This window comes from Tripterygium wilfordii, chromosome 11, assembly GCF_013401445.1.
Source record: "Tripterygium wilfordii isolate XIE 37 chromosome 11, ASM1340144v1, whole genome shotgun sequence".
Taxonomy (NCBI): domain Eukaryota; kingdom Viridiplantae; phylum Streptophyta; class Magnoliopsida; order Celastrales; family Celastraceae; genus Tripterygium; species Tripterygium wilfordii.
In genome coordinates, this window is record NC_052242.1 from 4,219,557 (window position 1) to 4,291,645 (window position 72,089).

Consider the following 72,089-nt stretch of genomic DNA (forward strand, 5'->3'; position numbering starts at 1 on the left):
AGTTTGTTAAATATAGAACTTAAAAAAATAATTAAAATTATTATATTGTAAAATTTTCAAAAAATTCATTTTAATCAAATTATAATCAAATAGTGATAAAGTGATAAATATAATAACAAAAAATATGATTAAGGATTAAAATTTTAAATAAAATTAGTATAATTATTCATCTAAGTGAGTAAAAATAATTATTTATTTTTTATAATTAATTTCGAAAAAACAATAAGCAAATTCTATTATATTCACAGGAGAAATGATATCTTTTTTAAAAAAAATTGAGTATAATCTGAATTTACTCTTCGATATATTATTTATTGGAAATTTTGATTTGTCCCTCGAACTATCTCAGATCATACGACCATCTTGAATCGATTCAGCATAAAAATCAACTTCATATGAAGGGGGTGGGTTATTTTCTTTGTTTGCAAATTATTTTTCAATAATCATAGAGTTTTGTGTCAATCATTAGTACAATGATAAAAATAAGTTCTAGCATAACAAATATGTACTTTTATCTTTATAAGATGTTCTCAGACATTTGCTTGAGGGGTATTTATTCATCTTGATAAGCAAAGGTAGGTTGTGAGAAAAATCTGATCAAAAAAGTGAAAAAAAATACGTGCATTTAAATAAAAATTTTAAAGACTAAAAGGATAATATAAACTTAAATAGGTGTATGTTAGGATGAAGATGATGAAAAACTCAAATTTGAAAACATAGATTCAAATATCTTTACATAAAGAAGTCCTCATTGACATTAAATAACTAAATATTTAAATTATAAAATTATTAATTAGTGATTTGATTATCAAAAAAATTTGATTTGAATTATTATGTTGAAGGTATTGAGGTTTAGGAAATTAAAAATTCATGTAATTATGAAAAAATTATTAAGGATTAAAATCATGGGTAAAGTGATAAGGATAATAATAATATTGTGAAAAAGATAATAACAAAAAATATGATTAAGGATAAAATTAGCACTATATAATGCTAGAATTCCCTTTTTATTTTGTTGGAAAAGAGAATCTTAATTGTTGTCTTTGAAAACAACAATTGTTTTGTGATCTTCCTATGCAATTAAATAATCTGGTTTTATTTAGGATAAAAATTCAAATACAATTAGTATAATTATTCATCTAAGTGAGTAAAAACAATTATTTATTTTTTATAATTAATTTTGGAAAATTAATAAGCAAAAGGATAAAGAAAATTTTAAATGGTTGTTAGAAGAAAAAAGATGGAAAATCTAACTTTTTTACTGTTATAATAAAGCAACTAAAAGATAATGATGATTAAATGATCTGAAAAATAATAAAAATTAAAAAGTCTGAAAAAATCTTGGAAGTTTTCAGTTTTGGGAGGGAAAAAAAAGTGAAGATGTATTCTACTTTTATATATATATAGATTTAGAGTGATAGAGCTCTACAATGGATGAAAATGAACACTTGAAAAACACATGAGATAATATTTTATTGATAATGACACTTGTTTTATAGGTTGTTGTGGAAAATGACACTTGAAAAATGAAGTATGTATATAGTTGATGAATAGTGAAGAGAGAGATAATGAAAAGGAAGAGAGAGGTGATGAAAATGAAGAAAGAATATGAAAAGGAAGAGAAAAGTGAAAAAAAGTAAGAGAAAGATGATGGAGAAAATGAGTATGGAGTGTTGATTAATAGTGTATATCGTGGGATCCACTCACTCAATTAAATTATGTCACCCAGGAGAGAGGAGAAGAGAGAGAATGGTTTTGAAGTGTTTGATATTTTTATTGCTATTGGAGTTGCTCTTATTGTGTGGTCTATGTGGGCCCTTGAAATATTTTAATGAAAACAATTCACAATTTCACATGAGTTTGCTATAGTTGAACGTAAGATGTGGCGTTGCACTGTAGCAAACAAGGGATTTACAGTTTCATTTGGAGTCTCTGATGTGGGGTTCTTTTGCACAAAATGACAAAAATGAAACTCCAAATGTCCAATCCAGTTTCACTGTACAGTAATTGCTGTGGATAGCCTTAGTCCAGTATTTGTAATGTGTACATCATACTTCCAACCAAGGTAGGTTGAGGGTCTTGGACCACCTTGGACCAACTCTAAAAATGGGAAAATGGTACTTTTCGTCCCTCAACTATGAGTCGAGTTTCATTTTCATCTTTCAAATGAGATTGAGGTTGAAAAAATCTAATGTGGCACCTACGTTGCACATCGGAAAAATCAAAAGTTTAGGGATAAAAATGAAACTCTGCCCATAGTTGAGGGACAAAAAGTACCTTGTTATCCTCTAAAAATACCTTCTTAAAAAGACAAATTAAATATTATATGCTATTTAAATGGATTTGAATGACGCTACTATGACATTGATATTTTTTTAAAATAGGGGTCCTAAAGATTTAGGAGACCTTGATCCATATCCTCCCACACCAGGAACGCTCCTGTCCACGACAAAGAGTCAAAAGTGAAAAAATCAAAGTACAAAAATTCAAAGGGAAATTTTATCTACACACCAGTTATCTATTAAGTATATATCATTTTTTAATTTTTTGTAGTTTCCATAAATATCTTTGCATACAATGACATATTAATCCTTAACCTAAAAATTTAAAATAAATAATTTTTATATATTTTATTAGTGACTATTAAGTTTACACCAATATTCCCAAAAAAAAGTTACTTTTCACGCCAAAAAATGTTGTAGAGCAGATCGTGTTCAATGAGAAATCGTAGAAGATGGAAGATGACGAGTTATATAAAGATTATACGAATACAAATCAGTTACAACATCTCGAGAACAACAATGTCGACATTGAGAATAATGATCATGGTGAAGAAGTAAGTATTTTAGGGTTTGTTATTGTTTTCTGTACGATCCACAACATCATGCTGTTTTTTTGCCATTTTATAGCTAAATAAACGATAGGTCAGGCCATTTTATTTGCTTTAAAACAACAGCAAATGCCATTTTAGTTTGTACAAAACGACAGGTCATGCCGTTTTCATTCGCAAAAAATTGTAAACTATGTCGATTTTTTAAAAGATAATCCACAATAACTCGTTAATTTATCTCCGTAGCAAGCTTTAAAAGAGATTACGAGGACATGTGATAGATTAATAAAGGCTGATTATACCAACGAATTTATCACATATGATGTGAGTATGACTATCATTTTTCATATTTATTTTCCTCATTCATTTTTATACACTAATTTTGTGTTTCCACGAGTATTGCTTGCCTGTAAAAGGTTTGGTTCATATAGGCCTATAGTTAGTGTTGACTTAAAGACTGCTAAGAAACGTCTACCTACTGGTACCAGAAAGTGTGGTTGTCCATTCTTACTTATGGAAAAGAAAAATAAAACAAGGGATAGTTGGATTCTGAAAGTTGTAAATGAAACGTACAATCATCTTTCGACTGAGTATTTTGAAGGGCATAGTTATGCTGGGAGATTGACACATTAGCAAATAGAGTTGTTGGTAGACATGTCTAAGAATTTGGTTCGGCCAAAGGAAATTATTTGTACAATAAAGAATTGCTTTCCATCAAATGCAACAACACTGAGAACTATTTATAATGCGCAACAAACACAAGAGTCCGTTGACGGAACAAACACAATAGTTGATTTGATGTGGATCCATCCGACATGCATTGATTTGCTACGTACTTTTCCATGTGTTTGATTATTAGACTGTACGTACAAAACTAACTAATATCTGATGTCATTGTTAGAGGTTGTTGGAATTACATTGACTTGTCTAACATTTTCAGTTGCATTTGCCTACGTAGGTGATAAGCGTATTGACAATTACTTGTGAGTACTTTAGTGACTTTGATCAATTACGGAGGATAACGATTGAGCTCCCATAAATGATTGTGACGAATAAGGAGTTGTCTCTTATGAGTGTCGTCAAAAATGTTTTTTTTATACTCAACATTTGTTATGCAAATGGCATATCAACAAAAAAGGACTCGTGTTAATTGTTTGACAGTATATGAAATACTATTGTTTTGGTAGATAATGAGGCTGATTATGTACGTAGAGTGAATGATCTCATTACCACATGTAATAAGAATCTCATTCCTATTGATTATATCTTCAAAAGATGGTTAAATCCTTATAAGGAGAGGTTCATTGCTGCATTCACAAATAACTATATGCATTTTGGCAATATAACGACAAATTGGTAATGAAACTATCATCTTGTTCATTTACATATATTTTGTGTTAGAACTAACTATGTTTTACTTTTTTCTTTGCAGAGTTGAAAATGCACATGCGAAGCATAAACGACAATTGGGTTCTTCCCAAAGAAGCTTCGAATCTTCATGGTTGGAGATTCATTCACTCCTTCAATTGCATTTTATTGAGATATATGTCTCGTTCGAATGAAGCAGGATTGTAGTACAACACAATTTTAGACTAGCACTTTTTAAAGAAATCCGAGGATTTGTATCCAGCTCTGCAATTGATCTCATCAGTGAGCAGTTAAAGTTTGTAGATAATTCATGTGCATCATCAGACTTGTGTTGTTGTGTGAGTAGACATACATAGGGTATTTCATGCTCGTTCGATACATGCAATATGATGTTCCAATCCTGTTATCTGCATTGGACACAAACTGGAGCCAACTTTAGATTATACCACGTGATCCTCTGTGAATTCCTGACTTTATTCCTAAGTTGAACATGTGAATTTACAACTTGATTTATGTGTTTGACTATCTTTGCAATTTAACCATTGTAACATTGAATGATTTTCTTAGATATGTGGTGCCAGTAATGAAGGAAGATCCTTTGAAGTGGTTATATTATACAAGAAAAATCAGAGAGATTTTTGAATCGAACACAACACACTCATCATAGCCTAAAGAGAGTTAAAACACGTGGAAGACTTTTGAAGTCTGAATAATCTACACGCCGTGCACTTTTTGGATTTGAACTCGTGAATGGTACCTACATTGACAAATCTTCGCAAACATCTAAGCCAACTTCAACTGATAAAAAGATTGTTATCAACAAAAATAAGATTAAACAAAGAAGAAATAAATTATCGATAAGTATATTATGTAATAGTGAATATTATGCTTATTTTATAAATATGTATTTATATTAATTTGATTTCAAACAGGTTAGTTAGTCGCAATACGAGTATTACATCAATGGTCGTTGTCGAGAAGTTGTTAGGAATAGATTTACATCGTGGTCAATTCTCCTGTGCGATAGAGATATACATCAATGACATTATCGATATTATCATTGATAGTAATTGTGGATACCGAGTTGTTGCTGGTTTGATGGGAATTGACGTTATAGTCGGCTGGAAATATGTACAACATTCACTATTTGATAAGCTCAAAATGTGGAAGAGATTTTACACAAGGACTAAAGATCACTTGAGAGCGCTAAATTATTATGAGTCTCTAGTAGATGTTAAATATTGGATAACCATGCCAGATTTGAGATACTTGATAGCTAGTCATTATAATGTTGTGCTTGTATTGCTATCATGACATCAATGTTTGATATTCTTACCACTCAAACAAAAATTTCTCTACTAATGTGTATGCATATACAGGTGAGCCTTGTTGGTGAGTGTCCAATACCACCAGTGACTTTGTATTGGCATTGATATCATACAATTCAAGTTGATATATGAGATGCAGCTTATCAAAATCATATTACACAGTTCTTAGAATCAACTAGATCAGATGTTGCCACTAATGATGATAGATTTCTATTTGAACATTGGTTAATTGAATTTTTCATTTCAGTCTGTTTCAATAATAGAGTTTAGAAAGTTATGAATAATAAAGTTCATAACCCATTTTGTTATGATAATACACTTATATTTATAGTTATGAAATTTAAGAAAGTCTCGCAAAATCAAGTACATATACTATAGTAATCCTCTCAAATTGATCCACCAAATCATCAACACCGTTGTCCATAGTATCCACGACCCCTGCTAACCACAGTATGCCCAATATCAACAACTTCTTATGCAGTGTGTTGTAGTCTACCATATGTTGCAATGTCTGCAACATCCCATAGACGTGGTTAAGGTAAATGTATGATCTCTAGGTACCAACACTCCAAAAGTGCAGATATCAACCATCGATCGCACTGTGCAAACGTGCAAGATGCAAGGACACTTAGACCATTGTTATTAATAAGCGCTCTGAATCGGGTGGCTATCATGAGGATCTTCCACTCCAATAGCTTAGATCCGTGAGAATGCATACGCATAGAATCATGTTTCTAAAAAAAATAATTAAGTTAATGAAACATTAAATTTTAAATGAATAAAATAGTTTTTATACTAAAAGGTTTTACTTACATTTCTTTCTGATATTCTACACGCAACGTAACGACTAAAATTCAGAATAACATCTAATATTTAAGGACCATTCTGAAAAGTAGTCTGCTCAGGAACATTCGTACTATGACTTGCATCAGCCTGCAAAGGTGGTATTTGTCTGTGCTCATGTGCAACAACGTCCTCTAATGGTGGATTATTATCATAATGAGATCCACTCGTCTCTCATTGAATTTGTTGAGAATGCGCTCTCTGAGCACAGGCTGTAGGTCTAGTACATTTGCACGTGTACACCTCCATTCCTAAAAAGGGGGAAAAAATACAGGAATAAACTACTGCATTTTATGCATAAATTGCATAATTGGTAGCCCATGTCGTTTTTAATAGGAAAAAAACGACATAGGCAGCCGTTTATATTTATGAGAAATGACAGTCTTTTGTTGTTTTTTTTAATTAAAAATGACACATGCTGTCGTTTCTTTTGAATGAAAACGACAGGGGCAATCGTTTTCCTTCAACGAAATCGATAAGCTAGGTATTTTTTAGCTATAAAAATGGCACAATATTGTCGTTTTATACACACAAAAACGGATATGGTGTGCCGTTTGTTTGCAAACATATTCAAACCCAAAAAAACTCCCAATTTCACAATTACCCACGCTTACTCATGCTATGTAACAATTAACAACCCCATATTGTTCTATTTGATAGATTTCATAAGGCATTTTAAGAGAAATACGAATCGAGGGCTTACCTACTTAAACTCACGATTTGAGCTTGATGTTGGCCTTTTCTAGGTCGAAAAGTGACGTCAAATATGGAATGAAGACTCGGTAGGGGCAACAAGATGCTGGATGTGAAGAATCGGTAGACCCAATCGTTGGATTGTGATGAAAACGGTGGAGAGGAAAGATTATTTGTGGGTTAGATGTGTATAAACTTAATACAAATATTACTAATATTGTATAAAATAAGGCTAATTTGGTATGTTCACTACACATTTGTGTGTAAACTTATAATTTTTTGATATAAATTTATCATGTTGAAAAAGTGGTGTAGACTAGTAGATTAGTGGTGTGTAAATAAAATTTCTTAAATTCAAATTTAAATGAAATTGAAATCAACTATGGGCCAGAGAGATGAACTCATGGCCACTATTCTCCGGACCATAACTAAAACAAGAAATTTATTGAAGTAAAAGTGACTTTTATGAGGGAAGTAATTAAGTAAAAGTTTACGCAAAAAATTTAAAGAAGTAAAAGTGATTTTTCTTAGCAAAGCAAAAGTTACTGGTTGAAAAGCCGACGCCTAGTTGATCTCACACACGCATTGAAAAGCGCGTGAGGAATCTATAAAAGCTAAAGAACCTGATCCTGAAGCATGTTGGGGAGCACTAATCTAACATGACTCTTCGTGCGCAACCAATTAACACTCGCCACGTACTACATTTCAACATGTTCTCCGTAAACCCCACATAACCCCTGTTTCTAGGGCTTCTACTTCAATTTCCACTTCAAGGTTCATAAAACCTGTCGATCAATCGCAAATTATTTTACCATGCTCAAAACTCCAAGAATGCTCTAGCTCCTTTGTTGTTGTATTTCTGCGTTAACTGAGGATGGCTCGTTTGGCGAGCTTGATAGTGTTGCTTCTTCTCCATCTGGTGGTGCATAAGACGACCTCGCATTCGGGCAGTGGACCACACATTGCCGATGTCAACATTCTCTTGCCTCCGAAAATGACTTATCCCGTGGAGTACCGACTCCAAGGAAGTGATGGTTGCTTCAAATGGTATGTTGATTCTGTATGTGCACAGTTCACGCATATGTATATATGTAGTTGTGCAAGAGTTTACACACACACACATATATATGTACATTGCTTGCTAAATCAAGCTTCCTTTACTTGTTTTTCATTCATAATTATGACATTGTGTGTGAGTTGGTTGGTCTGCTTAGCAATTTGTTGGTAATTTCTGCAGAAGGTGCATAACATTCCAGTGTCCTAATGTAATGTTACTCTGTTTGACATATATGGATATAGTGCTAGAAGACTGGATGATTATTCAAAACAGAAAAAAGTTGATATTTTTTTGGTAACTTAGAACCCACCCAGCTGCCCATCGGACAATTGATTGGTAAACCCATGCCACATGGAAGATCCTGCAACACCCCTGGACTAGTTATAAGGTAGGGTGACACATTGGGCTGAGCAAGGGCCCATCTCGCAAATTGCGATAATGGAAACGCCCATGGACTTAAACTCACGACCTCCCACTTGTGCTAAGAGTTGCCACTGTCAAGTGCACCATCTCAACCAACCGACCCATTGTTTTGAAGCTGAAAAGTACTTGTATAACAAAGGAGTGGTTATCAGTGCAATGTGACTGCAAATTTGCTAAGTTCTCGCTAATGCCATAATTATTGAAAGATTATAGGCCCCCTGTTAGGTACTAGGTCTGTAGTTTCTTTCCCAAGATAACTAAGTGCACGCCTGTTACTTGGAGTTGGTGATCATTATCTTTTGAAGTTGTTATTGCTTTACTCTACCCCAATTTTGAAATTTGAATGAATGGAATTTTTTGTGGTTAATTAATCAATATTCTTTGATTACTTTTAGAATTTTAACAACATATGGACTGGTGGTTTTAGCAGAATTACTTGGTAAATTTTAATTATAACAAGAATGTGTGATATAATTTACAATTTACTTCACTACAAAGAAAATTATTTTCCCTCCAAATTTTCTAGCTCCCATGATCTCTTTAGTAGCTAATAGAAATTTAAGGTGGGATATAATGTAAGAAGCAGCATGGACATGCTGTTTATCTATGTCTAAACTGGCTTTCATCATTTTTTTTTTCAAAATATTTTGCAGGTCATGGGATCATCACGATATTCTCTCTGTTGTACCTGAATATAATTTAAGTAGTCACTGCTCGACGAGTGCGCGCTTGAAATCAGTTGCCCCATATAGTGGCCGGAAAGAAACTGCAGTTTATGCTGCTGATGTACACACCGGGATTGTAATTCGCTGCAAAGTTTTTATTGACAACTTTTCCCGTATTCAGATATTTCATAATTCCATCAAACTTGATCTTGATGGGCTTGCTACTCTTCGTGTTCGTGCCTTTGATAGTGAAGGTAATTAGAATGACAATGGCTGAAGAATGGTTATTGAACTGTTGGATTTTCCATGGAGACGAATTATGAATTGTTTGATTACTATTATTTTCTGATTTTTTATTTTTAGATTTCTTGTAGCATTTTTTCTGCTTAGTGCTTGAGAAATTGTACTATTTTATTTATTTCAGTCTACTTTTGCACGCAGTTTCAGATGTTCTTTGGAACAATTTAGTTTTTTTTAAAAAAATCTTTTTTAGTTTTTCTATTTGGATATAAGCAATCCTCAAAAGATAGTATATCATATTTGTGTGAAGGCATGTGTGCTTACATACCTGTATGTGTTACACAAAAAACCATCTCTGTTTGTTTAAGCTTGATTCGTTTATTAGACAAGTCTAAGAATCTTGTTCAAGCTTGTTCATTTATTTACCAGTTGAATGTGAATGTGACCTTATCAAGCTCAATCATTAGGTTTTCTGAACACATCAGCTCGATTACTCCCCTCTGGACCATATCTTCTTGCATTACTTTATTTTCTTCTCTTTCCAACTTTTTTGAATCTGGTTAAAGCAGAGTCAGCCAAATAGGACACTTGACAGCATGCATAACATTTGGTCAACTGCCAGAAAGTTTGGAATGCTTTCCTATTTGTCATATTGGTTGTGTTTCTGTTCCTTCACATGGTCTTATAGAAAATAATAATGCTTGGAATGAAATTGAATATTGTATAGATGTGTCCAGGTTGCTTACACCTTGGAAAATAATATGAATTTGATATTGGTTCCAATATATATCCAATTTATTATGTTTTACCCATTTTTTCACCTTACCATGGTTTTCAACGTTTTCAATGTATACTGCAGAAAATGTGTTTTCATCATTAGTTGGCCTGCAATTCACTTGGCAGTTAATTCCTGAAACTGGTGGATTGCCTCATCACCTTGTTCATGTTCCCTTGAAGGAGTCTCCACTGAGTGACTGTGGCGGATTGTGTGGTGACTTAGATATCCAGATTGAACTTGAGGACAGCGTATGTATACCAAGATTTCAAGTTAGAAATGATAGTTTATAACATGGATAACCTTATAGCTAACACTCTTCATTGATATTTGGGCGCAGGGTGTATTTTCAGATTTGTTTGTAGTAAAGGGGATAGGAATTGGTCATGAGAATGTTTCTGTGAATTTGCTTGAGCCACAATTCAATCACATGGGTGATGAGATTGTTTTAACTGTAGCTGAAGCCATGTCACTTGACCCTCCCTCACCTGTTTTTGTCCTCATTGGTGCTATGCTTCAATATGTTCTCAAAGTTATCCGCGGAAATTATCCTCAAGGTTTTGTTTCTTATCCCATCATTTGACACTGCAAAGCTTGTTACTGTGTCATTTTCTTTTGTCTGGGTTTCCAGGCTATTGACTATTCATTCTTAAATATTGAAGTCAGAGAATACATAAACATTTTTAGGAATTGATGTTAGAAATCAGTTTGATGGACAATACCTTTTTGGTAATCTACTTTGCATTGACTTTAATTTAGACCAAAAATTGTACCGTGGCATAATTTACTTTGCAATTGTGGATATAAGCCTTCTCATGGCATTTCACATGTTCGCAGCTTGCACTATTCACTTTATTTGTACTATATCGGTCTCTTTGCAATAACAACAGCTTTTATAGGAATAGAAGTTATAAAGCACAGATGGTTGTTTATTCCTTGTGATTGGCATGGTGAAAGTTATGTTGTTCATGAGAACTTGATCCTGGATATAATATATCTTTGTACTGTAGATTCTTATGATTGGAGTGTTACCATCTTAAAATCTTCTCTTTGTTCAATAAATTTTGTTTACCATGAAGAAAAGTAAAGAGCTTGCAATGTCATGTTCCCTTATCATTGCCATTCTCTAATATTCTTACTACGTATTGACTGGAATTCGCAGTGGTCATGCTGCCATCTCCACATCACCGTTGGTCTGTTTCAAACTCTACGGTTGCTCAAGTAGACCCTATGGTGGGCTTAACGCGTGCGTTAAGCTTAGGGGTGACAGTTGTTGTTGTTGAAGATACCAGGGTTGCTGGCCACATACAAATGTCATCACTTAATGTAGTCCTACCTGATACTCTATCTCTATATTTATTGCCCTTATCTTCTACTGGTGATCCTATAAATGGGGTTGAGCCTATTCCACCCGTTGCACATTGGTATGTTGTTGCTGGCCGTCAATACCTTATTCAAATGAAGGTTTTCTCACAAGGTCCTGGTGCACAGGAAATCTACATTACCGAGGTAATTTCAAAATTTTTTTAGTTTAACCACCATACATGTTCCACTAGACTTTTAATTTTCCTGGAAGAACTTCTATTGATGCATGTTATATGGTTTTCAGAAAGTTGTTACATTGTGATAGTAAAGTATCATGATTCTGTTTGGTATGTCTTACTGCATTGTAATTTGAAGGAATTACATCAGAGGTATAGTATATACTCGTAAGACATTATTCCGAGTTTATTTGTTTATTTATGGCTTGAGTTTCAGTTAGATATGTTTGGTGTGGTTCAAGGTCTTCAAAGTCCCAAATTTCTAGCTATTTGATTTGGCTAGACGAAGGGTGTGTTGGTGGATAAAAACATGAGAATGAAAAATGGGGTAATCATTTGGAGCATAATGTTTATAAGGGATGCTTGGCATTGGGAGACGGAGTTGTTTGCAATTTATTTTGATACTATTTATAATTTAAACCCAAGAAATGTGGAAGATTAACTTAATTAATGGGTGCTGAATTAGGATTCCTTTGAGTTTAAAATTCTATTGGATTCAGTTAATTAATTGTAATGGAGGGGGGGGGGATTCTCTTTTGAGAAACCTATTTGGAAAAACATAAACTCCCTATAAGAGTAGGCTCTTTCACTTAGGAATCTTTTTGGGTAAGAATCTTGGGAAAAAGTGCTAGCTAATAGGTGCTTCAATCTTGATAGGCGAGGACTCGTTTGAATTTTACCTGAAAGTGGGCTAGTGAAGGACTTAGGCTTGTGAACTTTCATCCAAGTTGGGCAGGAATATATTTTTGAATTAATGCCTTTGGCATTTCGTTGGATGTTATGGGTGAAAATGAACATAAGGGCTTTTGATGGGAATAAATATTTGGAATGGAAATTGAATGATAGTTTGTTAACTTATCTTTGTGGTGAAGTTTGTTAGTTATATGCATTTGACTTAATTGTCTTGTTGAATATTCAAATGGGGGCTCCCATCCGTGCCTCTCTTTGAATAAAATTTTGTTTAGAAAAAGATAAAATTGAAAACAAGAATGAAGGTGGGTCTGAATCCCAGGCATTCTACCTAGAGTTCAAGTGATATTCACGGAAAACACTGTTTATTCCAAAAGCTTAAGTGCATGGGGAAGTTGAGTGTTCTATTGTTTAGTCGTATTGCTGACACTCCATGTCTGATCACACATGGGCTTGGCTGCCCCTCAATTAGTGAGGACCAATATGTGAGATAATTGATTTTGGAAGGAAAGTATCAAGTTTTGAAACCTGATTCTAGTTAAGGTATTGAGTCCGTGGAGAAAACCATTTATTCAGAAATGTTGAGCTCATGGGAAAGGGAAAGGTGAGCCTTCTATCATTTTATTTTATTTTTTTGAATGGAAAAATGTATTGAAGCACCAAGGGGGAGCAGCCCAGAAAGAAAATTCTATTATTTTATTATTACTCAAGGATTTTGCTTTTTTTCAAAGAACGCTTATGTCTGGCGAACGAGGCTGAAATTGATAGGAGTTGAGGAGGATCGTGGAGATTTTTACATGTAATGCTTATGAACCTTTTCTTTTGCAGAATTGATTATAAAAATATTGCAAATATAATTATTAAAGTGCTAGAAGTGTATTTTGTCATTTTCTCCATGAAAGTGTTGGTTAAGTTCTTGCATTTGAAACTTTTGAGTAATATATTCTGCGGAAATAATGCAATTTCTATATCCATTACATGACTTGTCACATGATCTTTAAAGGAAGCCAACATTATGTGCTGGAGTAATTTCCTTACAGAAAGCTACTAAGAACAGTTTCTAAGTACATAGTTAAATTAATTATGCAACTCTATGGTTGTGGTCTAATAGAGATCTTATACTGTTGCACTACCTTCAACTTGTTTACTATTTTCTTGATTTATTTCCCCATATTTTACCGGATGGAAGGCTTTGAGTGGTTTTTGTGCACTTGTGGACTTTTTCTCTCATAAGTTCTCATTTTTTGTTCTCTTATGTTGTTGGAATTTACTGTTCTGACGACTTTTTTACTCTCATTTCAAATAGTTTCTCTTTTTTTTCTTGTTATCTTCCACTCAGAAGTTCCTTCCCTCCATCGCAGAATGATGATGTTGAGTTGCATGACAAGCAGTCTGAGTACTGGAAAACTTTCTTGGCCCCAGATAATGTCATGCCCCAACATGGATGGAAGAATGCTAGAATACTAGAAGCAACTTCACATGGAATGGGGAAATTGACTTCTTATTTGAGTTATTTTACTGGGCATCATGATAGAAAGAAGGTGACACTTTGTGTTATGCTCTCGTGATTTAGTTTTCTCAATGTGTTAGGAACGCTAGCAGTATTTTGTCCTTAAAAGAATTGTAGATTCTTATTTTTTTTTGTTTCATTCGTTTTCTTCATTTAGCCATCGTTGTGGCATCAATTTATTGCTCTTTCTGCTTTTCCTCTTAGGTTCTTAAGGTTGTACAAGAGATATTTGTCTGTAACCAAGTGAGGTTTAGTTTGGACAAAATGACTGGGACATCTCAAGGCATTATCCTTCCCTGGGCGCCTGCTGTTTATCAGGAAATAGAGCTCAGGGCTACAGGAGGTTGTGGCTCTCAACCTATTCAATTTTTCCCTTGTATTTGGCCTGTTTCCAGAATTGTTGATGGGCCTTGGGTCCCTTATATGCAGGTTGTGCAAAAACATCTAGTGATTACAAATGGTTTTCCTCAGACATGACTATTGTGTCAATATCTGCTTCTGGAGTTCTTCAGGCTATGAAGCCTGGTAAAGTGACTATAAAAGCAGTATCCATTTTTGATCCACTCAATTTGGATGAGGTAACAATCACTGGTTTTGATAATTTGATATCATTATCTGGAAAAAAATTACAGCTGCTTCCTTGACTTAGTTTGGATGATCTGGAGGGAGACGAATTGTAGGATTTTCAACTCAGTACAGCCTGGTTTTGATAGTTTCATCGACAGCTGGTGTAGCCTCTCTAAACTTTGATGTACCTACCTTTGTGATAATGTTCCTGAGGCTATAAGTCTAACCACCATGTGATCTCTGGTTTGCAGCTACTTGGTGCCTCAATAAAAAAATTTCTAATCCAAAAAAAAATGAAAAGAAAAAGAAACCATCTTCATAGTTCAGATGCGCTCAAGATGATAAATAGGGAATAATACTGATTTTTCAGTGGTATTCTGCCATTCCATTTGTTCAGCCTCCTCATTTGATAATTCCTAGTTTAATAATGATGGTTTTAGAGTGCCGTGTGCTTTCAGCATACATTCACCACGTTCCTGCTCTAAATAATTACATATCTTTCTTGGGGGGCTCAAACTCATGTCTGTAATGAACTTATTAGGTCTTTCCAAACTATTGCTGAAAGTGAGTATTTAGTCCTAATTCCATGGTATTTGATGTTAAAGTATGCTTGGAAAAGACTTTCCAAATTAGTTAAATCATTCCTTCTTTCACGAAATTTCAAATTTATGTTAAATAGAATGTGTTTTTGCAATATGTTCTAATATCAGAATAACTTTTTCTAAGAACTATATTTTTGACATGTTATCATTTGCTTTCTTAAATGTGGTGTCGCTTACCTTTTCGTTCCTTCCCCTTTGGTTGTTTGTCCTTTAATTGCATCAGAATGAGTTGTTTTCCCATTTTGTTGTGCTTTATCATGCTTTGAGCTATATTCTTAATGATTTTTAAGCTATATTCTTAATGATTTTTAGTTTTTGTTTCTTCTAACTTGGATCTGTAATTTGTTTATATTACATTTGTCTTCTTTAATGAGCATCAATGTTCAAATATGCGATCTTCAGAATCTATTTTGCCAAGACAATTCAATTGAACATTTTTGTCGAAATTTGCCCAAACAGATGAAACTGATTTCTACAAAAGTTAGCAATATAATATTCTGTTGTGGATAGTTTTTATACACATAATGTCTGCACTGTCATCCACCATCCGACCGAATATTCTAATTTTTGTACATCCATGTATATCAGTATATGCTGCTCTTGCTGTTTCTTAATAGCCTAACATTCTTAACCACATATCATTGAGGACAATATAATCTTGTCTAGAATATACCCTTTTAACTTCAAGGTATCCTTCAGCAGTCACACACAACCCCAAATACAATCTTCCATTGCATGGAACTGGCTTTAATCGTAGTGGCTATATAGCAGTGTTATCAGAACCGGCCTGGCCCGTCGGTTGGACCCGTTCAACCGACAATTTTCATCTACGCCGGGCTGATCCTCATGTTGAACCGAACATGCAATTGGCCCGTTCCAAACCGGTAGAACCCCCGGTTGATTCGTGAACCACATGGTTTAACAACTCACGGGTTAAAAAACTTTTAAAAAATTGTAACTTTTTTAATCGAAGCACTCAAACATTTAAGTCAAAGCATTTTACTCATTAACCCTTGTACCTGTCGTTTTTTATGTTAAACTTGTGGTGATGTATTTTGTAAGACTTTCGATGTGGGATTCCCCACCAAAGAGAGAATCAGAAAAGATATAATAATAAATTAATTTAAAACTGTTCAATCATGATTCACTTCATGGATTGATGGGCCCGTGATAGGCGTGGGTCCCATATTTGCTTTGGCTTGAAGCATTTTGTTTTTCATTTTCTCTCACCACTTTAATATTAATTTTTTTTATAACTTTCTTTTATATTATTGTAAGTTTATAACTATTTTTTTATGAAAATTCTTAAAACTAATTTGAATACCATGTTTCTTACTGTCAAGTATGATATTATGCTACTATATTTTTTCTTTCTATCTTAAATTAGTTAATTATCATTGTTGATCTATTTAATAATTGATATAAAACGAGTAAACGACACATAATTAAGTTAATATTTATAAATAAAATTAATTAATTAAAAAACGTGCAGTTCAACCCCTTGACCCTTCGGGCTAACCGGTTGAACCTTCAAAATTACTTCCACGGGTTGATGTGCGGGTCGGGTTTGATAACACTGCTATATACTCTCCCCAATCTCTGTATTCTACCGAGGTTTAAGACCCCTGCCTTTTGTTACTTATTTTCCATCTATTCAATTGATTCATAATCTCTTATCCCGCCATCTCGTATATTTTGTCTTAGTCTTTCTTTGCTTTCAATTTCCTCTGCTCATTGTCCTTCAATTTTAGATTGACATTTAGAATCAATTATAGATCGTGTCTAGGAAATCTATGACCATTTTGAGTTCCTGAATTATCACCTCTTGTGGGAGTTACTTGCCTCCCTATTCCTTGCCAACTCAAAGGGATCAGGAAACATTTTAAATAATCAAGGATGTAGTGTATCTATTTCTGGTTTTCTCTGCTTCTTTTGCTGTTAATGCAAAAAGTTATGATGTTTGAGTGATCTTAGATGTATGTTAGATGCTCTTTGCAAAATATCTTTTTTAAGACCATGACAAAGACGGACAGTATGTATACATTTTTATTTCAGAAGTATTAATATTTTCCTTTTAAATCTAGGTCGTCGCTGAAGTTTCTGTTCCTGCATCCATGGTGATGCTTCCAAACTTCCCAGTGGAGACTGTTGTAGGGTCACATCTGCAATCTGCAGTTACAATGAAAGCCCCAAATGGTGATGTCATAATTCAGTGTTATTGCACTTGCTTCATTGCTAGTTGTATTTTTTATATATCATTAACGTTAACTTGTTATGTGATCAGGTGCCCATTTTTATGCTTGTGATGCTTTTAGTTCTTATATAAAATGGAAAGCTGAAAGCCAGTCTTTCATTGTTGTCAATGGAACAAAGGAGTCATTCCCCTTACTTAAGCAAGGAGATACTCCGCTTAGTACATCAGAACATGGTCCTCCATGTTCATGGACTTATATCTATGCTTCTGGTCCTGGTCAAACTATGCTGCATGCAACGCTCTTGAAAGAATATCAACATGATCTTTCGTATCATGGGCCTACTATCTTAAAAGCATCTTCACGTATTGCAGCATATCCACCACTTGTTGTGCATCAGGTAGGGGATGGAAGCCGGTTTGGTGGTTACTCATTTGGCTCAGCTCTAGTGGGAGTTGATAAAGTACATGAAAATCTAAAGAAATTATATCTCGTCCCTGGAACACAATTAGATGTTATACTTCTTGGAGGACCTGATCGGTGGGATGATGGTGTTGATTTCATTGAAACTGTAGAAATTTTAAATGACAAGCATGCTCTGGTTGGTGATGGAATTCATGTACACCTGCTTCCCGGCAACCATGAGACTTTGTCCAGAATTTTTTGCGAAACTTTGGGAACCTTTGTAAGTTCTGCGTACTTTACCTTTATGTGTTGTGTTGTTTTCTTATATGTTGATATGTCCTTCTATCTTGAGGGTAATACTTTATTTAACCCAAGTTCATGATATCTACTTCGCTCTGGTACTCAGAAACTGGTTTTCAAGCGTGGAAATTTGGTTGGGGATGATCATCCTGTGCCTGCGATAGAAGAAGTTTCTTTGTCTCTCATATGTGCCTTTCCTTCAACAATTGTACTTATAGTTGATGAACCTGGTATTTTAGTGTTTTTTTTTCCCTTCAAATGTGGAAATTGCTTCTTTAATTTGGAAATAGAATAATAGCCATAGTAATTTTTCCCGGTTAGTTAATTTACTTGCTTTTGTTTGAATCCTACTTTTCCAGTTAATGAACGTGACGCTATACAGACTGCAATTCAAGCTGACCGTGCCTCAGGGAGAGTTCGTGTAACCCCTGTTACTGTGGCAAATGGCCAACGGATTCGGATTGCTGCAGTTGGAATCACTGACTCTGGAGAAGCTTTTGCAAACTCTTCCTCTCTTAGTTTAAGCTGGGAGCTGAGCAGTTGTGGTGGTCTGGCATATTGGGATGATAATGATCCACAGATGGCTAGATGTAAATGGGAGAGGTTTCTGGTCTTGCAAAATGAATCAGGACTGGTACAGCTAGACATCAAATCTTTTATCATGAACATTTCCTTATTTTTTCCTTTTAGTTTGTTCAATTTTCTTATAGCTTTCAAGGTTCCATAGACTGCCAAAGATAGGCTGTGACAGTGACCTAGCATCCTTCCCCTTTTTCTCAAAATAATTAGCTTTATTGCAGTCAATCAGTTCAACATGAATTTCCTCTGGGTTTTTACTTTGTACCAAGTTATATTGCCAAAACGATTACATCATTTGCGGCCGATTTTAAATCATTTCCATACTTTTCTCTTACCTGTTGAAGACTCTTTTAATATTTCCACATATTTACTCCTTGATTATTTTATTTTATTTTACTGTCATACACCCATAAAATGAAGACTATGTGATGTTTTTCACTTGCTTGACTTATATTTTTGACAGATGATTTATAATGCCAACCTCAAATATTTCATATTAAGGCTTTGATGATGTTGATGATGATGATGTTTTGTCGCTCGCAATGCCTGTAGAAAACTTAAATGGATATATTCAATGCTTTTCTTTCAGTGTGTTGTTCGTGCAACTGTTGTTGGTTTCTGTGATTCTCTTGCCGGTTACTATTCTTCTCAGTTGCCTGGAATTTTAGTAAACACAATTACCGATGCTGTTCGTTTACAGGTATGCCTTTTAACTTATATTAGTAACAGCAAGGTTTATATTAACTTATGTTTCACAAATAAATACCTATGAAATTGCTGTGCCCACTTCTATTAATGTTTGCTCTATGGTGAGCAGTTCTAATCATTGTAGCTGTTATATGATTTTTTTTTTCTTTTAACTTTGGTTTTACCTTATCAATTTTTGGCAATGATGCAGCTTGTTTCCTTGCTAAGCATAAACCCAGAGTTCAGCTTGTTGTTTTTCCACCCTAATGCTCAGGTACATTCTAATGCCATTACAGTTGCCGCTTGTTTGTTTTCATCAAGATGTGTAAATGCTTTTTTGATACTTTGTTGGAGAAAATTGCATAATGCATATGCTGTTTTCATATTCTTTAAATTGCTGTAGCTCAAGGTATAAAATGAAACATTACAGGTTGTTTGAGATTTTTTCCTAGCACCCTGTCATCCAATGATGTTGCTATTTTTATGTGTCAGTTAAACAGTATAATTATCTTTATGTTTCAGGCAAATCTTTCAATTAATGGGGGGAGCTGTTTTCTGGAAGTCTCCGTGAATGATTCTAAAGTAGTCGAGGTTGTTCAACCCTCCCCGGTTTTGCAATGCTCACAATTGATGGTGTCTCCTAAAGGATTGGGAACTGCTCTCGTGACAGTTTATGACATAGGTCTTTCTCCTCCAGTTGCAGCATCTGCAGTGGTATGCGTTCTTTTACTCTTTGCTTATTTATACATGTATTTAGTTGGTAGGATCATAGGAAACACATTCATCAGATGCCTTTGTTGAGGATGGAAATGGACAAACGCTTCATCATCATTTGCCAGAAATGCATTCAGATTATCTTATTAGTTTTTACTAATGACAAAGTAATGATATTTTAGAATGCAAAATGTAGGTCACTTTGGAAGTGGAAGTTTGTTTTGCATAGCTCTCTCATAGATGTGAGTTCTGAATTATACTAGCAGCTCCACATTGTATCCCTTTCTAATTGCTGAAAAACATTCTTATTTCTTCATAATTTGATACAAATCGAGGCTTGATGCATAATAGGGTGTAGGATGAGTAGTAATCATCATAAGTTACTTGGAATTTGTTTGCAACCGATATGCTATGTGAAATAAAGTTAATTCAATGAAAAGTACCCTTAGTACATAATTTGGATCGGGCCATTAAGTTGAATTCTTTAATCTCAAAGTTTATTTCTTTTTGTTTCTCAATGATCTATGATACTGGCAACAATGCCATTACTGCTTATTTATGTTAAGGTACACTTGCACTTTCTCATGGAAGCGTGTTTGTTGCTCAGGTCCAAGTTGCTGATGTAGACTGGCTTGAGATTGTGTCTGGAGGAGAAATAAACCTTATGGTATGCTCTACTTTGTTGATTTATTTTGTTCAACTAGTGTATTTATGTGCAATTTTATTTTCAGGAAGGGATGTCTCAATCAATTGCACTAGTGGCTGGTAATAATGATGGAAACACTTTCAGCTCTTCTCAGGTTTGAGTTAACTTCATTTATTTTTTCCTGTGGTATAATCTTGACACATGCTTCAAACTACAATAATTGAGAAGTAATCTGGTGTTATGAGAGAATATATGATTTTGTAGGTATTCATATGGAATGTACTGTTTGAGTGCTCGTGATGTCTTCTTTTCTTTTGCAGTATGCATACATGAATATTCATGTGCATATTGAGAATCATATTGTTAAACTAGTAGACAATGATATCTCAAGCCCTGGTGGTGGACATGTCAGCGCACCAAACTTCACAATTGTGGCTCAACACCTTGGCATCACCACCCTTTATGTAAGTTTTTTTTTTTTTGGGCAAGTCTGCCTTTCTGGCTTCTTGTCCCCTAGTTTCTTTACAGTGATGGAGTAATTCAAGTTCCTTTATAGATATCTGGAATTATGCAAGTTCACATCTACTTATCAAAATCAGGTCAGTGCAAGACAGCAATCTGGACTTCAAATATTGAGTCAACCAATAAAGATTGAGGTTTATCCACCTCCACTTATTCACCCGCATGATATTTTTCTGGTACCTGGTGCATCATACGTGGTATGTTCCAGAATGTTCTCCATACTTATCCTTTCTCATTGTAATATCTTTAGAGGTTCATGTTTGGAATTTTTTGTTGACATCAATTTTAGTGCTTCTGGCTGTTTCTAAGAATTTCTTAAGTTATATTTTTGCCAAAAAGAAAAAGAAAAAGAAAAAGAAGAGACGAATCACATTGCTGCGTACCAATACAATAATAAACGATAGATTAGATTAATTACTGTTGGAATTATGAGAGAATATTACGTTTCTTGTAATTATGGGTTGTAAATATTTCCTTTAATTATGGGTTGTAATTACGGTTCACGGTACTGTTCACGAGTACTGTTCACGAGCAGTTTTCTCGGCTTTTTCTGGCAGCACGTATCTCTTTTGTTTTTGATCGACTTCGGCAGCTCTTTATCTCAAGCGTGACTCTGTTCGCATCTGTCTCTTTTCGCACACATCTATCTAAAACATATTTGTGTGTATCTGTCTCTGCGCGCACCTATCTCTCGTCGCGCGTGTCTATCAGTTTCTCTTAGCGAGTGTTGCAAGTATCTTTGTTGGGTTATCTTTGGCAAATCTCTGTCTTGGTGTATCTCTGTCAGTCGTGATTATTTCACGAATTGATTCGACTACTGCCTAACTTTGGGTAAAATTTTACGATTTCTTGGCTTGCACTGTGGCAATTTACTTTTGCCGAGATGGATTATAGTCATCTTTCACCAGATTTGAGCCAGCTCCAGTCCCAGATTGCTCAACTCCAGTCCCAGATTGCTCAGCTACAGTCATCAGCTGTTATTGCTGCAGGTACTCCTACTGCTTTCCATGGTAAGTCAGGGAATCCCACTTGGATTTTGGATTCTGGGGCTAACAACCACATGACTGGTGAGCTTTCCACCTTCACCTCTTCTGTTACTCCTATCAACCAATCTGTCTGTATTGCTGATGGTACTTCTCTCCCAATTCGTAGTCAAGGCAGTGCCCGTTTGTCTCCGGATATTACTCTTCCTTCTGTTTATTATGTTCCTAAATTTACATGTAATCTTCTCTCTGTCAGTCGCCTTGCCAAACACCTGAATTGTGCTGTTGTCTTCTTATCTGACCGTTGTTTTTTACAGGACCTGACTTCGAAGAAGATTTTTGGCAGGGGGTTTGAGCATGACGGCCTCTACTACTTTGGTGACCCACCTTCATCTGATGTCTCATTGTCTAGTCTTCAAGCTTCCACACTATCGGTTCTAGATCCTTCTACTTTATCTTCCTCTGTTCTAGATCCTTCTACTTTATCTTCCTCTGTTTTTTCCCTTGCTACTGTAGATTTGTGGCATGCTCGTCTAGGCCATGCAAACTTTCAATATCTATGTTCGCTTTTTCCGCCTTTGAATAAAGCGTGCAAAAATTTTAAATTTCATTGTGAGGTTTGTGAATTGTCCAAACATACACGCACTTCTTATATTCCTCGCATGCGTCGTTCTCCCGCTGCATTTGACCTTGTTCACTCTGATGTCTGGGGACCATCTCCCACTACTGCTTTTTCTCAACATCGTTATTATGTTACCTTTATTGATGACTACACTCGATGTACTTGGGTTTATCTTATGAAAAACAAATCTGAAGTCTTTGATCATTTCACTAATTTTCTTCACATGGTTAAAACTCAATACAATACTGTTGTTCGTGCCATTCGGTCTGACAATGGCGGTGAATATCTCACCAATGAGTTTCGCACTCAACTTGCTCAAAATGGGATCCTTCAACAGCTCACGTGCCCCTACACACCTGAACAAAATGGTGTCGCGGAACGCAAGAACCGTCACATCATGTCTGTCGTTCGATGTCTTCTTCGAGGTATGAATGTCCCCAAAACTTTCTGGCACTTAGCTGTTCTTACTGCCACATACCTTATCAATCGTACTCCGAGTCGGGCACTTCAGGGTGCAACACCCCTTCATGTCCTTCAGCCAGGTACTACTCTGTTTTCTCTTCTTCCTCGTGTGTTTGGCTGTACCTGTTTTGTTCAAAATCGTAGTCCCTCCCGTACCAAACTTGATGATAAAGCCATTCGCTGTGTTTTTACCGGGTATTCTTCCATGTCTAAAGGTTATCGATGTTATGATCCCGTTTCTCGTCGCTTTTATCACTCTTTGGATGTTACTTTTTTGGAGACTATTCCTTTTTTCTCAGGTAGCCCTCTTATATCAGAACCGACCGTGGAGCCTTCTCTCACCATCCCAGATCAATCATCACCTCCACGACCGATTTTGTTACCCGAGTCTTCCTCCCCTTCACCTTCTCCTGACTCATCATCTACTCCTAGTGCACCATCTCTTGTTCCCTTTGATCAGGTCTATACTCGGCGCCCGTCTGCTCCTGCCCCTCCGCCAACGTCTTCTCCGGAATCAGGTACTTCCCTTTCTCCTGTTTCTGTTCCTCGTTATCCCACTCGTGATCGTCATCCCCCTTCCCGTTTTGGATTTACGAGTAGTACTGACCATCCCATTGCCAAGTATTTGTCTTATCATTGTTTTTCAGATTCCTATAAGACCTTTCTTGGCAAGATTGACTCCGATTTGATCCCTCGCTCTGTCCACTCTGCTCTCCAGAATCCTAAGTGGGTCTCTGCCATGGAAGCAGAGATGGATGCCCTACAACGTAATCATACTTGGGACCTTGTTGATCTTCCTTCTGGTGAGAGCACTGTTGGTTGTAAGTGGGTGTTCACTATCAAGTATCAGGCTGATGGTTCGGTTGATCGCTATAAGGCTCGTCTTGTGGCCAAAGGATTCACTCAGATTCCCGGCAAAGACTTTGGAGCCACGTTTGCTCCAGTTGCGAAACTTACTACAGTTCGTCTCCTTGTTTCTCTTGCTGCTACATACTCTTGGCCTCTACATCAGATGGATGTTAAAAATGCGTTCCTCAATGGGGACCTTTCCGAAACTATCTACATGGATCCTCCACCAGGTTTTCACGGCCAGGGGGAGTATTCGGGGAAAGTATGTCGTCTCCGGAAATCTCTTTATGGCCTTAAGCAGTCTCCTCGGGCATGGTTCGGCCGCTTCAGTGAAGTTGTGCTTGCTATGGGGTTTGTTCAGTGTCACTCGGATCACACATGTTTCATTCGTCGCCAGTCTCAGGGCAAGTGCATTATTATCTCAGTCTATGTTGATGATATCCTTATTACTGGAGATGACTCCCCAGGTATTGTTCAGGTAAAGGATGATCTGCGAAAATCCTTTGATACTAAGGATTTAGGTCCCCTCCGATATTTTCTTGGCATTGAGGTTGCTCGTTCTCGCCGTGGCATATTTTTATCCCAGCGGAAATATGTTCTTGATCTTCTGCAGGATACGGGTATGCTTGGTTGTAAACCTGCCTCTACTCCTATGATTCCTAACCTCAAGCTATCACCAGACTCAGGAGATTGTTTATCAGATCCATCAATGTATCAGCGTCTTGTGGGACGTCTTATTTATTTGACAAACACAAGACCAGATATCACGTTTGCTGTTAGTGTTGTTAGTCAGTACATGCATTCTCCAAGTACTTCCCATTTGGATGCTGTTTATCATATTCTCAGTTATCTCAAATCTTGTCCTGGTCTCGGATTATTCTATGCTTCTGGAGAGATGTCAGGTCCACCATCTAGTCTCTCATGCTATATACCATCTGATCTCTCGGGCTACACTGATGCTGATTATGCGGGTTCCATAAGTGATAGGCGTTCTACCTCTGGCTTCTGTACTTTCCGGGGTAATCATCTTATCTCATGGAAAAGTAAGAAGCAAGCAGTTGTTTCTCGATCATCAGCTGAATCTGAATATCGTGCTATGGCTCAAGGTACATGCGAAATCATGTGGCTTCGTTCTCTCCTCACTGAATTGGGTATTTCTGTAACAGACTCGTCCTCTTTATTCTGTGATAACAAGTCTGCCATCATGCTATCATCCGACTCAGTTCTTCACGAAAGAACTAAGCATATAGAAGTTGACATCCATTTCATTCGGGAAAAAGTTCGGTCTGGCATTATCACTCCTAGGTTTGTTCCTTCATCGGCTCAGACTGCGGACATGTTTACTAAACCAATAGGTCCTTCTTTACTTAAGTCATCTCTTGTCAAGCTGGGTCTTGTCAATCTCTTCGCACCAGCTTGAGGGGGAGTGTTGGAATTATGAGAGAATATTACGTTTCTTGTAATTATGGGTTGTAAATATTTCCTTTAATTACTTTGATTTAGTTTCCTAGAATTAGGTTGATTTGATTGATTTAGTTTCCCTAATTTAGGGCTCTCAATGTAACTATATAATGTACAACCTCACAACATGAATATACAACACAAATTATTCAATTCTTCTATTACGCCTGGCATAGTATTTTCATCAATGTTACAAGAACAACTAGCAATAAAAGAGAACCATCTATTCTTGGGAATACCAAAATGAGTCTCTAAACCTGCAAAATACCCTCTTGTTCTGCCCATTCCTAATAAATAAGGATATCAACTGGTTGTGGAAATTTGTTAATAATAAGGAAGATCTTTGGCGAAGACTGATTGTAGCCAAATATGGAGTCCAAGATAGGGGCTGGATTCTAGTCAGAGGAGGGAACCTTATGGTTTGTCTCGGGGGTACATAAGAAAGGGTTGGAGCAACTGGTATCAGCTTACTTCTTTTAAGGTGGGAAGAGATGATCGCACTTGCTTATGGAATGATAAATGGTTAGGAACTGGTCCTCTTAAAGTGCAATTCCCATCTTTGTTTAGCATTGCTAGCAACAAAGGTGTAACCATCAGTGAGTCCCTCATCCATTTAAATTCTGGTTCAACCTGGAATATGTGCTTCAATAGGGATGTACAAGATTGGGAGCTGGACTCTTTTCTCAATTTTTGGAGTGTGTTATATGATCAGGCCATCAGTATTGATATGGAGGACAAAATCATATTAGTCCTTAACGAAGGGTCTACACATTATTAATTCCTATTACAATGAGCTTATGAAAGTATTAACACCATCTGGGCAATCCTCTCTTCCCTTGGCAAAAGTGCATTTGGAAAGTAAAAGCTCCTCCTAGAGTAATTTTTTCCTGCTGGGAAGCTACATGGAGGAAAATTTTGACAATTGACAATCTTAAAAAAATGGGTATTCATATGGCTAATAGATTTCCTCTGTGCAGAATAGCTGAAGCCTGAAGAATCTGTCAAACCACATTCTTTGGCACTTTGACTGAACAATGAAAGTTTGGGAAGTTGTTTGGAGTCTATTTGGCATCAATTGGGTTATCAGTGTTGATTTGTGTTCGGAGCTTAGAGCTTGGAGTTTGCTGGCAAGAATAAATCAAGTAGGAAGATCCTGCAGTTTGTGCCCTTAGCTACTTGTTGTCTAGTTTGAAAAGGAAAGCAATTGTAGAACCTTCACTGACCAAGAATTGTCTCTCAAACGTTTAATGGATAATTGGCTTAGCTGTCTTAAATTTTGGATGTCTGATGTGTACTAAACTACTAATTTTCTTGAGTGCATTAACTCCTTAGCTTTGTAATCCTTTCTTTGTGGATGGCACCAACTTGGTGCATCCCTCCAATAAATTCAAAAAAAAAAAAAAAAGAATATGAAAAGCTCAGTGGCACAAAGTTCTCCCATTGCTGAGTTCAAAGTCCAAGCCACTGAAGTTAGCAATTTCATCTATTTTTTCTTCTTATTTTGTAAGTTTTTGATATAGTTTCTTTTTCATGGATATATTAACATCCTTGTTATATGCTTAGCTTACTGTGGAAGGAGGCCCATCAATTGGTGTATACATCGAGTATGCGAGCTTGGATGACAAAGTGGCAACTGTTGACAGATCTACAGGAAAACTGCTGGCAATTCTACCTGGAAACACTGTAAGATATTATGGCCATCTAATAATTGTTCTTAATATATGCATGTAGTTGTGCGTTTGGTTCTACATTAGTGGGATTTGCATCTCAAAACCAGAACAAGAAATAAATGGAATAAAACTAAATGAGGATGAGTGAGAAGAAGAGAATAAGAGGTATATATGCTTTCCTAAGGCTTAGCCAGATGTACTGTGTAATGCATACTTTTATAAATTAGTTACATGTGATTCTTTAAAACAATAATCAAGTTTGTTGTTTGAGTAGAAGAGAGAGTTGAGAAGAGAGGAGAGTTTAGAGAGGAAAAGCTCTTACCCTCTCAATTGAGAGAGCCTTTTATTTATATCTTTTTACTCTAGGTCTACTGAACACAACATAATAAGCTAACATGGGCCCAAGTCTGACAACCCACACACTAACACTCTCCCTCAAGCTAGAGCATAGATGTTCGTCATGCGTAGCTTGTCACAAATAAAATCAACCCCAGTTTCAATTAATAATTACATCAGTAAGTTGATCACTAGTCTTCACAATTTTGACATGCTTGATTATCACACCACAATTGAGACCCATCTGGCGGTTTGTACCCCAATTCCTATAGTAGTTATTTCACATAGGTAATTTCACTGGTAGCATAAGCCATAATTCTGTACTCGGACTCTGCATTTGAGCAAGCTATCACAAATTGTTTCTTGTTCTTCCAGGAGACTAGATTATTGCTCACGAACACACAATACCCAGTGGTAGACTTATGATCACAAGGAGAGCTTGCCCAATCGACATCAGAAAATGCGTCAATCTTCATATGATTATGATTTGCATATAGTAATCCATGACTTGGAGCACCTTTGAGATACCGAAGAATATGCAAAACTGTGTCCCCAGTGGGGAACACATGAGTTTGACATAAACTTAGTCACCGTACGTGGAGAAGATGCATGTCGGGATGAGTTACCACAAGATAATTTAATTTTCCGACTGTTGCTGATATTGCTTTGGATCACCAAATAAATCACCATCGTCGGGGAGTAACTTTACTCTAGGAACCATGGGAGTATCACAAGGCTTCAAAACGTACTTTCTTTGAGACAAAAATATTCCTCTCTTGCACTGAGCCACCTCAACACCCAAGAAATATCGTAAGGGGCATAGATCTTTAGTTTGAAAGTGATCCTGTATAAAAGACATCAAAGATGAGATACCAAAAACGTTACTTCCTGTGATCACAATATCATATACATACACAACCAACAAAACACTTCATGCACTTGACTGCTGATAAAAAACTGAATGGTCTTTAGTTGCACGGCTCATGCCAAACTTATGAACCACTTAAGTAAATCGCTCAAACTAGGCTTGTGGAGACTCTTTCAACCCATACAAAGATTTCTTCCATTTACAAACCTAGCCGGACTCCCTCCGAGCAACAAACCAATGTGGTTGCTTTAAATAGACTTCTTTCTGATGGTCACCACGAAGAAAGGGATTCTTCACTTCAAGTTGATACGAAGGTCATCCGAAAGTTGCAACGAGAAAATAAGAAGTCGAACTGAAGTGAATTATGCAACAGTTGAAAATGTATCTGTGTAATCTACACAATAAGTCTATGCATATCCTTTCGCTACAAACCATGCCTTAGGGTGGGCAACCGAGCCATCAGGATTTGTCTTAACTGCATATACCCATTTGCTACCATTGAGTTTCCATCCAAGAGATAAAGGCACTTTCTTCTCTCGGATAGTGAATGACAAAATAAAAGCTTATAGAGACTGAGACACTCATGCATACGAAATAATGACATATAAAAGATAATTGGTGCACTGTCGTCTACCATGTTGTTTTAGAAGAAGAGAGAGTTGAGTGGAGAGGAGTATAGAGAGGAGAAACTATTACCTTCCCAATTAAGAGACTCTTATTTATATCTTTTTACTCTAGGTCAACTGAACAAAACATAAAAAGCTAACATGGGCCCAAGCCCGACACTCACTCACTAACAAAGTTATTCAATCTTTTTACCTAAATAACTTTGAATATCACTTTATGCCATTGCCAGAAAAAAACTAAGTGTGCAACCACCCAGATTTACGTTTATTCTGAGAAAAATAATTTATGGCAGAAAAATAGTATTTATTTTGTAGGCATGACATCTTTCTTTATATCTCATTTAAAGAAATACCAGTTCATCCTATTTTTGCCTGTACCATAGCATAGTTTTTATTTTATTTTATTTCTTGTTCCTAACAAGTACCTTTGCATATGGAATACATTTTATTTACTATATGCATCACTTTTATGATCAGACCCTCCTTGTCACACTTTACGGGAATGGAGGTGGTGTTATTTGTCAAGCTCATGGTAGCGTTAAAGTAGGAGTCCCTTCTTCCGTGGTGTTGAATGTGCAAAGTAAACAGCTCAGTATTGGCAATGATATGCCAATATATCCCTTCTTCCCTGAGGTAGATACAGAAAAAAAAGTACACCAATTACTTATTTATTATTAGAGCAGACTGACCGATTACTATTGTCAGGGAAATTTGTTTTCCTTTTATGAGCTCTGCAAAGATTACAAATGGACTGTGGAAGATGAAAAGGTTGGATTTCCTGCTACATTTTGGCAATTCTTTGTATTCTCCATTGATAGGAAGAAATTTTCCACCCTTTTGAATAACAGGTTTTGTTTTTTTCTTCTTTAGGTTTTGAGGTTCCATGTAGCGGACCATGGGGTCCCACTTGCTGATCTGGTGGAAGTTCAACCTGGTTATTTCGATGTGAACCAACTTGATTTTGTCAAAGTGTTGTTGGGAAGGTATTCTCAATTTCTGACAACATTGTAATTTGATTATTCCCCCATTGTTGTACGTCATATTAATTGAAAGTTTGCTGACTGAATTGATAAGCAACTGTTCTTGTAGCATTGGGTTTTTCTCAGTTTTTGAGCTAGGTTGAGTCGTTACTAAATAAAACTGGCTTTTATTTGTTTAGTTTATTGCCTATTTTTTAGTAATGGTTGAAATTGGATGAACTATTAGAAGCTCGACTAGTATCCATCCCTAATAAACTCCACTTCCTCAAATAATCTGCTCAGAAATGTGTTCTTTATTGTTGGCTATGTTAATATTAGTTACCTTGTCATTCAATCCAATAAGTTAACTTGTTGGGTTGAGGCATTTCACACCATTTATACATATTCTAACACTCCCTCTCACGTGTGGGTTGGGCAATTTGACGGCCCAACACGTGCACAACAAACAAGGCCCAACACTAGAGCTACTTTGACACACACAAAGGCCCACACTTGGGGCAACAACAAATTGGAGTTTTAAATTGCAAAAGTTAAGGTTTGAACCCATGACCTCCTACTCTGATACCATGTTAAGATTAATTACTGTGCATTCAATCCAATAAGTTTACTTGTTGGGTTGGGGTATTTCATATCATTTATACATATTCTAACAGAATGTAATGTAATGGATTCTTCTTGAGTTTTTCTTGTACTTGTTTTTACGAGGAGGACACCTCCTTGGTGTTTCACCTTGATAGAATTACGCTTCAAAATTTATAAATTAAAAATTTATGTTCATATTTTATGATATTGTTAAGTTTGTTCTCACTGCATTCAATGATGAGGTCACGAAAAGTGAGATCAAAGCTCAGAGAAACCTAAAGTTAATAAATGCTTTTTTAGGTATTCTTAAAATAAATGCTTTATTATGTATTCTTTTTTTAGGTCCTATCTTCTCCTCCTTATCCACCTTAAATTCCAAGTTTTCAAGTCGTATGCCTCATTTGTGAACCACAATTGTAAATTATTTTATATTGTCGTCACAACTTTCCAAATATTACGTTTCAGTCATACCAACTTCACTTTCATGTTTGTCTCTCTCACATCTGTAAAAAAATTCTAACTCAAATGTACACCTTCTACTATACTCTTTGTTCGCAGAAAATATCTAAAAGTTTCTAATTTTGTAAGTATTTTTGTTTTGTATGGACAACACATCAAATAACTTACTCAACCAGCTTGTGCTTCATTTCAGATCTGCAGGCCGGACCAATGTTGCTGTTACATTTTCTTGTGATTTCCTTTCTGATTCATACTCACAGTCCAGGATTTACAATGCATCAGTATCAATATCGGTGGTGTCTGATCTGCCTCTTGCTCTTGGAGTTCCAATTACATGGGTTCTTCCTCCCCGCTATACTACATCTGCTCTCTTGCCTTCTTGTACGGAAACACAGATTCAAAAGAATATGCAAGGTTGCAAAGGAGCTATTACATATTCTTTATTGAGAGCTTGTGGCGAACATGATAAAGTTTCACACAATGATGCTATCTCCATTGATGGGGATAAAATCAAAACAATGGAGAGTAACAACCTCGCATGCATTCAGGCGAAAGATCGCATCACTGAGCGAATTGAGATTGTTTCTTGTGTCAGGGTTGCTGAGGTATCATATCATACTGAGATTTATTTTGGTTCTCAGAAATTATAAATTTGGCAAGCATGATCATATTCAAGATATGTGCCTTGAATATGCATGTGTTGTAATGTAAGCCTAGTAGGCCAATTATTAGTGTTCGCTACTTCGTGCTTCTATCTTCCTCAACATTGTTCGTGGCCTCATGGCTAAAGACTTTCACAAAAGTTTGTTTTAATGCCTGGTTAAAAATTGGGCTGTATCCTTTGTGTGATGTATTGATTTTACTTTTATAAAGATGCAGTTGGTATGAGCTAGTTAATCTTCAGTTTTTGTCTCAAGCCAAAGCTTGCCAGCATTGGCGAAATGCTTGTTGTCCTCTGATCAATATGTATCTTGCTACTTCAGATCTTACATTGCTGATTTTTTTTTTCTTAAAAAATATTCTTCTCAGATTGCTCAAATAAGAACTACAAGCAAGGACTTTCCATTCCATGTAATCAATCTTGCTGTTGGTGCTGAACTTGAACTTCCAATAAGCTATCGCGATCCTCTAGGTCAGTAATAGCATCAACGCAGTGGTACTTTCCTCATCCTGGGTTTGAGTAATCGTCATTTTTGTAATCATACATTTTGACCAGGAAATCCTTTCTACGAAGCACATAATATCGTTCTCTATCATGTGGAAACTAATTATCCTGACATTGTGTCTGTGGACAACACAAGCAATGGAAGTGGGAAGGTTCATCTTAAGGTCTGTTGATCACTTTAATCAACCTTTTCTGCTGCTGATAAATTGTGGCTTTGATTGTTATCCCCATCCCGCATTATTGTGTTTAGCTTTTGTAATGGAAGCTTCATTCTTGCATTGCTGACATACAACAATTGAGTCTTGTTACATTTTCAGTTTTGGCCAGCCATTGTGTGTGATTTGAATTTTTCTGCTTCTCCTTTTTCTGTTTGAAGGTGCTGAGACATGGTAGAGCTCTTGTTCAAGTGTCAATGAGCAGTAACCCACAGAAGTCAGACTATATATTGGTACCGACTGCCTTTTTCTGAACTTCAAAACTTTGAATCAAAAATTATTTGGCTGCTATGCTCCAAGTTCTGTATCATCTGTAACGTTGTCATTCTTGTGAGCTTCTTGCGCTCTTTTGCTATTCGATGTTATGTTTTTCTAAAATACTGAAACTTTATTACTTGAACTCATTTATCCCTCAACGTCGTCTTTGCTTTTTTATACAAAAAGGAAATTTCTTTTGACATAAACACCTAATAATGACATATTTGTAACTCATTTACTGTGGTGACCTATGGCCTCTTGGATGTTGTTTTTGGCAAATCATCACTTGCATATTTCATAAAGCTCTTTACCTAGTCAAGAAGCTGAAAATTGATTGGAAAAGTTGAATTGATCCACCATGACAGAGTAGTTGCAGTGCTTGTCAACAACAAATTTTACCCTCCAGTTACAATAAACTGTTTCTTCTGTCTTCCAAATTATGGTACACAAAGCAAGGATTTCATTCAAGTTTCACCTTACTGTTTTCCTTTATATTAATACTTCAATTTATGAATTTTCTGTCAAGCTTATAGTAGCCGAATTGGTCATTTCTTCAGATTTCAGCTGGTGCCCATGTACATCCTCAAAATCCTGTGCTTCGCGTGGGTAGAAATCTTAACTTCAGCATAGCAGGTGGGTCGTGGCAATCATTTTTTTCATCTTGCTACAATTGATATAAAAATAAATGCAGTTGCTTCATGAAAGATATCTTAGAAAGACAAACCTTGGCATAGTGGTAGAGTTGCAATCTACGTTTAACAAGTCCAAACTATGGCATTATCCTATCTGCAGTGCGGCTAAGGCAGCATACATTTTCACAACCTTGTGTCCCTTTTTCTTTTGTTTAAATTCGTAAAAGCCATGTTACAAAATAATTGTAAAATTTGGTTGTTGCTACTTGCCATGTTGATCCATGAACTTTTTTGTATTTTTAACCAGGGACTACCTTGTATATTGTGGGAGCCTTTTACCTTGTTCTTTTTCTTCTTGTATTTTTTCCCTTTAATCTCTTTTATTTATGAAGAGGTCATTCCTTAATGGTAGTCTGTTGTAGGAAATACTTATTTATTTCTTTGTTTGGAGAGTTTGAATCTGATGCTGAAGCATTCTTGTCTGCTCTTACTCCTGTTATAGTCTTCTATCAGCCAAATACTGTTAAAGGTTTTAATGGAGCTGTATTCAAATTCCAATGTCTCATATATGCATCCTATGTCTCTGGTCGTTCAATGGTGAACAATCTTTAGGGGCCAAAGCATATGAATTATTGTTTCCTGTGTACCTTTTTCATACGAAAATTGTTTCCTGGGTACTTGATATATGAACGGTCAGGGTCGTGATCTCTTGAGCATCCAGAGGTCAAAGGCGCTACTTTATAATACAAAAAGGGTCATTTACATTTCTAGAAAACTGTCCATAATGGATGCTGCTTCTCAAATTTTTTGTTGATTTAGCTTCACTGCAACTTTTACAGAGGTAATATTTTCATTTCCTGTGAGATAACTTAAGTAGTCATCATAATTCCAATTGACATATTGTCTACCTCAAAGGTGCATTGTAAAAGGAGATATGCTTTTTTTCATTGGGATAATTATTTGTTCGCTATGGTGACAAGACGGTTCATGATACTGACGTATACCCTTAGTCTTACTTCATAATGCAATAATCATGTTTGTTATATCGAAGACAAAATTAATCTCTTTTGAAATTAGTTTTCTGCTACCCACATTTTAGCTATGATGGTAAAGTGCAAAACTAAATTGTCACTTTCTTTCCATTTTCACGAGGTTATGATAGTTAATTTGTCATATATATATAGGTGGTGACAGTCAAGTTTCTGGCAGCTGGCTTAGTGCAAATGAGAGTGTAATATCCATAGACATGCCATCTGGAAAAGCTGAGGCCATTGGGGTAGGCTCAACCAAAGGTACCATACGAAAATATCTTTTGAAATGTGGAGTCATGATCCTTCCCGAATATGGGCGTGACAGATCTATTCTCACCCTGCTTTTTTAACAAGAAAAATGAAACAGGGAATTACTGAATCCATTTATGCTATTTAAACCTTTGTTTTCTGTGAACAGTGTTTTTTAAATGTCCAACTATGAAGCTTCAAACCAAAATTGAAGTGCTGCCAAGAGATGTTATTTCTGTGGATGCTCCAAATGAGTTGCTGACAAATGTTCCTTTACCCACAAAAGGATACAGGTTCCCTTTGAAGTTCAGGTTTGTAATGAGTCGATTCTATACTAAAGATACAGTATTGCTATGACCCTAGAAAGTAGAAACAACTAGGTCGAACTTTCAGAGGACTGTTGCCTGAATCTCTGGTTACTTCGTATAGCCATTGTGGTTTCCTTTGATCACTTGGATGGAGAAGCTTATTGTCTGCCGTTAAGAAGCATTCACCACTTCCTTTTGACGAGAATATTGTACTTCATCCCTTCTTTCAGAATTTGCTGTAAATTAGATCATGTTGAAAGTAACTATATCTTTATGCTTGATTAACTTATGTGTCCGAAATAATATGTTGCTTATTAAGTCAAAAGTAAAGAAATCTGGGTTCTAGAATTATCTACTGAATACAAATGTCAAAAACAGTGATATCAAGAGCCACATAATACTTATCTTACTGACCTATATACATAATCACCATAAATCCCTCATATATTAGTGTATGTGCAAATAATATTCTTCTACATCATTATGGTTCTACTAGAAAAGTACGATGTTTACTGCCATTTCAAAGGTTACTTAAGATTTCGGAATAAACTTTGAGCAATGGTGATGAAAGGTTCTGAAGTTGAACATGGTAATTAACTTTTGAACGTGGTAAATAGAGCCATTAAGTATATGAATACCAAATTGTGGAATGTGGAGTTCAAAATGCTGTTGACAATGTAGCATATGTGATGCATGTGTTTTTCTTCTCACCCTTCTCTTTCTTTCTTTGATTGTGTTTATATATCTCACTTCCATTGGGTTATTGAATTTACATAAATGCCTGTTTAGTGCCTTGATTTTGGCTGATGTGCTTTTGATCTAGTATATCTGGATATCCATTAAGCACAATATATGGTCATCTCTTTGCAAAGTTTTGCATGTTGTTTCTTTTGGGCAGCAATTTTAGATATTATTCAGGAAGGACCTTCCACTTTGATGGACTTGGTGTACACAGCACAATCATAATTTTTTTTGTTTATCCTAAGTATAACAAAGTAAAGTATCTATGAAGTTTTGTAATCACTTTCATTCAACAGCAGGACATATGACGAGTTTGAAGCTCTTGAAAAAGGTAGGGGAGTCCCATATGACTGTGAGGTGGATCCTCCTTTTGTGGGGTATGTGTTTTCTCCTTTCATCACTTTTGACTGTAAATTTACCACTGACCATTGTATCCATTGATGTTAAATCTCTCTCCACTGATTGAAGGCACGCAAAGCCATGGATGGATCTTGAGACTAGTTACTTCTATTGCCTGTTTTTCCCATATTCGCCAGAGGACTTGGCACGTTCTGCACCTAAGTCTAGGAACAAGAAGCCATATGTATCAGTTTCCATCAATGCATCACTGAAAGAAGCGAAAAATGTTTCTGGATCTGCATCTGTGCTTTTTATTGGAGGATTTTCAGTCTTAGGAATGCACAAGGTAACCAAATCCATATCTTAGGGGATAAAGTAGTTTGTGCTAATGAGATAAACAATAATAGTGGCCTGCATTGTGTTTCTTTGAAAAGAATGGGAATTAAATTCCCATTTGGCCATCTTTAGGTGCATATGCCCGCGGGTGACTTTTTGCCAAATAGACTGCAGTTTGAATTACTACTAAATTCTCGATAGCACAGGATCTTTCCAGTTATTTAATTCCAAGTTCAAGCTCGGGATGGTTTTTCGAATATGCCTTTGGTCTATAGAGTCACTCTCTAAATCTTTTTCCCAAACGGAGAAATTTTGTTAATAAGGTCTGGCACCAAGCAGTCCACTCACTAAATCTAAAGATCCACTTAACATACTCTTTCGGAACTGAGTCGATATTGAGGTTAATTGATGTTATTTGCTTTTTTTGTTGTTGTTGCAGAACTCAATGCAATTGGATCTGACTCCTGACTCTAACGAGACTATTATAACTATCTTAGGAAATACAGGTAATGCAAGTTTTTTGTCCTACAGTTGACTAGTTGACAGCTTTTCGTAATTACTTAGTGCTTTGTCTGCTTAGATGCAAGTATAAACCTTCTTTGTGTCTTAAAGTTAGAAGCTGGCCCCGTTGGTTGCACTGTTGCAGTACTGTTGTAGCATGCAATTGTTGATAATGCTGACAACTTCAACTATGATGAGAACATCAGAAGTTGAGCTGATCTAATATTGTTAGGCTGTTCTCTGTAAATGCTATGGGTATCATTGCAGCATGATGGGATGGATTATTATTAGTATCCGACAAATTCGCATTTGCGTGCTCTTTTTGCTGCTTGATAAAAGCCCTTCTAAGTTCTATTTTTTCATGAACTTCTATTATTCATTCTGATTATTCCTTTAGTACCAACAGTTTTCTTGTTGTGGAACTATGCAGTATGCTATTTGGGGACCCTCAGCAATGAAGCCCTCCCTACTGAACCAGCAATGAATCCTAACCCCTTGTTGATTTCTATCAATAGAAATAGAACACCGGAGTAGAACCTCTTCAGGGAATTTAAGGTTGCCATGAGGCTGATCTTGAGTGCGCCAGACTGTTAGGGCCATGATTTCAGCCCTTTTAGCCATTATGACAAACTTTTCAAATCAAACGATAAGAAAACGAAAGATGAATCTACTTCAACTCATATGCCCTTAGGCACGGCCATACATAACGGCATACAAGGGCGGAGCTAGGAATTGATGTTTGGGGGACTACTAAAAGTTGACGGGGGTCTGGGGGTAGCTCAACCGGAAATTTTTTTTAAGGCTATTTACAATATTACACCTATTTAATTGACAGCATAAGTTATTGAGTTTATCTGATTAGGCATTTAGGCTTATCGAGAGTTGAAAGTCTTGAGACAAACTTACGAAGCAACTCGAACACGGTTACACACTTGCACAGTTGCACCGGCGAAGGAGAGTAGGAGATAAAGTGGTTCGTCAATCAAGCAAGCAGAGGCTGAGCTCGTACAAGAAGATAGTGAAGACTTAGACGACGATTTAGCCAATTAGGGCCTTAGGCGGTACAGTTAGCCCTTAGCTGCTTAGATATTTAGGTATGAGCCTGTATATGAAGTGTATTTTTTATTTTGGTGGTTAAATGTATATTTAGGTATGAACCTGTATATAACTATGTATGAACGTATTTTTATTTATTTATGTATAATTGTATAAGTAACTATATTTTTTTACAAAATATTTGGGGGATTATAGCCTAGTGTAGTCCCCTCTTGGATCCACCGTTGACGGCATAACCTAGAAATTGTGCTTCGGAGCTCTTTCAGATAGGTTCTTGAAAGAAGAAGGCTGGAATGCTGACAGTAGTCTATTCATGTCGCTAGCATTTTTCACTTTACCAATCTACCTTTTGGCACACGTTAAGTATGCCAATTCTGCATTCACAGTATATTTTGGTTGCTAACTTGTTATCTTTTCCTTGTAGATGTTGAAATCTTTTGGCATGACCAGGATTCAATTGCCATTACCCCAATCTACAAAGAAGATTTTGGCGTTGGTGGGCATGCACAGTACAAGGTGATTTGAATGCTTAGTTCTAGATTACCACATATGTTGTAAGTGAAATTTAATTAGTATTTATCAATGCCATTGAAATTAGGTAAACGAATTGGTTCAGTTATAAAGAATATGAAACCATTTCCTATTCCTCATAGATCTTTTTTTCCAATGATGAGAATTGAGCAATACTATGAAGAAAGTAATAGATATAGGAGAATCATCTCAAATCTTATGAATTTCATCCTGGAAATATGCGAAAAAACTGTATCAGATTCCACTAGTGGTGGAACAAAAGTAAAGGTTTGCATTTCCGGATCCCAAATTACTATGTATTTCAGAGAAATGAACTTCTTTGTTTTATGTTCCAGGTCAAAGTGATACGCCCTAGGAGATTCAAGGATAAAATCATTATCATGCTCCCAGCCAATGGTGAGCCAACCACCTATTACTGTTATCACTCTCTCACTCTGTTCTTAACAGTAATTAAGAGTCTAAGACTGAGCAGACAGATGTGTTCGCACAAACTGTCACAAAAACAATTGTGTTAGTACAAACCGTCATTCATAATGTATCTTCTTTGCAGGTCAGAGAGCCGAAATAGATGTCAACTGTGAGCTTGGTGAACAAGCAGCATCAGAAACTTCGATCAGTGTGTCTCCATGGGCAAGTGTAGCTGCTCTTTTCTTCCTTCTGGTATTGACCGTTGGTATCTTCATATGCTTCTTAGACAAGCGGCCTAACAGATCTCAGCCATCAATGCGGTCTACCTCTCAAAGTATCTCAGCACCTGTTACACCTGAGCGTCCTAGTAGTGTTGTCTTGAATGAACAGTCTCCTCGAACACCTCCTCCTTTTGTAGATTATGTGAGGAGGACAATAGACGAAACTCCATACTACAAACGTGAAGCTAGGAGGAGGTTTAATCCGCAGAATACTTTTTAAATTCCATATTTCTCAGTTAGTAATTGGATCATAGGACTGCTCTTAGGATATTTATGATATTGACATGTTTTAAAAAATTTTGTTGCATGTCTACTCAGATATTCTCATCTAGGTCTGTGTTCTTTCTTCTTGGCTTTTTTTTTGGGTTAGATTAGATATGGCTTTAGTTAATGTAGAATTACGGAGGTTATGGTCTTGCATTTGTTGAAATCTATGATAGCCGTTTCCATAATTTCTTTTTCATTTTTACCTATACAATTTTCGTGGAATTCGCTTTGGTGTTATTGCTAGTCTCTCATTCATGAGAATGAGGAGAACCAACGTTGCTTTTAGCAGCCGTGGTCCACAGATGAACTAAAAATTCATTTTTTTTTTGTTTTTAAATTAGTATGTAGAGATTTATGAATAAAAATCATAAATTTATTCTTTCCAGTTATAAGTTTTGGTTATGCGGCACTACTTATTCAACTGCTAATGCTTAATTGTCATTCTTTTTTATATTTCACTGTTTTTTCTAATATTTTATCAACTTTTGGTGCTTCACCCTCATCCCCTGCATAAACACATTGGGAAAAAACTATGAATTCAACATGTACGTTTTTTTTTTTTTGGATAAGCCTGACCATGCATCTGCTTGGTTTATGATAGGTTTTGGCTGGAAAAAAGAGTTGAGCTTTAATACTACAAGAAATTACTTTTCATTTCTTCATTCTCAAATATTGGTGAACCCGAAAAAACGTCTTTGATTAGAGACTGTCGGGCTAATACCATATTTGACCATTGAAAGATAGTCGTGTTTTAATTTGCAAATTGTAGTTTAAAATATTTCAATTTAATCACCCAAAGATAAAAATGTTTCAAATTGATCACTTGGAAATACAATCAGCAAAGTGAAGAAAGATAGGTCTATGATTTGATTCTTACATCAGGTATTTCGTTTGAAAAAATATATATTTTTCACCTAGTTCGGTCAACTTGTCACATGGGAAGGTCGATTGCCCCAAACTAGGAAAATATGTTTGAGTGACTACTTTGAAACATTAATCTTTACTAATTATAGTGTGTAAATTAAAACACTGATTATCTGTCAGTGATCAAATGTGGTATTAACCTAAACTTTTTCCATTCCATTTCGTCATTATACTTCATTTGAAGGAATCTCAATTGGTGAAACTAAATTACTCATCAAGAAATCCAACTTGGAAATTAATGAACATGATGGTGCCGTTGATCCATTCTAGATTCGGATACCTTATCGTTCGTTCCTACAAAATGTGATCAGTTGTGAGGGATAGTGTAATATTGGGGAGGTCTACTCGATTGATAAGAGAGGAACAATGAAGAAAAGGTTGCGGCCCTTGGATTAAGGAGGTTAATTTAATAAATTTGATAATATCAAAATACTCTTCCAATAAAACATCGACACGTGCTCGTGGTCAAAGACCTAACACTGAGATGTCACCTCGGTTATCATGAATACCGATATGGTCTTGGCGGTAAATCATTCCATCATTAATGGGATGCACACTTCCAGCTTCCACGATCATAAAGGGGGAGTTACAATCACAAAAGAGCGGTTACAATTGCATAAAAACGATTACATCATAAACATATAAAAAAGGGACCTCCACTTAGGTAAAGCTCTCTCACTTTTTCACTTTCTAATATTAGTTAAAGAAAAAGCTCTCATTACCGAACAATCTTTTTAGCTTTTCCACATTGCCGAATTGACTTGAGCGTCGGGATTTTCTTGTGGTATAAGCCGACGGATTGCCTGAACTGTCTGTGGGTTCTCATGGCCACGACAATTCCAAAATAAGATTTTCATGGCGATCCGTGAGGATAAACATCCTCAGCCATTGCCGATGAATTTACCACCAAGAACCTAGTGGACTCGCAGCCATTTGACTTGTTTGCCAGTCTCATCCACTTTAGATATATCATTTGAGGGAGATTGAGAAATACGAGAACTGAAGCGTTTCCCTCCCGTAGTAGGACCTTGACTCGTAAGTCCAGTTTGCTTATGGATTCCTCGAACCTTGTTTTGTCAATTTCCTTCTGATAGGCAGGATCCCAGACTATGTATGACAAGGATTTTACTGGTACCCGTAGAGTTGTGCTTTGGATTTTCATTGTATTGGGGTCTGGGCCATGTCTGGCAAAGTGGTCATATGACTTGCTTGGGCTTGCATGGGTTCAGATGATGTTCTCCAGCCCACCAATGTCTCCTGTGGGCCTATTAATGTTGATAGTGTGTGGTTGCATTTATGTTGGTAGAGCATAAAACTGTTTCAAATGTGTGATAAATTACGTGCATGTGTATTATTTTAAACAAATAATTAAAGAATTTTTATTTAAAGAATAATTAAATTATTCTTAAATAATTAAATTTTGAGTTAATAATTTTTAATGCATTATTTAAGAATTTTTAATAAAAATATTGATTTATCTCTGCATCTCAGTATTCTTTCTTAACCATAATAAAGATTAAAGATTTTAAAAATAAATACACCCAAGCCACTAGTTGGAGTGGTAAGGATAATATGTAAAACCATGGAGACAAGGTTCAAATCTCCCCTCCCCCATTTAAAAAAAGGTGAAATTAGGTAAAAGGACATTTTGGGACTTATATATTCCAAAAAGGATAAAGCGGGAAAATCATTACAAAAAAGTTCATTCGTGTTAAGTTGACAAAAATATCCCTAAGATCCATTTTACTGTCACACGTGTGCTATGATTCTTCTTTCTCCTTTTTTTCTCTCTTCTTCTCTATTCTTCTTCCTTCACACCGACCATCGAAAATTGCCCTTCCGACCATCTTTTTCGACGAACGAACTATCGAAATGAAGCTCTTGGTCAGCCCAATCAAAGTCCAGTCATCACCGGCCATCGATTATCACTTGATTTGCCGGAAAAGCTTCTTGAAATCACGGCCACCATTGGAAAAGAGTTGATCCGACCAATATGGCCAACTCCGGTGACCATCAACGCCAACAATCAAAGTCCAGTCATCACCGGCCATCGATTATCACTTGATTTGCCGGAAAAGCTTCTTGAAATCACGGCCACCATTGGAAAAGAGTAGATCCGACCAATATGGCCAACTCCGGTGACCATCAACGCCAACAATCAACTCCACGGACCTAGGCGCATCACCTTTGAGATTTTATTGCTTTTTCGAACTATTTTTTTTCATTTGAAATCGGATCTGAATCTGCAAATATTATATATGTTTCGTATATGATATTATATCTATTTTGTATATGTCATTTTTTATCTATAAATATTCTTCTAAAATTGAATCTGAATCTGCAGATATTATATTTGTTTTAGATATGTTCTAATATGTTATTGATTTTGGTCCTTTTGAAACTTCAAACAGATAACATTTCATTATGGACAGATAACATTTTAACAAGACAGATAACATTTAGGAAGACAGATAACATTATGACAGATATCAAATTAATCGAAACTGATAACATATCACCTGCAGTCTACATATCTCACATCAGAACCAAAAAATCACGAAAATCATTACAGAAAATGTCGAAAATAATGATGTGATGACAAATCGAATGAGAACAACAAGATCTACAAGCTCCGTGATGAGTATGAGTAGATCTAGTTCGAATACAAAAAAAATGGGGATGAAAAATCACTAAAAATGTCATAAAATTGTCGAATAAGCCATGGGGGGTGAGGACGATGCTTCCGACGATAGAGACGAAGATTCCAATGGAGGTTAGAGATGAATCATGGCTTGTGCCATGTTTGAGGATGAAGATGGGGTGTTTTAGAAAATAAAATCATATATTTTAACTTTTTATCCTTTATGGAATAGTATTTTAAATTTTATGAAATAAAACTTTTAAGAGTGTCCTTGTTGGAATAACACTTTTAAGAGATGGACTTATCACAAATTTTCCTTTAAAAAAATGGTGATGTGACAAGCAATGTGTTTAACATCTGATGTCTTTATTGTTTGATGCGAATAAATGTCTTTAATTGTGTGTGATTTTCATCGAACAACAAGAATTTGATCAATCAAAGCTTCTCAATCATCAAGCGAATTGTTACCCGCGTCGTTGGAGCTAGACGATAACCACTGCGGAAACTACAATGGAAGATGAAGATGGAAATCAGAGACAATAAGAACACGACCAAGAATTCAGACTACACGACCAAAAATAAGAAGACCTTATCAGCATCGGAATCGCGAGGCGTCGCTGGAGCTGGATGTTAACCACGACAAAAGCTGCACTGGAAGATGTGTTGGATGAAGGAGAAGCAAAGGTGTCGCGATGGTGAATAATTGGGTGCAGTAGTGGAGCTCTAAAAGTAATAGGGGTAATATAGTCAGTTCAATAATCAAGTAAGGATAAATTGGGAAAGAAATGCGTAATTGTCCAAGAATGGTCCGAAAATTGTCAAATTCTGAACAATTTGAGAATTGTCCCATAATGGTCTGAAAAATTGTCTTGGGAGTTTTGGCTCAAATATTGTTGTTTGGTGCATTAGTAAGTAGCATGTATGCTATTAAACACATCCAAAGATCTCAATAGTTGGTATCCTAATTATCCTAACGGCTTAGTAGGACGCACAAGATCCAAGTGAATTCGTGAGCTCCACATGATGCACATAAAATTATGTGCGTATAAATTAGCAGTTGCTGGAATCCTTATCATTATTATTAATTTTCTTCTCTCACTTGTAAATTGGAGAAGTTTGAATTTTGATGTTTGGGATTACACTCAAAGATTGTGTGATTGTCAACCAAACCTTTATTATTATTTTAATTTTTTTTCGTTTATTTTATGATGCTCAACGTAAAGAAAAAAATAATTTTAAACGTCAAATTTATTTTTTTACCAAACGAAATAATGAAAAATATAACAACTTTTTTGTCCACTCACTATAAATTACTTGTTTTTCCACCAAAAGAGATATATTTTCCACGAGAGGTTAATTTTACGGAGTCATAAGAATCGTTTGCTATTAGTCTGAGCCTTGGTGCTTAGAAATCGAATCTTCAAACCAGAATTGATACAATAAAAAAGAAGCAAATAATTAAACATAGAATAGTTTCATTGTTTTTAACAATTAAATCTTATGGAGCTTTACGGTTCCACCCTCTACAAGAGTGTTCTTATGGAGGGCAATTCATGGATCGAAAATGTCCAGTATGCCATCATTCTGATGAGACTGTTATGCATGCATTATGGGATTGTCCGGCGGCTAAGATGTGTTTTGCGCAAATATGAATGAAATTCAAAAACTGGGTTCTATGTACCACGTGAATTTTCCTCAATTTTGGATAAGATTATCACATCAACTTTCTTAATTGGAGATCAGTACAATGACTATTACAATGAGACTTATTTGGCTTCATCGAAATAAATTTGATCATGATAGTATATTTAGAGCAGCTGCATCAGTTTCCCTAAAATACAGATAAAATGTCACTTTCTCCTATTTTACAAATTCTTTATCCAACCAATACTTCATCAGATTACTTATCATATTCTCTACGGCATTAAAATAATATTTATTTCTCTTTCCTTTGTTTATTCTATTAATATAAACTACTTCTATTTAAAATAATAATTTAATTCCATTTAAAATAATAAATTCATTATATTTAATATTAATCAATTAATGTTATTTAAAATAATAAATTAATATTATTAAAAATTGACTTAACGCACCCAAGTCAAGTCTAGCAAAGCTTTCCTTTTCATGAGGAGACTCAACGGTATGGATGGAAGCGGTTCCTACTGCCATGGCAAGGATAGTGGAAATAGATCGTGGTCGGTGGATTCAATTTTAACAAGATTTAATGCGGCAGAGTCTATGAATATGAGAGGGAGATGGGTTATCAACTGAGAGATATGTAATGATTTAATTGCAATATTTTTCTGTTTTGATTCATTAGACTTTAGAGCAATGGGATGGGACCCGGTGATAGACTTTAGAACAATGGGATAGGACCGGCGTCAAACAATGCAAATCAAACAAATTGTAGCGAAATGACATAAATGCACATAAAAGCTTATTCAACCACCCATTTCGTACTTTAAATGAAACGCGGTGCGTAGGAAGACTAAAATGTGCTGACTTTTTAATCAAATTACGAAAGTGCCTTATAGAGGATCTTTAAGACTTTAACTTCATTTATATTTAAAAAATGATATGTGTCCCTAATTATTCATAATCTAGATGACATAAGGATAAGTGTAGGGACTATACAAATATGTAATGCTTCCGTTTATATTTTTATTAAATAAATTTAACAAAAATAAAAGCACACACTAATATTCATGGGAGTTCTAATAAGGACACTCTTAAAAGTCTTATTCCATAAAGTTCATATAGTTTGAGCTAATATTCTAATAAGGACAAAAAGTCAAAATATATGATTTTATTGTTTAAAATACTCTTATCTTCTTTCTCAAACATGACACATGCCTCCTGCACATGATTTATCTTGGATCTCCGCCGGAAGCTTTGTCTTCGCCGTCGGAAGCTTCGTCTCTAAAATACCCTTATCTCATCCTCAAACATGACACATGTCTCCTGCACATGATTTATCTTGGACCTCCGCCAGAAGCTTTGTCTTCCCTGTCGGAAGCTTCATCTCCGCCCCTCGTGGTTTATTCGAGAGTTCTATGATATTTTTTAGTGATTTTACATCCGAATTTTTGTTGTGTTCGAACTAGATCTACTCATACTCACCACGAGACTTGTCGATCTTGTTGTTTTCCTTTGATCTGTCATCACATCATTATTTTCAGCAGTTTCTGTGGTGATTTTCGTGGTTTTTTGGTTTTGATGTGAGATCTGTATATGGCAGGTGATATGTTATCTGTTTCAATTAATTTGATATCTATCGTAATGTTATATGTCTTGCTACATGTTATCTGTTTCAATTAATTTGATATTTGTCGTAATGTTATATGTCTTGCTAAATGTTATCTGTTTTATTAAAATGTTAACTGTCCTTAGTGAAATGTCATCTGTTTTAAGTTCCAAAATGACCAAACCCGATAACATATCAGAACATATCTAAAATAGATATAATATTTGCAGATTCAGATTCGATTTTAGAAAAATATTGACAGATACAAAACATATATAATATTGACATATACAAAATAGATATAATATCATATACGAAACAGATATAATATCTGCAGATTCAGATCCGATTTTAGATGGGAAAAAAAGTTTAAAAAAGTAATATAACCTCAAAGGTGATGCGTCTTGGTATGTGGAGTTGATTGGAGGTGTTGATGGTCGTCGATAGTGGCCGGATCTAGCTCTTTTTCAAATGGTGGCCGTGATTTCACGAAGTTTTTTGAGTGACTTAAGTGATTTTCTACTGTTGGTGATTTTCTACTGGGCTTTGATCGGGCTGACTTAGAGCTTCATTTCAGTAGTTCATTAGTCGAAAATGATGGCCGGACGACCAACTTTCGATATAGTGGCGCAAGGAAGAAGGAGGAAGAAGAAGAAGGAGAGGGTATTTTGGTAAGTTATTAGACTTTGTCTTTTTTTTTTTTATAGTTTTTTATACTGTTCTTGTTAGAATACAACTTTTAAGTTTTGTTCGTATCGATAAAAACCCCAATATTCATTTACATTTGGTAAAAATAAAAGCACACACTAATATTGCTCATTAGCAAGATGTAGCAAGGATTTGGGGCCCCGTGCCCCTAGTGCAATAAAAGTAGGTTCACCATTGATTACATGAGAACTAAAAAAGGAAATATACAAACAATGGCTATCGTCAGATCCTCTTGGACGACATTGTTTTACGTCACCATGATTCTAGATCAAAGATTTTGACTTTCCCTTCAACAAGAGAAACCGATCTCTTTTAGATTTGGGAGTCTCATCACTATGAATCAAATATATATCACAGGAACACACTAGAAACGTTGATAATAGAAGATCCGCTGAATATCTTTCCCCTTCAACACCATGATTCCTATCATCATGAATCAAAAAATATCTTTTACATTCATTAACTTTAATGATTAATAAATAATCATGAAATAGTAGAGTAACTAATTACAATTTAACTAAAATTAGCCAAATTATTGATTAGTGATACGCAACCATCGGTCCATTTTCAAAGCTATTTATACGTCGTTTCTTAAAAACACCTTGTACAGTTACTAGTTTTAATGATTAATTGTGAGATAGTAGACTAAGTAACGAATGATTGGGGCCTGCATTAGTTAAACTACAGTAGCTAGTAAGTCCCGCTATAGTAAAACTACAACAGGTCTTGCTATAGTAGCCTTTTGGAGCATCAAATTTTTAAAATTTTTTTAACAATAATAAATGTGTAGTATTTAGTTTAACGAATTCAACGATATGTTTTTTGTCCGAAAAAATCAAATTTAACATGAAAAGTACATACTAATTATGGATTGTTGAATATATACAAAAAACATTCTTTATATTGAATTTTATTTTTGTTTCAAACAAAAATATATGATTGGATTCGTGAAACTGATCAAAATTTAAATATAATTTTTCAAATTTTTATAAAATATTTTTGAGCCCCATTAAAAGCTATAGCACACGAGAACCCCGGCACCTCTAAGTAACTACATGAATCACTAGTGAATGACTGAAATAATTACAAATAATATTCCATCGTAGATTAATAGACCAATTAAATAAATATTAATATTGAAATAGTATTTAATTTTTATTCCATATATTTACGTATATATTAAAAAGTGTCAAAAAAAATCCAGGAATTATTTTGTCTTGAACTCTTGATGACTTCCAAGCAACTTTCCTCATGAAATAAGTCTCTTGCGCGTAAAACATGCTCACCTTGACTCTTGTTTGTAAGTAGGAATATCGTTGCAAAAGCCGGGGTGTAAATAAGATTAATCTAAAACAACCGTATCTCTCTAGCATGATATTCTTTGGACATAAAAACACAATTATTGTACCAGTTTATCTGTCTTTCTCAGTTCCTATTAGCCAGAGAGACTTTTCTTTTTATTTATAATAAAAATAAATATGACGTTTCCCTTAAAATATGTACGACGTGATGCTTCTAACGTATCCGTTTGTTTCTGTTAAAATAGTAAACACGTTTAACTTTTTATAAAAATAGAATAAAAGAACCTTTTGTCAGTATTCCTGGTTTGATGAACCTTTTGTTCAGGTTCAAGTTTGTTAATTGTTGACCTTGATTATGTATTCTATGGTAGTGACTGTCTGGTAGGATTCTGTATGCTAACGGCAATATTCATTAGCCTTGGTGCTCCAGGTTATGTATGCAGATACGACACCTAATGTGTTGAGGTTTGTTACGGCACTTGTTGTGTTGAGGTTTGATATACGACACTTGATGTGCTGAGGTTTGAGGCAGCACTTGTGTGCTGAGGTTTAATTTACGACACTTGATGTGCTGAGGTTTGATTATGCTTGAGAGTCCTCCCATTAGTTTTGGTTTCCAGTTTATCCATGTTCTGTTGGTATGCCATGTTTAAGGCTAATTTAAGGTTTTCAGGTTATCAAGTTGTGCTTTTCGAAAAAGATATGGTATGATTCATACATGGCATACGTGTTGTCAGATGTTCGATCATGGTTTTGATTATTGGGCCTTCTTTAGTTTTGTTGTTACTATGTTGTTGGACCTTTTCAATTTTGCTTGTCCCCTTTGGATTATTTGAGTCATTATTCATTCACTGAGTCTTGTGACTCACGCTTTCTCATTAACATTTTTATTTCAGATAGACTATCTTTGGCAGATTCAGGACCATCTATAGCTTCTTAGAGTTCTATATGATTCTGGTGAGCCTAACACTTGCTGTGCGGGTAGATTCTCTGACATTTTGTATTTTGCTATTCTGTATAAATGTATGATCTTAGAAGCTCCGTTGACTACAGATAGGATATTTTGATATGTATGGCCGATAGGGCTTGACGTTATTTTGGATTTATCGGTACAATGTAAATGATGATTTCCTGTTTGATTTGAATGGTTTGTTATCTGCTTTGAGGCTTGCTTGGCCTCAATGGGCTCTGGTCCATTGAGGTAATGTCCGGGTCATATGCCCTGTTATTGGGTCGTGACAACTTTCATTTTCTAATGACATCTAAATGCCTAGCAGTTCATTAATAGTGTCTAACATCTTGGCAAGGTAGATGTAATAGACACCACACATGTTACTGTCCGGCATTCTATCATGCTGGTACAATATATATGCATTTAATGATGCAATAAATGTGGCCCAGGCCCATCTACCCAATAGATGACTGAGTTTTTGAAGGACTCTTGTTTAGGAAAACTATGACTCCAACTGACATGGAATGGGGGTTTAATCCTAGTTTAAACTTTTGTGGAAACTGTTACGTTTGGGAAAGTAGAGTACCGTTAATAGTTTGTCAAGTCGGAGGGTGTCAATATAGATTGAGGAGAATTGGTTTGGATGATATATGTCGCCCATTGAAATGGATTTACTGTTGGTACTGATATTTACTATTGGTCTGTGTGACTGTGTGCAAAGCTGCTGATGGAAACAAAGAAGAAACTGTATTTCAATTGGCCTAGCTCACTTTTATAAGGTCAAGGTGGCTATTTTTATCTCCCCTTCTCCTTCATTCAAACTCTCTTTCTGTTACTCAAATAATGTCATGAATGATTTACTCAAAGGGAACTGTATTTCAATTGGCCTCACTTTTATTATAACGCAGATAGGTTCCAAGGCTTGTATAGCACAGTATATTTCAAACTTGGGTGTTGAAGCTAGTTATCATAAATTTCATCCTCCAATGAATTGATTTCATCCCCTGCACTTCTGAGATGATAGAAGGGACCAGTAACTGTTCTATATATGGTGTCAAAATGGGAAGGAAGCCATTGTTTTTGTCACTCCTTTCAACTTTGGGTATTTTCCTTGCTCACTCGAGTTACTTGACCGGCCAAGGATATAATTTCACTTGTTGCAGATTCACAATTTGGCGAATGTCCTCCTGTTGCTACTTGGTTAAGAGATTTATCACACTCCTGCATTTAGTTCCTTTGGCACATTAGATGCTGAAATGTGTCGCAAAACCTATAATATTTATGCTTGCTCATAAATTGTGCCAGTTTGTTCACTGCAAAACTAAGATCAATGCATGTTAGACTTGAAGCACCTATGCTACACAAGAGGGGTGAATCGCGTCCTCAAATTTCAACTGGGAATGTCCTTACTTAAAATCAAGAAACAAATGATAAAAATAGCAACAATATTGATGAACTAGTCAATGTAACTAATCTATATATATTGTTCCCTATTTTAAGTCAATACAACGGAAGCAATTTCACCAACTAATAGAACAATTTAAAATCAATGCAAACTTGACCCTGGAGAACAAATCTCATCTCTTAAAATTGTTGAAGCAATGACACAAATTCAGATAGATATTATCTCGAGTCCTGAAAAAATGAAAGTCAAACCAAGTTTGAGATAAATGAGTTGAGTCACGAATTAGATCGCGCTCTCTTTAAGATGATTTTGTGGCTCTGCCTTCGATTGTGCAAAGAGTTTTTAACAACGTTGCCATCATAATAGAACAACCATATATCTCTGTCTTGGTATTCTCTAGACAAAAGAACACAGACTTGCTGTACCAATGTATCTGTCTTTCTCAATTCCTACAAGCCAAAGTTGATTTTATTTTTATTTATGATAAAAATAAAGGAAACGTTTCCTTAAAATTTGTACAATCTGATGCTTCTAAAACGTCTGATTCAGTTAAAATAGTCATCTGTTCTCATTAAGTAAGTCTATTGACTTTGTTTTTTAGTAGGAATAACTTTGCCACTCCTGTCAATTCAGAGTGCAAGTGGTTTAAGTTCGGTGGCAGACTTTACCAAATCTTTATGATCTTTTAGTGCCAACTCTTCCTATTTATATGTGTAGACAGTGAAGTAGCAATATCACATACTTCACTCAGAAAGAAAACATACACAATGAAGCCTATTGCCTTCTCACTTTTTTCCCTCTTCATTTTCCTTTCGATTACTTTGTTTCTGATTGTTGCTTCTGATTCTACAGAGGAAGCACAAGCTCTTCTTAGATGGAAAGCCAGTTTTCAAAATCAAACTCAGCCTCTCTTGTCTTCATGGTCCATTCTCAATTCAACCAAAGTGAGTCATTGTACTTGGTTCGGTGTCTCTTGCAACAATGCTGGAAGTATCACCGTCATTAACCTTACCAGTTGTGGCATACTTGGTACGCTCTATAACTTTTCATTCTCATCTTTTTCCAATCTCTCATCTTTTAATCTTAGCATGAATGCATTTCATGGTTTCATCCCTCCTGAACTCAATCATCTCTCCAACCTCATCCACCTTGATTTGTCGACGAATCAGTTTTCAGGGCAAATCCCACCTACACTTGCCCAGCTAACTCATCTGGAGACTCTTGTGCTCAATGATAATCAACTAAATGGCTCAATTCCACCAGAAATAGGTCAGCTAAAGTCCCTCAATTGGCTTGACCTGTTGAACAACTTTCTAGGTGGAGCCATTCCAACTTCTTTGGGTAATATGAGTCAGTTGATTAGTTTGAATCTCCACAATAATTCACTATCCGGTTCCATCCCACCTGAACTTGGTCAGCTCTCCAAGCTTGTCTTCCTTAAGTTGTCAATTAATAGACTTTCAGGGTTAATTCCACCTACAATTTGGTTGTTGAGCACTCTTAAGGGCCTTCACTTACATCACAATCGATTGTCAGGGCAAATCCCACCTACACTTGTCCAGCTAACTCAACTTGAGGCTCTTGCGCTCAATGATAATCAACTAAATGGCTCAATTCCTCAAGAGATAGGTCATGAGCTAAAGTCCCTCATTGAGATTCACCTCCACAATAACTTTCTAGTTGAACCCATTCCAACTTCTGTGTGTAATTTGAGTAACTTGACTAACCTGAATCTCTTCAATAATTCACTATCCGGTTCCATCCCAACAAGACTTGGTGATCTCTCCAAGCTTGTCTTCCTTCAGTTGCATAACAATAGACTTTCAGGAATAATTCCACCTGCAATTGGCTTGTTGACTCAAGTTACGACACTTTACTTGCATCAAAATCAGCTAACTGGTTCCATCCCTTGGGAAATAGGAAATATGAGCTCCGTTTCTAATCTAGATTTGAGCAATAATCAACTCAGTGGTCAAATTCCGACCTCATTTGATGGCCTAAGAGGTCTCCATTATCTTTACCTATATAATAACACTCTATCTGGCTCCATACCTAGAGAGATGGGAAACTTGACGGCTCTTATTCACTTACAGTTGAGTGGTAATCAACTTAGTGGTTCACTTCCAGCTTTCCTTGAAAAGTTGAGCAGGTTAGAGATTTTGCAGCTCAAGGAAAATTTATTTTCGGGGTCCATACCTGAAGAATTGGGAAGACTGAAGTCCCTTCTTTCATTGGATTTAAGCTTTAATGAGTTAAGTGGTTCTCTTCCAACTTCATTGGGGAATATAAGCAACTTGGAAACTTTCAATGTAGGCAAAAATCAACTCTCTGGATCCATTCCTATAGAAATAGGAAACTTGACGAAGTTGACATCTCTTGCTTTGTATGACAACCTGCTCACTGGTCACTTACCCGAAAATGTTTGTAGCGGTAGATTACTCCAGTATTTCGGCATAAGCAATAACCATTTGGTAGGCTCGGTACCCAAAGACATTAGAAATTGCACAAGCTTGACTAGAGTTCGTCTTAATGACAACCAACTAGAAGGAAATACAGATGCAGACTTTGGAGTCTATCCAAACTTGACCTTTATTGATATGAGCCACAATCAATTTTCAGGAGAAATTTCACTCAAGTGGGGTCAGTGCTCACAATTAGCCACTCTATGGATTGCTGGGAATAACATGAGTGGTAAGATACCTAAAGAGATTAGAAATTGGACTCAGCTATATGATCTTGATTTTTCTATGAATCATTTGATCGGAGGGATCCCTAGCGAATTGGGAAAGTTGACTAATTTGTTGAAACTGAGGTTAAATGGAAATAATCTTTCTGGTCATATTCCTCCTGAGATCGGATCACTTACTGTTCTCCAAGTTCTCGACTTATCAGGGAACATATTGAGCAACATGCCTGACAGTATCGGAGACTTGTTGAATCTTCATTACTTGAATTTGAGTTGCAACAAATTGAGCCAAAGAATTCCAAGTAAAATATCTGAAATAGTTCACCTTTCTGAACTTGATTTGAGTCATAACTTGCTTATCGGAGAAATACCAACACAATTCATCAAGTTGCAAGACCTGGTAACTCTAAATCTCTCCTTCAATAATCTTTCGGGTCCTATTCCAAACAACAAAGTATTTCAAAGTGCTCCAGCGGAAGCATTCCAAGGAAACAAAGGATTGTGTGGCAATGTGAGTGGATTGCAACCATGTCAGCTGCCACACAGGGAAGATAAACATGGTTCAAAGAAGAGATATAAGATTGTGTTTATAGTTGTGTTTCCTCTCTTGGGAGCACTTGCTATATGCTTTGTGATAATTATTGTGTTTTGTAATTTCCAAAGACGAAGGAAGGGCGACCCTGAGAACAACAAGCAATCACTTACATTATCTATTCTTGATAGCGTAGTGAAATTTGAAGACATCTTGGAAGCAACTAACAACTTCGATGTCATGTATTGCATTGGGGAAGGAGTTCATGGAATTGTCTATAAAGTTGACCTTCCATCAGGTGATATTGTAGCTGTCAAGAGATTCCACTGTTTACTTGACAGTAGCAATTCAGCAGATCAAAAGGAGTTTTTCAATGAGGTCAAGGCCTTAACAGAGATAAAGCATCGGAATGTTGTGAAACTCCATGGCTTCTGCATACATTCAAAATACACATTCTTAGTCTATGATTATCTTCAGAGAGGTAGCCTGGCCAAAATTCTAAGCAACGATGAGGAAGCGAAAGAATTGGATTGGTGTAGGAGGATGAATGTCATCAAAGGGGTCTCGCACGCCTTGTCTTACATGCACCATGATTTGCCATTGCCAATCATTCATCGAGACATATCGAGCAAAAATATTTTATTAGACGTGGAATACGAAGCTAATGTTTCTGACTTTGGCACTGCTAAGCTTCTCAAGCAGGACTCATCTAATTGGTCAAAACTAGCTGGAACATATGGATACATCGCACCAGGTAAATTTACATCCTTCTATTGTATTGATTTTAAATGTATAGAATCATATTCATCATTTTGTTTTAATCTACAGAGCTTGCTTATACAATGAAGATGACTGAAAAATGTGACGTATATAGCCTTGGAGTGTTGACACTAGAAGTTCTCAAAGGGAGTCATCCAAGCGATATCATGTCAAGTGCATCATCTTCATCTTCTGCCACTCTACAAGTTAAACTTAATAATTTGTTAGACCAACGCCTTTCACCTCCACGGTACAAGGTTCTTGATAAACTGAACCGCATCTTAGAGGTGGCAATTTCATGCATAGATGTGAATCCACAATGTAGGCCGGCAATGCAACTCGTTTCTAAGTTACTATCCAACTGAATATTTGAAGGTGATCATGGCTTGTGAAAGGTTTGTCTTTTGAAAATAGTACTAAAGTCTTGTGCAGTTTAAGGAAGCAAATTATGAGATAACATGTAATAATATCTGCATCTCCAAATTATTGATGCTGGGACTATAATAGTGTATGATCAATGAGTAATGAGTGAATAAATTTGTAATTTGACATGGGATCTATAAATAAAAACAAAATAATTGTAACTCCATCAATCAATTTTAAGTGAATGAACAAGTCACTATTAGCCTGTTATGCATTGTTTGTATATAATGTGCAATCCCATTGATTTTAAAAAGAAAGCATGAAGGCTCCGATCCTAAAAAAAGAAATGTGAGAAATAAAAATGGGTGTTATTATTGACACCCTCATTTTTTTTTGTTATATAAACCCCTATTGACATTGACAAATGACAAAACAGCCCTCAATGAAAAGTGTAACGTCATTTTTTATTCTCTTACGTATCGATAGTCACGCACAGGCGTCAGCTGTCAGCCTAGTGCTGATCGTTTTAAAGTGGGAAAGCTAGAGTTTACTGTCCATGTACAATGACAATGACAATTTTTTTTTCTTCCATTTTTTATTTTCTTTTTTGATATTTTCTTTTTAGTTGTTGTTAGACAGTGACTCGTTTAAAGTCTGTTGTGGTAATAAATTTGCTATATTTAAAACTTAATAATTTTGACTTCAATTTAAGAAATTAGAAAGAGACATGGATGGATAAAAACCATTGACGGTTAAGCAATTAATGAATAAACAAAAATGACATAGAGCCCAATATATACTGTTATCGCAAATGAGTCATTGATTGAGTGACAAATTTATTTGTGCCCCTACGTGGGTTTGATAGTCTACCCCTATATGAGCTTGATTTGTACCTCCTACATGGGGTTTGTTAACACTTGTATTTTCATAAATTTGCTCTGATGGTGTATCGTACATTGTATTTTTATTTGTACTAAAAAAAAATGCATAGCGCTACCCAACAAAACCCAAGTTTATATGGTGCCAAAGTGGTATATCCATGTCATTGACTAGCTGTAAAAAATTTTAAAATTCAAAATTTTTCATACTATCTCTCTTGTATTTACCCTAGTTATCTCCTTCTCACCCTCACTCTCTATCTTTTTTAAAATTCAAGTTCTTCATGGTTGTCAGTCCGTCTCACACAAGAGGAGAGACCACGAAACGAATCGTGATTTTCATTGCTGGATCAGCATGTCACATAGATTTGGGTTACCTACTATCAATATTTGAAGGAGGATAAATTTAAACAAATATCTTGTTTTTGACATAAAAATACGGTCAATCGCGTTGCATTGAGAGTGAAGGAGCCCCTGTAGCTTCAAAATATTTATCCCCAATTAACTCGATTATCCCAAAATAATTTCACTGAATTATAATATTTGTAACATAGTAACATTTACACCTCTTGAAAAATCATATAATATGCATATAAATGAAAAATCATTTAATATTTGTGACAAATTACGTGCAGGGATATCATGCATTTTAGTTATAACAGAGGCAAATAAATGTATATATAAAAAATAATTTATAAAATGAAGATAATTTATAAAATAAATATTATTAAATAAAGATAATTAATTAATTAATGAGTGAGGGATAGAATGAGAACAACAATGAAATACTAAGGACATAAAAGGAATAGAAATGAAAATGCTAATAAAATTGTTCAAATTGATAGCATTTTAAAACTAGCATAATATGTTTCAACATAAGTTATACATGTTCGAAATCTATGTCTAAACACAAAATTTTGTCTAGTTTAAAACTGAGGTCTAAACACATAAATCTTATTCGATTTACTTGTCTGGAACCTAACCCACATTAGACTATTATCCTATTTATTTGTTCGGATTTAGTTAATTTAGTACGTCTGAAATCCAATCCGAATTAAGATTCAGACATATAAATATTTCGTAAACACATTTTGTTATCCAATCGTTAACCAATTTTTTTGTGATCCGTAGTTTGATTGACATGTTTGCATCACTAACTTTGATAATACAATAAACATATTTTTAAATAATTAAAATTAAAATTATTTAATTTTTCTTTTACTTTAGTCCATTATAACGTCACAGGGTCAAAACTGATAAAAAATTCCACACACTCATGCACGCGTGCCCAGGGTGGTTTTAGGAATTATAATAGATAAGAAGTGGAGGCCCACGTTTCCGTTCTTGTTGGTGTATGAATGGTGAATATACAAAAGTGAATACTTAATGTGATGTGACAATACTTAACAGTGAGGTTCATGAACAATGCATTTTTGTCACTTTTTATTGTTGGAGGATACACCATCCGCACCGGCCATTTACTTCTACTACTATTGACTCTGTCAATGCATTAATAGGAAGATTCTTTTCGTTCAACATGCACTAACAATGTTGGTGCAGAGTGCAAGTAGTGGCAGGGAGTTCTGGCATGTCTTCTAGGAAATTATGAGCAACTCTAGTGAGGAAAAGTGAAGTGGTAGACTTTTCCAAGTCTTCTTGGTCTTTGCTGCTAGCACCGTCCATATATATATAATTTACAAAATGAACTAGAAACATGTGATCCAGTGGTATATTTGTTAAGCTTCCATTGAATGATATTGTCAAGGTCGGCCCAAACCCAAAACAGCTAAAGTTAGGGCTTGGGGCACCATAATTAACAAAAATTTTTTTTAATATACCCAAAAATTAGCTTAACCAATGGAGGATGTGTGCTTTGTTTCAGGACAGATGTTTAAGTTCTCAACCACCTCTTTCCTATAGAAAAGCCTTAAAAAAAGTGGAGAATAGTCTTAGCATGGAGAATTTAGATCTATGTTTATATATTAACAGAACCTCATAGGGTATTGATATGTAGGTTATGAGGGCATAGGACATACTCTGTTAATCCATTACAGATGCCATTTGCAATCTTGCATGTTAGTTCAAAATTGTGAAATCTGGTGAATATTATTCTTATGGGGCACCAAGTTGCTGTTGTTATATTGAGACTTTAAAGATTGATGTAGTTGCGGAATTCTTTTTACAATAAATCACCACTATACATTGTTGCTTTGGGAACTAAAATGACTCGGGCCGGCTTTGGATATTGTCGCTATAAAGAGATTCCACGGTTATACGATTTTGACATTATGGCAGATTAAAAGGAATTTCAAAGGAGGTCAAGGATTTCACAGAGATAAGGCATCATAATATTATGATGTTCTATGGCTTCTACAGTCTGCACACATTCAAAATACACACTCTTAATCTATGGGGTATCTTCTAAAGTGGGAGCTGGGCCAAAATTTTTGGCAATGATTGAAGCAAAAAATAATTGAATTGGTGTAGAAGAGTGAATGTCAGGTGTCCCACATGCCTTGTCTTACATGCGCACCATGATTTGTCACCACCAATCATTCATCGAGACATGAAAGGTAACGAACTCTTGTGCACAAGACTTTCACAGTGGATGGGTCAGGGATAGGTAGGGATGGCAATCCCACCCGCGGGTCTGGGGACCCGAAATTCCGGATAGGGGACCGAAATTTCGGGTTCGGGTGCCACCCGAATGAAATGTTGTAGGGACGGGTAGGGTATGGTAATGCCATACCCGGCCCCAAACCCGACCCGAACTTAATTCTTTAATAAATAAATAAATATTTATATATATATATATCATATATATTATATAATATATTGTACATATATATGAATATTAATTTGTATTTAGTATACTTATCTTCTTATATTTTTCATAATAAAATTTATGATATGCTCTCCTAAACCCTAAACCCAACTTTCTAAACCCTAAACCCTACTTCCTAAGGACATAAACCCTAAACCCTACATCCTTATTTCCTAAACCCTAAACCCTAACTAAATATATGATATGCTCTCCTAGTCCATATTATATATAATTATATACTCAATACTTCATTTCAATTCATTAACTCAAATATACTCAATACGTCCTAAACCCTAAACCCTAAACCCTAACTAAATAACAAAACCAAAATATCTTTTTTGTTGTAATTTGGATCATTATAATCATATACGTAAACCCTAAATTATAAATCCCATGTAGTCATAAACTCTAAGTAAACCCTATGTAGTCATAAACCCTATACATTATATAGTATAAATAGTTAAATACTTTATACTACGATGTAAATATTAATATAATATCTTTTTAAAGTTTTTGACAAATTAAATATTTAAACATACTAGTTTGATTATCTCGATACTCTAATTTCTAAATACTAATTTAAATATAAAAAAATTGAACTCTCCTCATCGGGTTCGGGTACGGGTCGGGTATCCCCAACCCATCGGGGTCGGGGACGGGGATCCCCGAATCTCAAGGGATGGGGATGGGGACGGGGATGGGGGCGGGGATGGGGTTCGGGGACGGGGACGGGGATGGGAATGGCATACCCGGCCCCGCCCCGCCCCATTGCCATCCCTAGGGATAGGTAGGATTTACTCAAACCTTACCCTTCATAATATGTGGAGAACATAGGCAGAGGGGGTTTTAAGATATACTACATACCATATGGATCTATGTGTATATGTCTTTTTATGTGCATTTTTTAGTAAGTGTATATATATGTTTATATATTTATATTACGATGTTTGAAAAGTTTCCTTTTACTTATTACTTAATAGTAATGAACAATACATAGCAATAGTAACCTTGAAATTATACAGTATATTATTGTTAACATTAAACAATAATACATAACAATACTTATGTGCTCTAGTTATACATTTATATATTATTTTATTTGACATGATTTTTAATTAGTTTTCATCGATTGTAATATGTATTTATGTTAATCTTTTGGGTTAAGACCAAACATCAAGATGAGTATTCAAAAAAACTTTTTCGAACAAATCAATGCATTAGCCTATCACATATCAATTCCTGACTCCACATCTGGTGGAGAGGCTGTTTCGAATAATAGAACCCGTGACTTTTAAGTTGCACCCCTCAACTCTATCATTGGGCTACATATTCGCTTAATCATTCATCGAGACATACGAGCAAAAATGTTTTGCTAGATTTGGAATACAAGTCTCATTTTTCAGATTCTAGCACAAGACATGGTTACATGGCACCAGGTACTATATGTTGGACCAAGACTTAGTTTCTAGGTCAATATTGTGCTTTTGATGATGATTGTATGCCAAATGTGTGTGAGCATGTTTGACTTGAATATGTGCTACAATGCTAGAGAAAATGATTAAAGAGTTATGGTTGTTTGCTAAACTACATGTTGATTGTTTACTCTTAATTGTTCATAACATGCCTTGGATTCATGATCATAAATGTGCACTATATATTGTCTAAATGATTCATGTGATAATTGCTTATGCTTAACTTAAATGTTTTACATATGCCATGTCATTGATCTTATACACTTGAGTGAAGTGAGGCCAAAGGCTTGTTGGCCTTGTGTCACCTACTTGAGAAATATACTTAAATTGCTAAGTGAAAGGCTTAAGTCTTATAATAGAATATATCAATTAGTCTTTTAATTGATTTGAATTACTAATCTATTCTCTAGATAATTCAAATTGTATTGGGATTAGGAATTTAGATAGGAATCAATTAAGAGGAAATTAGGTAAAAGGATATTTTGGGACTTATATATTTCAAAAAGGACAAAGTAGGAAAATCATTACAAAAAGGTACATTTGTGTTAAGTTGATAAAAATATCTCCAACATCCATTTTACTATCATGCGCGTGCTATGATTCTTCTTTCTCCTTTTTTTTTTTCTCTCTCTTCTTTTTCCTTCACATCGACCACCGGGAATTGACCTTCTGGCCATCCTATTCGACAAACGAACTATCGAAATGAAGCTCTTGGTCAGTCCAATCAAAGCCCAGTCATCACTGCACATCAATTATTACTTGATTTGTCAAAAAAGCTTCTTGAAATCACGGTCACCTTTGAAAAAGAGCTAGATCCGACCAATACGGCCAACTTCGGTGACCATCAACACCACCAATCAACTTCACGGACCTAGGCGCATCATCTTTGAGGTTTTATTGCTTTTTCGAACTATTTTTTTTTCATCTGAAATTGGATATGAATTTGTAGATATTATATATGTTTCGTATATGATATTTTATCTGTTTTGCCTTTGTCAATATTATATATGTTTATCTGTAAATATTCTTCTGAAATCGAATCTGAATCTGTAGATATTATATCTGTTTTAGATCTGTTATGATATGTTATCGATTTGGTCATTTTAGAACTTCAAATAGATAACATTTCATTAAGGATAGATAACATTTTAACAAGACAAATAACATTTAGCAACACAGATAACAATATGACAGATATCAAATTAATCAAAACAGATAACGGCCTAGTTTGGTAAAGCATTTGTAAAGTAGCAAATATGTTAGCAGAAATGGTGGTAGCTGAAATGCTCAACAATTTAAGTAGCAGATATGCTACATGAATGGTTGGTAGTGTTTGATTCAATTTTTGTTAGTAACATTTATGTTGGGTAACATTGTGATAAATTACGTGTAGGGGTATGAGGCATTTTAGTTGTAACAAATATAAATAAATACAAAAATAAATAACAAATGATTCTGAAAATAAAAAATTTAGATTTTTAAAATAATAAAAGGAATATGACAAACATTTTTTATGTAGATTAAATTAATTAAAGAGAAATTAAAAGAAGGAATATATTTAATATTATTTATCTGCTATGTTTAAATATATTAAAATTGTAATATATTTTACATGTTTATCTCTTCCCCAAATTTTTCTTCTCCCATGGACGGTACTCGTCGCTTCTCTCTTTATTTTCTTTGCCAATTCTTCATCTTCTCCCATGGTTCTTGTCTCACTATTTTTTCTCTCTCAATTCTTCATCTCCACATCGAAACTGACATCTGAATATGGGTTGGCTCTAACTTGGGGTACCAAATCGAAGCTGTGTATGGGGTGCCAGTGCCAAGGGGTGGAGAGGGAATACCTCGGCAAGAGTTGCGGTGGTTGTTTCTGTTGGTAGTATTGCTGTGGGTGTTGGTGGAACCGAATAGAGGTCGATCGCGGCAGAATTGGTGGGGGCTCCAGGTGGGTCGGGGAAGAGTAGGAAGAGGGAGGTGAAGAGAGAATAAGAGGAATAAGGGGTGTTATGAGGATAACAGTACAAAGATAAGGACAACATGGGAATGAAAATGCTACAAAAATGGTTCCATTTTGTAGCATTTCCAAAATAGAAGAAAATACTAGGAAAATGGCCTTGAATTATGTGTCAAGAAAAGCTTGTTTGGATGGCAAGTAGCATTTATACTACAAAGTTGTAGTATAAATGCTACTAAAGAACCCTTACCAAACGGGGTCAACATATCACCTGCAGTCTACAGATCTCACATCATAACCAAAAGATCACGAAAATCATCACAAAAAATATGAAAGATAATGTTGTGATGACAGATCGAAAGAAAACAACAAGATCTACAAGCTCCGTGGCGAGTATGAGCAGATCTAGTTCGAATACAAAAAAAATGGGGATGAAAAATCACTAAAAATGCCATAGAATTGTCGAATAAGCCATGGGGGTGAGGACAAACCTTCTGGCTATGGAGACGAAAATTCCAATGGAGGTCAGAGATGAATCATGACTTGTGCCATGTTTGAGGATGAAGATGAAGGTATTTTATACAATAAAATCATATATTTTAACTTTTTTTTTCTTTTATGGAATAGTATTTTAAACTTTATAGACTTTGGAATAAACTTTTAAGAGTGTCTTTGTTAGAATAACACTTTTAAGAGATGGATTTATCACCAATTTTTCCACCAATTAACCAAGTTGCATCTTAGTAATATACTATGATTCTCACGTTGGGCATATTGTGCAACGGGATAGCTATTGCCTTGTGGCAGCAGCTGGGCCTTTGGGCCATCTTTTGTTGGGCGTGAGCCTTTTGGACTCACTCGCATCCCTACGGGCCTACGCGTGCCTGACTGATTTCTGTCTGATTTATTTGGGGTGTTTATGGACATCCCCTAAAATCAATTTCTTAATTTAATTAGATAAAAATTAATTTACGATCTATTTAAATTTTCAAGATGAATTTATTTTTCAATATATTATTTAGAAGAAATTTGTATATCTTTACAGAAATAATTTTATTCAAGGGTAATGATTGGTAAAAATCAAAACCCATAAAATTATATCTATTCGTAATACAATATATATTCTTTTCATATACCCTTGCCGAAGTGATATGGAGAATCTTGCCAAGAGAATCTTGTACCATGATTTGTCACTGCCAATCATTCATCGAGACATATCGAGCAAAAATATTTTGCTAGACTTGGAATACGAAGCTTGTGTTTCTGACTTTAGAATCGCTAAACTTCTCAAGCAGGACTCATTTAATTGGTCAAAACTAGCTGGAACACATGGATACATTGCACCAGGTAAATTTACATCCTTCTGTTATATGGACAATTTAAATATATAGAATCGTATTCCCTATTTTGTTTTATTCTGCAGATCTTACTTATACGATAAAGGTTACTAAAAAGTGTGACGTATATAGCTTTGGAGTGTTGGCATTAGAAGTTCTCAAAGGGAGTCATCCAGGCAATATCATGTCAAATGCATCATGTTCATCTGCTACTCTACTAGTTAAACTTAATGATTTGTTAGACTAGCACCTTTCATTTCCACCGTAAAAGGTTCTTGATAAACTGCACCGCATCATGGAGGTGGTCGTTTCTTGCTTAGATGTGAATCCACAATGTAGGTCGACCATGCAACTCATTTCTAAGTTACTGAAGTGCTGATTATATACATATAATTATACATCTTTTTACATGCAATCTTGTACCGTTTAGAGTCAATTTGGCATTGATATTGCCTAAGAAGTTGTTATTTGCACATATAAGGTGTCAGGACACTTATTGAAGAAAATGAGCTGGATCGGATTGGAAAAGGACAAATTTGGAGTCAGAGCAGAAGTTTGATCGATCGAACATAAATCCCGATCGATCGAACCACTTTACTGAAGCAAGAGATAGATAGAAAATCATATCGATCGGCCAGGCCAAGTTAGCGATTTTGAAGATTTTCAAATGCCCTAAAATATCCCAAACTCATGTGGGTCCAGTTCAAAACGACACAGACTTGTTAGAAAAACAACTCTAGGGTTTTTGGGAGTATAAAATGGTAGAAAATTAGGGTTTTGAAGGGGCTACAACTTTTGGAAGAAAGTGAGGGTTTGGAGAGCTTGTGAGGCAGCATAGGAGCAAGGAGAAGAGCTGGGATTTCAGGGGGTTTCTTGTATCTCTCTCTATTTCTTGTGATTATGACTGCTATTTTAGATCTTGATTTGTATTCCTTGGTTATGAGGAACTAATCCTCTAACTAGGGGTCCTAATGGAACCCCTCTTTGAAGATTGAATGAAATTAATCCTTTGTTCTTGATTCTCTATTCTATTGTTGATTTTCTGTGGATGTGTTTATTGCTTTCAAATGCTTGATCACAATTTGGATGATTTTATGTCTAGGTTAAGACCGGAAGGAGATACCTAGGGTTGTAAGAATCCATAGAGAAAATAGGTTACACGAACCATAGAAATATAGGTTTATGACTTATACAATCGCTAAATGATTTCCACTGCTCTTAATGTGTTTTTGATATATTAATCTGATTGTTAGGAATAACAGGGATTTATATTAAAAATACTTTCGATGTATCTAGGAATAGAACATTGAATAAGTTGAGAGATTGATTGTCAACAATTGGATTTAGGATTGGGGATCAATGGATTAATGGAGTTCAATTGGATAAGAGGATGTGAAATTAGGAACCCTAGTGTTTGACTCTCTTGAAAACTCACTTTCGTGTTTGTTTGCTTCGTTGATTAAATCAAGTGCTAAATTGCTAATTAGTTGTTAATCTCTTTAATTTCTTGCTTTAGTGTTAGATAAATCAAACCTAAACAATTCGCTTTCCCATTTTAGTGTGATAATTGCTTAGGTTGACACATATTTGAATTTGCCAAAGCATCATCGTGGGAATGATATTTTATTCACTCTTTACTACTTGTGCGATTTGTGCGCTTGTAAATATTTCACATCAGTTACTATCCAACTAAATATCAAAAGGTCATCATGGTTTGTGAAAGGTTTGTTTTTTATGTGAATTCATGTGATAAACCCTTCGTCCCACATCACTTGGGTGAGGGCTTGTAAAGTGTTTTATATGGACAAGTCTTTCCTTAACTAGCATGACGCGTTTTAAAGTGGTTCTTGGGCTGAGATGGCCCAGGGCCTACAATATCATGCTGGTAGATTGGGCCTTATTTAGTTTTGTTGTTACTCTGTTGTTGGACCTTTCTAGTTTCGCTTGTGCGCTTTGGATTATTTGAGTCATTATTCATTCACTGAGTCTTGTGACTCGCTCTTCCTCGTTGACATTTTTATTTTAGATAGACTATATTCGACAAATCCAGGACCATCTACAGCTTCTTAGAGTTCTATCCGATTCTACTGAGCTTGACACTTGCTGTGTGGGTAGATTCTCTGACATTTTGTAGTTTGCTATTCTGTATAAATATATGATCTTAGAAGCTCCGTTGACTACAGATAGAATATTTTGATATGTATGGCCGATAGACCCTGACGTTATTTTGGATTTATCGGTATAATGTAAATGATGATTTCCTGTTTGATTTGAATGATCTGTTATCTACTCTGAGGCTTGCTTGGCCTCAATGGGCTCCGATCCATTGAGGTCATGTGCCGGTTACGTGCCCCGTTTTTGGGTCGTGACAACTTTCATTATTTAATGGCATCCAAATGCCTAGCAGTTTATTAATAGTGTCTGACGTCTTGGCAAGGTAGATGGAATAGACACCACACATGTTACTGTCCGGCATTCTATCATGCTGGTACAATATATATGCATTTGATGATGCAATAAATGTGCCCCATCTACCCAATAGATGACCTGAGTTTTTGAGGACTCTTGTTTAGGAAAACTATGACTCCAACTGATATGGAATTGGGGTTTAATCCTAGTTTAAACATTTGTGGAAACTGTTACATTTGAGAAAGTGGAGTACTGTTAATACTTTGTCAAGTCGGAGGGTGTCAATATACGGGAAGGAAGGCATTGTTTTTGTCACTCCTTTCAACTTTGGAAGAAGTAGTCTTTTTTTTTTTTTTTTTTTCTTCTTCTTCTTCTTCTTATTTGAGCATTGTATTTTCGGTATTTTCCTTGCTCACTCGAGTTACTTGGCCGGCCAAGGATATAATTTACTTGTTGCAGATTCACAATTTGGCGAATGTCCTCCTGTTGCTACTTGGTTAAGAGATTTATCACACTCCTGCATTTAGTTCCTTTGGCACATTAGATGCTGAAATGTGTCGCAAAACTTATAATATTTATGCTTGCTCGTAAATTGTGCCAGTTTGTTCACAGCAAAACTAAGATCAATGCATGTTAGACTTGAAGCACCTATGCTACACAAGAGGGGGTAAATCACGTCCCCAAATTTCAACTGGGAATGCCCTTACTCAAAATCAAGAAACGAATGATAAAAATTGCAGCAATATGAACTAGTCAATGTAATTAATCTATATATATTGTTCCCTATTTTAAGTCAATACAATGGAAGCAATTTCACCACTTAATAGAACAATTTAAAATCAATGCAAACTTGACCCGTACGTATCAATCAAACAAAATAGATGAGTTCCTAATCATACAAAGCAATCAGATATAATTTACAAAATATATATTAAACGACTGTTATCTATATTTTTGGAATTAATGTTGATGTGTGTTTGTGTCTTTTGGTATGTGACTTGATTAGTTTACGCAAGCATTTATATATATGCCAGTAAAAACTTCTTCATGGCTTCATTATCTTTTGTATTTTTACTTCTCCAAACAATGCTTCTAATACATCAGATGTTTATCTTCCACTTTGACTGGCCTACTACATTGCTACTCTTCCTAATTGCAGAGAACTCCTCTGATGTTTTGAAAAAGTGAGCTCAAAATATGACGTTAAAGTAAAAGGAAAATAAAAGCACACAATAATCTAATTTAGTTGAGCAAATCAAGCACTCAATTAAAATAAATAATTATTACCATTAGTAGCAAGAGTTATGATATTTCCATGATAGACTCGAACAGGCTTTTGTCTTTGGTCAACCTTTCCCGATTGAGATACGTGTCAAATGTGCTAAGCAAAAAAGGGTCAAACAAACAGTCAACATGTATGCATGGAATATATATCAAGTATATATTAATTAACAATATATACATATAGAGAGAGATATATATACCTAGTTTCTCGCAAGAAGACAGAGGGATAATAGTCAGAGGTGTGTTTTTGGATCTTCATTATCAACTCTGGTGAGATATATTCCGTAGTTTTTGGTGTCGAGGCTAGTAGGATCATTTACAAATAGAGAACTTTTCTTCAATACTAGGTCAATGCAATGCTCCGTGCCTCCGTCATCCTCAACAGAATTAACTCCCTAATTAAATTGAAAATTTATTAGCACGTAGATATATATGATTCATGCTATGATTAACGAAAATTAAATCACAAGAAAGAAAGAAATATTGTATATTATATCAAATTGAAGAGTACCAGACCACCTCACCTGGTATCTCCGGGAAACCAGAACAAATTTGCCGATAGGAGTAAGTAAGCCCCAGAGGGTGGGTGAAGGATTGAGTTTAACACAAGAGGGGGGTGAATTGTGTCCCCAAATTCCAATTGGAATCTCATTTTTTTTAAATTCAAACAAATTAATGGCAATTAACAAATAACACACAAATTTGGACTCTAATGATTATCCTAATCAATATTCAATCCAATGCAAGATGTGATACAATATGGTAATGATCAAATACAAAAAAAAACAAGAATTGCACAAAGGATTTTCAAACAACACACTGCGCACAGATTTTGCAACTCAGATTTCACCTATCAAATGATGTCGAAATGCAACGAAATTTTATATGAAATGTCACAACACCTTAATAAACATTATATAAAAATTTCAGATAAAAATTCAAAGTTTAAGGCAGCCTGCTAATCTCGGACAGATTAGGGTTTTAAAAATCCTGTAGTTTGAAACAAGTAGTAAATAGAAGCAAGTAAACAAGGAAATCAATATAGCGATTTATAGTAGTTCAGAGACTCTTCTCCTACGTCTACTACCTAGATTCACCAACCTAGGATTTTCCCAACTCCATTAAGGTGTGGTTTTAAGAGACCCACAAAACTCCTTACACCAAGGGTTTCTAAGAACTCCCTCAAACTTCAATGTTTACAATTTGCCATAACAAATGGACTTTCTCAATGGGGTTTTCAGCCAATGTTCTCACAAGTTACCTCAAAGGTATTTGGTGTGGAACTCTCAAGATTACAACAACACTCTCAAAGGTAGGATTTTAAGAACAAGAGAGGTTTAGATTGTAAGTAAACAATGCCTAAAGGATATAGGAACTTCCCTTTTGCAAAAGTAAGAGTAGTGAAAGAGAAGAAAGAGAAGACCTCTTTTTTGTGTCACTGCTCTCCTATGCTTGCAGCCATTGGATCAAACTTCGAGAGTTGATCTTTACCATTTATTGCAGCTCCTAATCTTGGTCATTGATAACTCAAACAAATCAAATCTCAGCACTTCCTTATAGAGCCGTTGCACATGTCTCAAGTAAGGATATATTTGCAAGCAAATGGTTGTCATAACCACAACCCTTCAAAGTTGTGTAGTACAACAAGCAAACCTCAGCCATACGATGAAAATGTACTAACCCTACGCAAGGGCCTTGTTTGGTTGCACCAAACTTGTCTTCTTGGTAGCACAAGTCTTGAATGAAGAAGCCAAACAAAGAATATACCACTTCTAATAGAGAGTACAAGGCTTGTCTCACATGTTTGTATATTTTTGGTAAAAGCCTTGTTGGACGAGTCTCCTCCAAGTATTTTCCTTCTCTCATTCTTTTCTTGATATTCACGAAATGATGCTCCTGCACGTGTTCCGATCAATCGGACTTTGTCACTGATTGATCGCGAATCAACTCTCTCATAAAAGATGAAGTGCTGCCATCCACTTCCGATCGATCAGTTTTCCTCTCCGGTATAGAATTTTGCACATCTTCACTTCATTCCTTTTTGACTCCAATGACTGCTTGAATACCTTCCATATGACCCCAATGCTTAACCCTAAGGCTTGTTTCGATCATCCCGTCAAGTCCTTAGTGGTAAGTTGGTGAAAATAGGATTTTCCATAGTTTCCTAGAGCTCCAAGCTCATTCTTAGAAACTGGACTTCAAATATCTTGAACATACTGAATTCTAAGTTATATGAGACCACGAAGATGATTAACCTACAAAGAAATAGGAGATAGAATTCTCTAATTGCATGTAAGCTCAAAGAGCTTCATATAGAGCGCATGAGTTAATTATATTAGAAAAATAACCCAGAAAATTCATATTACTGCATGATAAATCATTTTATATGTATTAGAATGTCCATGTAAAATTTCATAGCCATCAGAAATCTTTTGGTTACTCAACCAAACAAATAGGTAACTAATAGTGAAACCGATAAATTCTAAGTGTAAATTCAATGTCATTTTGCAAACTCAGTGTAAATGACTTTTTCTCTTAAACTTTACTAAGTCAAATATGTTCATATGACCAAATATATATGCGATGCACTTAATTTCTCATGATTATAGTCCTAGAACATATATTAGACCTTTATGTGTATGTGGTTCAAGTTTTAAGTCATTTGGACCTAAGTTGGTTAAGATATGAAAATTGGAAAATTAATGCCCTAACTTAGTCCATTCTAGTTCATTTGCAATTCTAAATTTCCAACAATATATCAAGCATGAGTACATGCCAAATTCACATAGTATTAGGCGAAAGCCTCATTTAAAGCATGTGATCATGTAAGATAATCAATAGGATATATTCATTTAAATTCTATTCACATAAATCAAATATTTCTTTAATATTTCAATATCATTTACAAATGATTTAATATCATCAAAATTAGACATGTAGGTCAATAGGTCCAACAAAAACAACGATAATAAGGAGACAGATTACAACTGTTAAATAATGTGTCAGGATGTTTACTATTTGTGGGTGTTGACTCATATTTTAACAGGGTCTTAAGCATTTTTCTAATACAATTTCCGCCTCATTTAAGCATGACTTCAAAATCAACGGAAATGCCGTTGGTTATAATCAAGGTTCTATACTTTTGGCCTTTTTTTTTTTTTTTTTTCCTTTTATGGCTGCTTTTGTTTTCTTCTTTAGAGTTGTTTTCTTATACTCCTTAGCCTACCACAAGTACAGACAGAGTGTTGTAAAAAAAAAAAAAAAATTGCGTTTCGAGGTTGTTAGCTCCTTAGAGCACACGAGCTTTGTATAAGTAACGAGTTTTTTCTGTTTTAATCAACTCAGGGTTTAACTGCAGCTAGTTGGAGTTGCAGTTTTCAGGGTTGCTATAACTATTCCTCACTCTGCTCCCATATGGCCTTTTCCATCCTCCAATCTCTTCCGTTTTACTGGGTAATATATATATGTTTTAGCTATGTTGCATATAAAAATACATTGATGCTATGTGGCATAGCAATGTCATCCAGTTCGTTGAACGAGGGTAGAATGAAATGGTCAGATTTGGATGAGGATTGGACGAGCTAGAAACCTGAATGAAGATAGATTGGTAAAATAGCTAATAAGCGACCGAAGCAAACGATGACAGTTACACAAACACCTCAATATATAAAAGAGAGTGGCCAACGTGAAAGTTACAATTCAACGGAAGTAGAACAACACCAGAACGTGGAGTACACGTGTCGGGCAGAAAGGAAGCAGTTATTCTACACTATCAATCAGTTGAGAGAACGTGGGACACTTGGTAACATATCAACGGATCCACCTTCTGTCTTGCGTTAGCGCCCCCTTTCGAAACTTTGTACCAAGAGGTTTGTTTCTTGCACACATCATCTGATCTTATTTGTTTGCAACACTCAAATTTCATCTAAAACAAATTGGCACACCCGATGGGACAAATTGGTGTAAGAAGCAAGAGATGCCTCCGAAATCAAGCACCGAAACTATGAGTACTACTGAAGAACGTGAGGAGAGCCGATACGACAATATGCAAGCGCTCAATCCAAGAGTGATCCGCTGCCTCCTCAGTGATACAACCAATGATGTGGTTGAACAGGTACTACCCATAATTTTCACAATGCTGATAGAATAATACGTAATAATGTTGTGCATTTTGATGGATTAGCCAAACATTTAAGTACATTAAATGAAGGAGTGGCTAAGTTAGTGCATGTGTTCGATAAATTTGTCGAGAATGTATCTTTGGGGGGTATGGGAGATATAAGCTTTCAAAATAGAGGCTTAGATTCACCTATAGGATCCCTTCCACCAAATGTATCAGGCGCTATGTTTGAACATGGCCAAACTAGTACTCAGGCCACTGTTGGCCAAAATATGACTAATATAGGTCAAAACGTAATGGATCCTATGGCTAGAGTTAGCCAAGTTAGGACTAATCCAATTGGGAATAACCAGACAAAAGTTGGTCAAAATTTGATTGACCAAAATATAGGTAGCCAAGGTCTGGTTAGTCAGATCGGACAAGTTAGGGGTAGCCATGTTGGGACTGACTGAATTGGAGTTGGCCAATCTAGAGATGGACAGAACATAATTGGCCAAACTCGAATGGCCAAGTTGTGAACAATCAAACTATTAGGAACAATGGCGGTCAAAGCTATGGTCAAAATCATTACGGCCAGAATAATTTTGGCCAAGAACTCGGTCAGAACAACTATGGCCAAGGATTCGGCCAAAACTATTATGGTCAACACAATCATGGCTCAGGACTCAACCAGAATAATTATGGACAAGCGATTGGCCAAAATAATTACGGCCCAGGCCACTGACAGAATAATAATATGCAAGGATTTGGCCAAAATAGTTATGGCCTAGGGTTTAACGGTGCTAATATTCATCCAGGTCACATAGGGAATCAAAATCAGGGCATACCGCCATATCCGCCTATAGGTGTTCCATATAACCAGGACAATATTATGGAACAGGTGATTGAAATACTTCA

The 72,089-nt window shown here is 35.6% G+C and overlaps 2 protein-coding genes across 3 annotated transcripts; both read left to right on the top strand.

Moving 5' to 3' along the window:
• Positions 1–7,814: 7,814 nt before the first annotated feature.
• Positions 7,815–39,650, top strand: LOC120008881 (nuclear pore complex protein GP210). Of its 2 annotated transcripts, none has more exons than XM_038859254.1 (36): positions 7,815–8,109; positions 9,196–9,461; positions 10,307–10,473; positions 10,563–10,779; positions 11,385–11,731; positions 13,815–13,994; positions 14,168–14,306; positions 14,393–14,541; positions 17,217–17,328; positions 17,417–18,009; positions 18,136–18,259; positions 18,389–18,663; positions 19,198–19,308; positions 19,507–19,569; positions 19,818–20,009; positions 20,617–20,676; positions 20,741–20,809; positions 20,976–21,119; positions 21,255–21,374; positions 27,118–27,237; positions 29,532–29,687; positions 29,760–29,822; positions 29,925–30,037; positions 31,269–31,680; positions 32,105–32,207; positions 32,292–32,404; positions 32,617–32,688; positions 33,271–33,346; positions 34,530–34,637; positions 34,795–34,936; positions 35,974–36,051; positions 36,143–36,359; positions 36,789–36,855; positions 38,331–38,422; positions 38,773–38,833; positions 38,988–39,650. In XM_038859254.1, exons 1-36 carry the CDS (start codon positions 7,937–7,939, stop codon positions 39,344–39,346), a joined length of 5,853 nt encoding a protein of 1,950 aa, XP_038715182.1. In that variant the 5' UTR covers positions 7,815–7,936; the 3' UTR covers positions 39,347–39,650. The 2 variants fall into 2 exon arrangements, with proteins under 2 accessions (XP_038715182.1, XP_038715181.1); XM_038859253.1 differs by having other exon boundaries at positions 7,816–8,109; positions 35,971–36,051.
• Positions 39,651–51,327: 11,677 nt separating this feature from the next.
• Positions 51,328–55,137, top strand: LOC120009116 (MDIS1-interacting receptor like kinase 2-like). The gene is made up of 3 exons (XM_038859576.1): positions 51,328–51,600; positions 54,492–54,543; positions 54,618–55,137. Exons 1-3 carry the CDS (start codon positions 51,553–51,555, stop codon positions 54,911–54,913), a joined length of 396 nt encoding a protein of 131 aa, XP_038715504.1. The 5' UTR covers positions 51,328–51,552; the 3' UTR covers positions 54,914–55,137.
• The last annotated feature ends 16,952 nt before the right edge of the window (positions 55,138–72,089 follow it).

Bases quoted from the DNA above. Each gene is read 5' to 3' on its own strand.
- LOC120008881 (XM_038859253.1), top strand. From the start codon at position 7,937: ATGGCTCGTTTGGCGAGCTTGATAGTGTTGCTTCTTCTCCATCTGGTG. The intron at 18,010-18,135 runs GTAAGTTCTGCG...TCTGGTACTCAG, and splicing joins GCGAAACTTTGGGAACCTTT to AAACTGGTTTTCAAGCGTGG. The intron at 38,423-38,772 runs GTGATTTGAATG...TTTATGTTCCAG, and splicing joins GTGGGCATGCACAGTACAAG to GTCAAAGTGATACGCCCTAG.
- LOC120009116 (XM_038859576.1), top strand. From the start codon at position 51,553: ATGCTGGAAGTATCACCGTCATTAACCTTACCAGTTGTGGCATACTTG. The intron at 51,601-54,491 runs GTACGCTCTATA...CTTCTCAAGCAG, and splicing joins TACCAGTTGTGGCATACTTG to GACTCATCTAATTGGTCAAA. The intron at 54,544-54,617 runs GTAAATTTACAT...TTTAATCTACAG, and splicing joins ATATGGATACATCGCACCAG to AGCTTGCTTATACAATGAAG.